Here is a 72,089-nt window from a genome sequence, read left to right as displayed (position 1 = left end):
ATTCCTCATTCCATTCGATTCCACTTTCCATTCCATTCCATTCCATTCTGTTTTCCATTCCATTCCATTCCATTCTGTTTTCCATTCCACACTGCATTCAATTCCATTCCACAATCCATTACACATTCCTTTCCATCCCATTCCAGTCCATTCCACATTGCATTCAAAATTCCATTCCACATTACATTCCACATTCCAATGCATTCCATTCCACATTCCATTCCATTCCATTACACATTCCATTCCACATTCCATTGCATTCCATTCCTTTCAAGTACACATTCCATCCCATTCAATTCCACAGTCGATTCCATTCAAGTCCACATTCCTTTCCATTGCTTTCCTTTCCATTCCACATTCCATTCCAATACCATCCACATTCCATTCCTTTCCACGTTCCATTCCACAATCCATTCCATGTCCCATTCCACATTCCAGTCCATTACATTCCAGTTTCCTTTCTTCAATCCATTCCATTCCGTTACACTTTCCATTCCACACTGCATTACATATTCCATTACATTCCCTGTCCCATTCCTCATTCCGTTTCACGTTCCGTTCCGCATTCCATTCCATTCCATTCCACGTTCCATTCCACGTTCTACTAAGTTCGCTTCCACATTCTGTTCCATTCCATTCCACAATCCATTCAGTTCCATACCACTTTCCATTCCATTCCATTCCACATTCCATTCCACATTCCATTCCAGATTCCATTCCATTCCATGCCACATTCCATTCCATTCCATTCCACCTTCCATTCCACATTCCAATCCACATTCCATTCCATTTTTTTCTCCATTCCATTCAGCATTCCATTCAATTCCATTACACATTCCATTCCATTCCCTTCCACATTCAATTGCCTTCCACGCCACTTTCCATTCCATTCCATTGCACATCAATTCCACATTCCATTTCATTCTATTCCACCTTCCATTCTGCATTCCATTCAATTGCATTTCACCTTCCATTAAATTGCATTCCATTCCACATTCAATTACATTCCATTCCACATTCCATTCCATTCCATTCCATTCCACATTCCATTCATTTCGATTCCGCATTCCATTCCATTCTATTCCGCATTCCATACCATTCCATTCCACATTCCATTCAATTCCATTCCTTTCCACCTTCCATTTCATTCCATTACACATCCCATTCTTTTCCATTTCATTCCATTCCACATTCCATTCCATTCCATTCCATTCCACATTCCATTCCACTCCATTCCATTCCATTCAATTCCGTTCCGCATTCCATTCCATTCCACTCCATTCGATTCTACGTACCATTGCATATTGCATTCTATTCCACTCCACATTCCATTCCATTCCATTTCACAATCCTTAACATTCGGTTACACATTCCATTCCACAAAGCATACCACATTCAATTCCATTCCATTCCACATTCCATTCCACATTCAATTACAGCCAATTCCACATAGCCTCCCATTCCATTCTACATTCCATTCCAATCCATTCCACATTCCCTTCCATTCCATTCAACATTCCATTCCATTCCATTCCATTCCAATCCACGTTCCATTCCATTCCATTCCAATCCATTCCACATTCCATTTCACACTGCATTCCTTTCCATTCCACATTCCTTTCCATTCCAATGCACATTCCATTCCATTCCATATTCAATATCATTCCATTCCACATTCCATTCCCTTCCATTGCATTCCACACTCCATGCCATTCCATTCCACATTCCATTAAAATTTCCATTCCATTCCTTTACATTTTCCATTCCATTCCATTCCGCTTTCTCTTGCATTCCATTCTACATTCCATGTCATTCATTTCGACATTTCATTCCATTCCATTCCAAGTTGCATTCCACATTCCATTCCATATTCTATTTCATTCCATTCCATATTCCATTCCATTCCAATCCACATTCCATTCCATTCCGTTCCATAATCAATTCCAATCCATTCCACATTCCATTCCCTTCCATTCCATTCCACATTTGTGTTCCATTCCATTCCATATTCAATTCCATACGATTCCACATTCCATTCCCTTCCATGCCATTGCACATTCCATTCCATTCCATTCCACTTTCCATTCCACATTCCATCCCATTCCACATTCCATTCCATTCCATTCCACTGTACATTGCGTTCCATTCCACATTCCATTACATTCCATTACACACTGCATTCCATTCAATTCGTATTTGCATTACATTCCGCTCCACATTCCAGTACATTCCATTCCAAATTCCTTTCCATTATATTCCAAGTTCCATTCCACATTCCATTCCATTCCTTTCCATTCCATTCCACATTCCATTCCATTCCATTCCACTTTCCATTCCATTCCATTTCATTTCATTCCATTCCATTACATTCCATTCCAGATGGCCATTCATTCCATTCCATTCCATATTGCAATCCACATTCCATTTCACATTCCATTACACATTCCATTCCTCATTGAATTCCTTTCCACATCAATTACATTCCATTCCATTCCACATTCCATTGCATTCCATTCCACTTTCCTTTCCGTCCCATTCCACATTCCATTCTATATTCCATTCCATTCCATTCTACATTCCATTCCATTCCATTCAACATTGCATTCCATATTCTATTCACCAATCTATTCCGCATTCCATTCCATTCAGTGTTCAATTCCACATTACATTCCATATTCCATTTCATTCCACTTTGCATTCCGCATTCCATTACACGTTCCATTCCACATATCATTCCTTTCCATTACAGGTTGCATTTCACATTCCATTCTATTCCATTCCACATTCCATTCCACATACCATTCCGTTCAATTCCACATTCCATTCCACATTCCACTATATTGCTTTCCACATTCCATTCCACATTATATTCGATTGTATTCCACATTGCATTCAATTTCATTCCATTCCACTTTCCATTCAATTCCATTCCACATTCCAATCCATTACATTCCTCATTCCATTCGATTCCGCTTTCCATTCCATTCCATTCCATTCTGTTTTCCATTCCACACTGCATTCAATTCCATTCCACAATCCATTCCACATTCCTTTCCGTCCCATTCCAGTCCATTCCACATTGCATTCCACATTCCATTCCATTGCATTCCACATTCCGTTCCATTCCATTCCACATTACATTCCACATTCCAATGCATTCCATTCCACATTCCATTCCATTCCATTCCACATTCCATCCCAGATTCCATTTCATTCCATTCCACATATCATTAAGATCATTCCATTCCATTCCAGTCCACTCCACATTCCATTCCACATTCCAGTCCATTCCACTCCATTCCACATTCCATTCCATTCCATTCCACATTCCATTCCTCATTCTATTCCATTCCATTCCACATTTCATTCCATATTCCATTCCATTCCATTCCATTCCATTCCACATTCCCTTTTGCATTCCTTTCCATTCCTCCTTTATACATTCCATTCCACAATCCATTCCACTCCTCCATTCCACATTCCATTCCATTCCTCTATTCCACATTGCATTCCATTCCATTCCCCATTCCATTCCATTCCACATTCCACTAGATTCCATTCCTTTTCACTTTCCATTCCAATCCATTCCACATTCCATTCCACATTAAATTCCATTCCATTCTACATTCCATTCCACATTCCATTCCATTGCATTCCACATTGTATTGCATTCCATTCCATTCCATATTCCATTCCACATTCCATTCCACACCACGTTCCATTCCACATTCCATTCCACGTTCCATTCTACATTCCATTCCATTCCATTCCACATATCATTGCACATTCCATTCAGTTCCATTCTAGATTACATTCCACGTTCCATTCCACATTCCATTCCATTCTTTTCCACATTCCGTAACACATTCTGTTCAGTTCCATTACAAATTCCATTCCACATTCCATACCATATTCCATTCCATTCCATTCCACTTTCCATACCACATTGCATTCCATTCCATTACACATTCCATTCCAATCCATTCCACATTCCATTCCGAATTCCATTCTATTCCATTGTAATTTCCATTGCATTCCATTACACATTCCATTCCACATTCCATTGCATTCCATTACACATTGCTTTCCACATTCCTTTGCAGTCCATTCCACATTGCATTCCATTCCATTCAAAATTCCATTCCATTCCATTCCACATTCCATTCCATTCCACTACATTGCATTCCACATTCCATTCCACATTAGATTCCATTCCATTCCACATTCCATTCTATTCCAATCCACATTCCATTCCATTCCATTACATATTCAATTCCATTCCATTCCACATTCCATTCCCTTCCCTTCCATTCCACATTTCCATTCCTTTCCATTGCATATTCAATTCCATTCGATTCCACATTCCATTCCCTTCCATTCCAGTCCTCATTCCATTCCATTCCATTCCACTTTCCATTCCACATTAAATTCTATTCCACATTCCATTCCTTTCCATTCCACATTCCGTTGCATTCCATTCCTCATTGCATTCCATTCCATTACACACTGCATTCCATCCAATTCCAATTTCCATTCCATTCCATTCCAAATTTCATTCGATTGCATTCCATGTTCCGCTCCACGTTCCATTCCACGTTCCATTCCATTCCTTTCCACATCCCTTTCCATTCCACATTCCATTCCATTCCATTCCATTCCATTCCACATTGGAATCCACAATCCATTCCTTGTTCCTTTCCACATTCCATTCCACATTCCATTCCACTTTCCATTCCACATTCCATTCCATTCCATTCCACTTTCCATTTCATTCCATTCCGCAGTCCATTCCATTACATTTCGCATTCCATTCTATTCCACTTTCCATTCCATTCCATTCCAATTTCCATTCCACATTCCATTCCATTCCATTCCACAATGCTTTCCACATTCCTTTGAATCCCATTCCATTCAATTCCATATTGCATTGCACATTCCATTCCATTCCTCAATATATTCCACATTCCAATGCATTCCATTCCGCATTCTTTTCCATTCCATTCCACCATCCATTCCACATTCCTTTCCATCCCATTCCATTTCATTCCATGTTGCATTCCACATTCAATTCAATTCCATTCCACAATACATTTCAAATTCAAATGCATTCCATTCCACATCCCATTCCATTCCACATTCCATTCCACATTCCATTACATTCCATTCAACATATCATTAAATTCTACTCCATTCAATTCCAAATTCCGTTCCATTTCATTCCACATTTCATTCCAAATTCCATTCCATTCCATTCCATTCCACAGTCCATTCCATTCCATTCCACATTCCATTCTTCTTTCTATTCCTTTCCATTCCACATTTCATTCCACATTCCATTGCATTCCATTCCATTCCATTCCACATTCCATTCTGCTTTCCATTCCATTCCTGCATTCCACGTTCCGTTCCACAAACAATTCCATTCCTCCATTCCACATACCATTCCATTCCTCCATTCCACATTGCATTCCATTCCATTCCAATCCACATTCCTTTAGATTCCATTCCGTTCCACTTTCCGTTCCAATCCATTCCACATTCCATTCCATTCCATTTCAAATTCCATTCCATTCCATTCCATACCACATTCCATTCCACATTCTATTCCATTCCATTCCATTTCACATTATATTGCACATTCCATTAAATTGCATTCCGCATTCCATTGCACGTTCCATTTAATGTTCCATTCCATGTTAAATTCCACGTTCCATTTAACATTGCATTCCATTCCATTCAACATTCCCTTCCATTCCATTCCATTCCACTTTCCACTCCATTCCATTCTACATTCCATTTCATTCGACTTTCCTTTCCACTCCATTCCACACTGCATTCCACATTCCATTCCATTCCATTCTACATTGCATACCATTCCGTTCCACTTACCTTTCCATTCCATTCCACATTCCATTCCATTCCAATTCAAATTCCATTCCATTCCATTCCATTCCATTCCACTTTCGGTTCCATTCCATTCCACATTGATTTCCATATCCGTTCCACATTCCTTTCCTTTCCTTTAAACATGACATTCCATTCTATTCCATTCCACATACCATTCCACATTCCATTGCATTTCATTCCACATACCATTCCACATTCCATTCAATTCCATTCAACATTCCATTCCACTTTTCATTCCTTTCCATTTCAAATTGCATTCCATTCCATTCCATTCCATTCCACATTCCATTCCATTCCATTCCACAGTCCATTCCATTCCATTTCATTCCACATTCCATACCATGCCATTCCACGTTGCATTCCAATTTCCATTCCACATTCCATTGCATTCCATTCCATATTGCATTCCACATTCAATTCCAAGTTCCTTTCCACGTACCATTCCACTTTCCATTCCACTTTCCATTCTACGTTCCATTCCACGTTCCAACCCAAATTTCATTCCATTCCATTGCTCATTCGATTCCATTCCGTTCCAAATTCCATTCCATTGCATTCCATTACATATTCCATTCCATTCCACCTTCCATTCCACGTTCCTTTCCATTCCATTACACATTCCATTCCATTCCATTCCACATTCTATTCCAAACTCCATTTCATTCCGTTCCATATTCCATTCCACGTTCCTTTCCAGATTCAATTCCATTCCATGCCACATTCCATTCCATTCCACATTCCATTTCACATTCCACTCCAGATTCCATTCCACATTCCACTACAGATTCCATTCCACATTCCTTTCCATTCCAATCCACATTCCTATCCACATTCCATTTAATTCCATTCAACATTCCATTCCATTTCACATTGCATTCCGCACTCCTTTCCTCATTCCATTCCATTCCATTCCATATTCCATTCCATTCCACATTCCATTCCCGTGCATTCCTTTCCATTCCCCATTCCATTGCATTTGATTCCACATTCCATTCCACATTGAATTCCACATTCCATTCCATTAAATTTCATTCCATTCCACATTACTTTCCATTCCATTCCACTTTACATTCTCTTCCATTCCACATTCCATTCCACTTTCCAGTCCACGTTCCATTCCACATTCCATTCCATTCCATTCCATTCCAGATTCCATTCCATTCCACACTCCATTCCACATTCCATTCCATTCCGTTCCGTTCCATTCCATTCTAGTCCACTCCATTCCATTCCACATTCCATTCCAGTGCATTCCTTTCCATTCCACATTCCATTGCATTTGATTCCACATTCCATTCCACATTGAATTCCACATTCCATTCCATTCCATTTCATTCCATAACACATTACTTTCCATTGCATTCCACTTTACATTCTCTTCCATTCCACATTCGATTCCACTTTCCAGTCCACGTTCCATTCCATGTTCCATTCCACATTCCATTCCATTCCATTCCAGATTCCATTCCATTCCACACTCCATTCCACATTCCATTCCATTCCGTTCTGTTCCATTCCATTCCACTGCACTCCATTCCATTCCACATTCCATTCCATTGCATTACACATTCCATTCCATTCCATTTCCCATTCCATTCCTTTCCATTCCACATTCCATTCCATTCCTTTCCGCCTTCCATTCCATTCCACTTTCAATTCCACTCCCCATTCCATTGCATTCCATCCAGATTCTATTCGATTCCATTCCATTCTACTTTCTGTTCCATTCCATTCCACATTCCATTCCGTTCCATTCCATTCTATTCCACATTGCATTCCACTTTCCATTCCACATTTCATTGCATTCCATTGCACATATCATTCCATTCAATTCCCTTCCATTCCACTTTCCATTCCATTCCATGCCACATTCCCTTCCACATTCCATTCCAGATTCCATTCCATTCTATGCCACATTCCATTTCATTCCACTTTCCATTCCACATTCCACTCTAGATTCCATTCCACATTCCATTCCATTCCATTCCACATTCCTTTCAACATTTCTTTTAATTCCTTTCAACGTTCCATTCCATTTCTCATTGCATTCCACTTTCCACTCCACATTCCATTCCTCATTCCATTCCATTCTATTCCATTCCACATTCCATTCCACTCTGCATTCCATTACAGTGCATTTCTTTTCATTCCACATTCTATTGCATTTGATTCCACGTTCCATTCCACATTGCATTCCACATTACATTGCATTCCATTTCATTCCATTCCATTTCTTTCCACATTACTTTCCATTCCATTCCACTTTACATTCTCTTCCACTACACATTCCATTCCACTTTCCAATCCACCTTCCATTCCACGTTCCATTCCACATTCCATTCCATTCCATTTCATATTCCATTCCATTCCACTCCACATTCCATTCCATTCCACGTTTCATTCCACATTCCATTCCATTCCATTCCATTCCATTCTATTCCATTCCATTCCACATTCCATTCGATTGTATTACACATTCCATTCCATTCCGTTTCCTATTCCTTTCCATTGCATTCCACATTCCATTCCATTCCTTTCCTCCTTCCATTCAATTCCATTCCACATTCCATTCCATTCCACCTTCAATTCCATTTCCCATTCCATTGCATTCCACTCCATATTCTTTTTGGTACCAATTCATTCTACTTTCCAATCCATTCCATTCCATATTCCATTCCATTCCATTCTATTCCACATTCCATTCCACATTTCATTGCATTCCATCGCACATATCATTCCATTCAATTCCCTTCCATTACACTTTACATTCCATTCCATTCCACATTTCAATCCATTCAATTCCCTTCCATTCCAAATTCCATTCCATTTCGTTCCACATTCCATTCCAATCCATTCCATTCCATTCAACTTTCCATTGCATTCCATTCCACATTCCAGTCCATTCCACATTCCATTCCATTCAAATCCACATTCCATTCCATTGCATTAGATTTCACATTACATTTCGCATTCCATTCCAGTCCATCCCATTGCATTCCACATTCCATTCCATTCCATTTCATTCCATTCCCTTCCATTCCACATTCCATTCCATTCCAGTCAGTTCCATTCCACATTACCTTCCATTCCTTTTCCTTCCATTACACATTCCATTCCACGTTTCAATCCATGTTCCATTCCACATTCCATTCCACATTCCATTCCATTCCATTTCACATTCCATTCAATTCCACTTTCCATTCCACATTTCATTCCATTGAATTCCACGTTTCATTCCATTCCATTTCACATTCCATTCTATTCCGTTCCCTTCCGCATTCCATTCCATTCCTTTCCACATTGCATTCCATTGCATTCCACATTACTTTCCATTCCACATTCAATTCCATTCCCCATTCCATTCCATTCCATTCCACATTCTATTCGATTCCATTCCATTCCACTTTCCTTTCAATTCCAATCCACATTCCACTCCTTTCCATTCCATTGTATTAAATTCCACTCCACTTCATTCCCATTTCCATTGCATTCCATTCCACATTCCATTCCACTGCATTCCACATTCCATTCCATTCCATTCCACATTCCATTCCATTCCATTCCACTTTCTATTCCATTTCATTCCTTTCAAGTACATATTCCATTCCATTCAATTCCACATTCCATTCTATTCAAGTCCGCATTCCTTTCAATTGTATTCCATTCCATTCCACATTCCACTCCAATCCCTTCCACATTCCATTCCGTTCCACGTTACATTCCACAATCCATTCCATGTTCCATTCCACATTACAGTCCATTACATTCCACATTCCATTCTGCATTCCATTTCATTCCATTCCACATTCCATTTGACTCTGCATTACATATTCCATTCCATTCACTATCGCATTCCTCATTCCATTACACGTTCCATTCCATTCCATTCCACTTTCCATTCCACATTCCATTCCGCATTCCATTCAATTCCATTCCATTCCACAATCTACTCCCTTCCATTTCTTTACACATTCCATTCCACATTCCCTTCCATTGCCTTCCACATTCCTTTCCATTCCACGTTCCTTTCCCTGTTCCTTTCCACTTTATATTCCATGTTCCATTCCACATTCAATTCCATTCCATTCCATGACATTTCACATTCCATTCCATTCCACATTCCATTCCACACTGCATTACATATTCCATTGCATTCCCATTCCCATTCCTCATTCCATTTCACGTTCCATTCCTCATTCCTTTCCATTCCATTCCACTTTTCATTAAATATTCCACTACATTCGGTTCCACATTCTGTTTCATTTAATTCCACATTCCATTCCACATTCCATTCCCTTCCATTCCATTCCAGTGTCTATTCTATTCCATTACACTTTCCATTCCATTGCATTCCACATTCCATTACACATTCCGTACCATTCCATTTCCATTCCATTCCATTCCATTACACATTCCATTCCTCATTCCATTCCATTACATTCCATGTTCTATTCCAAATTCCATTCCACATTCAGTTCCATTCCATTCCACATTCCATTCCAAATTGTATTCCGCATTCCATTCCATTCCATTCCATTCCATTCCATTCCATTCCATTCCACATTCTACTCCCTTCCATTCCATTCCACATTCCATTCCACATTCCATTCCATTGCAACCCACATTCCATTCCATTGCATTCTACATTCCATTCCATTCCAATCCTTTCCATTCCTCATTACGTTCCATTCCATTCCACATTCCATTCCATTCCGTGTTCCATTCCCCGTTCCATTCCACTTTCCATTCCATGTTCCATTCCATTCCATTGCACATTCCATTCCATTCCACATTCTAATCCACACTACGTTTCATTCCATTCCACATTCCATTCCACATTCCATTTCATGTTGCATTGAATTGCATTGCGTTCCATTCCACATTCCATTCCATTCCACATTCCATTCCACATTCCATTCAAGATTCCAGTCCGCATTCCAATCCATTCCATTTCACATTCCATTCCACATTCCATTCCACATTGCATTAAATTACATTCCACATTCCATTCCATTCCACATTCCATCCCATTCCACATTTTATTCCACGTGACGTTCCACATTCCATTTCATTCCATTCCACATTCCATTCCACATTCCATTCCACATTCCATTCAATTGCATTCCACATTCCATTCCATTCCACACTCCATTACCCATTCCATTCCGACTTACATTAAATTCCTTTCCACTCCATTCCTAATTACTTTCCAATCCATTCCACATTCCATTCCATTCTACGTTCAAATCCACATTCCATTCCACATTCCATTCCATTTCATTTCCTTCCATTCCATTAAATTCCACATTCCATTCCTTTCCATTCCTTTCCTTTCCAGATTACCTTCCATTTCATTCCACTTTCCTTTCCTTTCCATTCCACATTCCGTTCGACATTACATTCCACTTTCCATTCCATTCCATTCCATTCCATTGCACATTCCATTCCATTCCACATTCCATTCCATTTCATTCCACTTTCCATTGCATTCCATTTTACATTCCATTGCATTCCATTTTACATTCCATTGCATTCCATTTTACATTCCATTGCATTCCATTTTACATTCCATTGCATTCCATTCCAATCCAGATTCCATTCCATTCCTTTCCACTTTACATTCCGTTCCATTCCACATTACATTCCATTCCACATTCAATTCCATTCCACATTCCATTCCATTCCATTGCACATTAAATTCGACTCCATTCCATTAAAATTTCCATTCCATTCCATTCCACATTCCATTCCAATCCATTCCTTTCCATTCCACTTTCCATTCCACAGTCCATTCCACATTTAATTCCATTCTATTCCACATTCCATTCCATTCAAATCCACTTTCCATTCCATTCCGTTTCACATACCATTCCATTCCTTTCCATTCTATTCCACATTCAATTTCATTCCATTCCTCATTCCATTCAACGTTCTCTTCCACGTTCCACGTCACGTTACATTCCACTTTCCTTTCCACGTTCAATTCAACGTTCCATTCCTCTTTACATTCCTCATTTCATTCCACTTTCCATTCCACATTCCATTCCATTCCATTCCACATTCCATTCTCTTCCATTCCACATTCCATTCCACATTCCATTCCATTCCGTGATGCATTGCATTCCATTTCTTTCCACATTCCATTCCATTCTTAATTCCATTCCATTCCACATTCCATTACACATTCCATGCCATTGCAATGCACATTCCATTCCATTGCATTTCACATTCCATTCCATTGCATTCCATTCCACATTACATGCCACATTCCTTTCCATTCCATTCCATTTCTTTCCATTGCAGATTCCATTACACCTGCCATTGCACTTTCTGTTCCACGTTCCATTCCATTCCATTCCCCATTCCATGCCATTCTATTCCACGTTGCATTCCATATTCCATGCCATTCCATTCAGCATTCCTTGCCATTCCAGTCCATTACACATTCCATTCCATTCAATTCCACATTCACTTCCACATTCAATTCCATTCCATCCCACATTCTATTCCACATTCCATTCCATTCCATTCCACATTCCATTCCACAATCCATTACATTTCACTCCATTTTCCACTGCATTCAACATTCCATTCCACATTCCATTTCATTCCATTCCACATTCCATTCCATTCCATTCTACATTCCATTCCACATTTCATTTAATTCCATTCCACATTCCATTCCATTCCACATTCCATTCCACTTTCCATTACGCATTCATTTCTGCATTCCATTCCATTCCATTCCTTTCCACATTCCATTCCATTCCACGTTCCATTCCACATTGCGTACCACTTTCCATTCCATTCCATTTCATTCCATTCCATTCCAATCCATATTTCCTTCCATTCAATTCCTTTCCATTCCACATTACCTTCCATTCCATTCTATTTTCCTTGCCCTTCCATTCCACGTTCCGTGCCACATTCTATTCCACGTTCCATTCTACTTTCCATTCCACGTTCCACTCTGCATTCCATTCCATTCCACTCCATTCCACATTCCATTCCATTCCATATTCCATTCCACTCTGCATTACATATTCCATTCCATTCCCTTTCCCTTTCCTCATTCCATTTCACGTTCCATTCCGCATTCCATTCCATTCCATTCCACGTTCCATTCCACATTCCACTACATTTGATTCCACATTATGTTCCATTTCATTCCACATTCCATTCCACATTCCATTCCCTTCCATTCCATTCCACAATCCATTCATTTCCATTCCACTTACCATTCCCTTCCATTCCACATTCCATTCCAGATTCCTTTCCATTCAATTGCCATTCCATTCCATTCCATTACACATGCCATTCCTCATTCCATTCCATTCCATTCAATGTTCCATTCCACATTCCATTCAACATTCCATTCCGCATTCCATTCCGTTCCTTTCCATTCAACATTCTATTCCCTTCCATTCCATTACACTTTCCATTCCAAATTCCAATCCATTGCAATGCATATTCCATTCCATTGCATTCTACATTCCATTCCTTTCCACATTATATTCCATTCCACGTTCCATTCCCCGTTCCATTCTACTTCCATTCCACGTTCCATTCCATTCCATTCCACATTCCATTCCATTCCACTTTCCATTCAAGATTCCATTCCACATTCCACTCCATTCCATTTCACAATGCATTCCACATTCCATTCCACATTGCATTCCATTCCATTTCACATTCCATTACTTTCCACTCCACATTCCATTCCATTCCACATTCCATCCCATTCCACATTCCGTTCCACATTCCATTCCAGATTCCATTTCATTCCATTCCACTTTCCATTCCACATTCCATTCCACCATCCATTCAATTCTTTTCTATGTTCCATTCAACATTCCTTTCCTTTGCATTGCACGTTCCATTCCACATTCTATTCCACATTCCATTCCACATTGCATTCCGTTCCATTGCACATTCCATTCTACATTACATTCCACATTCCATTCCACATTCCATTCCATTCCATTCTATTCCATATTGCATTCCACACTCCATTCCTTTCCTTTCCACATTGCATTCCGTATAGCATTCCACATTCCATTCCATTCCATTCCGTAGTCCATTCTACATTCCATTCCATTTAGTTGCACATTCCATTCCACATTCCATTCCATATTGCGTTCCATTCGTTTCCTTTCCATTCCACATTCCATTTAACTGCATTCCACATTTCTTTACGCATTCCATTCCACATTCCATTCCTTTCCAGTCCACTTTCCATTCCATTCTATTCCACTTTCCATTCCACATTCCTTTCCGTTCCATTCCACATTCCCTTCCAAATTCCTTTCCGTTCCTTTCCACATTCCCTTCCATTCCTTTCCGCATTTTCCATTCCACATTCCTTTCCATTCCATTCCAAATTACATTCCACTTTCCATTCCTTTCCATTGCTCATTCCTTTCAACTGCACATTGAATTCCACATTCCATTCCACATTCCATTCCATTCCATTCCACATTCCATTCCATTCCTTTTCACATTCCATTCTTGCTTCCATTGCACATTCCATTCCATTCTATTCCATTGAATTCCAGATTTCATTCCTTTCTTTTCCACATTCCATTCCACGTTCCATTCAACGTTCCATTCCATTTTCCATTCCACGTTCCATTTCACTTTCCATTCCACATTCCATTCCATTCCATTCCACGTTCCATTCCACTTTAAGTGGCACATTCCATTCCACGTTACATTCCACATCCCATTCCTCTTCCGATACCATTCCATTCCACATTCCGTTCCACGTTCCATTCCACTTTAAATGGCACATTCCATTTCACGACATACCATTCCTCGTCCCATTCCACTTCCGATACCATTCCATTCCACATTCCTTTCCACGTTCCATTAAACGTTCCATTGCATGTTCCATTCCACGTCCCATTCCACCTTCCATTCCATTCCTTTCTATGCCATTCCACATTGCATTTCACATTCCATTCCACTCAATTTCACATTCCATTTCACATTCCATTCCATTCCATTAAACATTGCATTCCTTATTCCATTTCACATTCCATTCCACTTTCTATTGCACGTTCCATCCCATTACATTCTATGTTCCATTCCATTTCATTCTCGGTTCCATTCCATTCCATTCCACCTTCAATTCCATTCCATTCCACATTCCACTCCACTTTCCATTTGACGTTCCTTTCCTTTCCTTTCCTTTCCACGTTCTATTACTCAATCCCTTCCATTCCATTACACGTTCCATTCCAAATTCCATTCCATTCCATTCCATATTACATTACAATCCATTCCACATCCCATTCCATTCCATTCCACATTCCATTCCATTCCTTTCCAAGTTCCATTCCACATTCCATTCCACATCCTTGTCCATGTTCCATTCCATGCTCCATTCCACATTCCATTCCATTCCTTTCCAAGTTCCATTCCACATTCCATTCCACATCCTTGTCCATGTTCCATTCCATTCTCCATTCCACATTCTTATGCATTCTCTTCCACATTCCTTTCCACTCCATTCCACATTCCATTCCTCATTCCATTCCATTCACTTTCACATTCGGTTCCACTCCATTCCACATTCCATTCCTCATTCCATTCCATTCACTTCCACATTCCATTCCATTCCAATCCACATTCCATACCAAATTCCATTCCATTCTATTCCACATTCCATTCCATTGCATTCCATTCCACATTCCATTCCACATTGCATTCCATTTCATTCTAGTTTCCATTATATTCCATTACACTTTCCATTCCATTCCATTCCATTCCATTCCACATTCTATTCCATGCCATTCCTCATTCCTTTGCATTCCATTCCATTCCACATTCCATTCCATTGCAATCCACTTTCCATTCCATTGCATTCCACATTTCACATTCCATTCCCCATTCTATTCCACTTTCCATTCCACGTTCCATTCCATTTCATTCCACGTTCCCTTCCACAGCCCATTCCACATTCCATTCCATTCCATTCCACATTTCTTTCTATTCCATTACACTTTACATTCCATTCCATTCAATTCCACACTCCATGCCATTCCATTCCATTCCATTCCAAATTCCATTAAATAACATTCTTCATTCCATTCCTTTCCTTTCCATTCCACGTTTGATTCCACGTTGCATTCCAATTTACATTCCATGTTTCCTTCCAAGTTCCATTCCATTCCATTACACTTTGCATGGCACATTCCATTCCTTTCCATTACACTTTCTATTCCGCAATCCATTCCACATTACATTCCGTTCCATTCCACTTTGCATTCCACATTTCATTCCACATTCCATTCCATTCCATTCCACATTCCTTTCCACATTCCATTACCCTTTCCATTCCATTGCATTCCACATACCATTCCCCATTCCATTCCAATTAAGTAAACATTACATTCCACAATACTTTCCAAATTCCATTCCCTTCCATTCCATTCCACATTCCATTCCATTCCATTTCAATTTCCTTTCCATTACATTCGACATTCCATTCCATTCCATTCAGCATTCCATTCCACTTTCCTTTCCGTGTTCCATTCCACTTTTCATTGCACGTTCCATTCTGTTCAATTCCATGTTCCATTCCACATTCCATTCCATTCCATTCAACTTTCCATTCCACATTCCATTGCACATTCCATCCCCCATTCCATTGAATATTCCATTAGAAATTCCATTCCATTCCGTTCGACATTCCATTCCTCATTCCATTTCATTCAATTACAAATTCCATTCCATTCCACTCTACCTTCCATTCCACATTCCATTCCTTTGCATTCCACATTCCATTCCAAATTCCATTCCACATTCCATTCCATTCCATTTCTCACTCCTTTCCACTTTCCATTCCATTCCACTCCATGTTCAATGCCACTTTCCATTCCATATTCCATTACACATTACTTTCCGTTCTTTTACACATTCCATTCTGCATTCCATTCCACATGACATTCCACAATCCATTCCATTCCATTACTCATTCCATTCCACAGTCTGTTCCATTTCATTCCACATTCCATTCCACAGTCCATTCCATTCCATTCGACATTCCCTCCACATTCCATTCCACCTTCCATTCCAAGTTCTATTCCACGTTCCATTCCACGTTCCTTTCCATTTTATTCCATGTTCCACTCCATTATATTCCAATTTCCATTCCACGTTCGACTCCGTTTTCCATTCCATTGCTTCCCATATTCCTTTCCATTTCCATTCCATGTTCCTTTTCATTCCTTTTCAGATTCCATTCCGCATTCCATCTCACGTTCCATTCCACGTTCCATTTCACATTCCATTCCATTCCATTCCATTGCATTCCATTTCACTTTCCATTCCATTCCATTCCACATTCTATTTCATTCCATTCCACATTATTTTCCATTCCTTTCCATTCCATATTCGATATCTTTCCATTCCATTCCACATTCCATGTCATTCCATTCCATTCCGCATTCCATTCTTTCCATTCCACATTCCATTCCATTCCACATTCCATGGCATTAAATTCCATTCAATATTCCATTACACATTCCATTCCCTTCGATTGCACATTCCGTTCCATTCCATTCCTTTCCATTACCCAATCCATTCCATTCCATTCCTTTCCATTACACGTTACATTCCACATTCCATACCACGTTGCATTCCACTTTCCTTTCCACGTTCCATTCCATTCCATTATACATTCCATTCCACTTTCCATTCCTTTCCATTACACTTTCCATTCCGCATCCCATTCCACAATACTTTCCGTTCCATTCCACTTTGCATTCCACATTCCATTCCACATTCCATTCCTTTCCATTCCACATTCCATTCCACATTCCATTCTACATCCCATTCCATTGCATTCCACATTCCATTCCATTGCATTCCACATTCCAATCCACATTCCATTCCATTATATTACACATTCCATTCCATACCATTAAACGTTCCATTCCATTCCACTCCATTCCACTTTTCATTCCATTTCATTCCGCATTCCATTCCATTCCATTCCACATTTCATTCTAATCCATTCCACATTCCATTCCATTCCATTCCACATTTCATTCCCTTTAATTCCACATTGCATTCCACATTACAGTCCTGTACATTCCACATTCCATTCTACATTTCATTCCAGTTTACATTCCATTCCATTCCACATTCCATTCCATTCCATTCCATTCCATATTGCTTTGCAAACCAATCCACATTCCATTCCATTTTTTTACACATTCCATTCAACGTTCCTTTCCACATTCCATTCCATTCCACAATTAATTCCACATTCCATTGCATTCCATTCCACATTCCTTTATATTCCACTCCAACTTCCATTCCACATTCCATCCCATTACATTCTACATTCCATTGCACATTCCATTCCACATTCTTTTCCATTCCGTGCCACATTTCATTCCACATGCCATTCTATTCCTTTCCATGTTCCATTCCTCGTTTCATTCCACATTCCATTCCACGTTCCATTCCACAAACAATTCAATTCCATTCCACATTCCTTTGTGTTCCATTCTACATTCCATTCTACCTTTCATTCCATATTCCATTCCACATTCCATCCAACATTGCATTCCACATTCCATTACACATTCTATTCCACTTTGCATTACGTACACCTTTGCACGTTCTATTCCATATTCCATTCCACTCCTCAATCCATTCCACATTCCATTCAATTCCATTCCACATTCCCTTTCATTCCATTCCAAACTCCATTTCTTATTCCATTTCAGTTTTCATTCCATTCCATTCCATTCCACATTCCATTCCACTACATTCTACATTCCATTCCACATTCCGTTGCACATTCCATTCCACCTTCCATTCCATTCCATTTTATGTTCCATTCTTCTTTCCATTAGAGGTTCCATTAAACGTGGCATTCCACATTGCATTCCATTCCATTTCACAGTACATTCCATATTCCATTCCATTTCATTCCCCCTTCCACTCCATTCAACATTCCATTCCATTCCATTCCAGGTTCCATTCCACGTTCCATTCCATGTTCCATTCCACCTTCCACTCCACGTTCCCTTCCACTTTCCATTGCATGTTCCATTCCATTCCATTAAACGTTCCATAACATTCCATTCCACTTTCTATTTCATTCCATTCCACTTTCCATTCCACATTCCATTTCACATTCCATTCCACCTTCCATTCAGTGACATTTCATTCCATTCCACATTCCTTTCCATTCCCTTCCACTTTCCATTCCATTCAGTTCCACATTCCATTCCAAATTCCATTCCACATTCCATTCCATTCCATGCCATTCCATTCCACATTCCATTCCATTCCATTCCATTCCTTATTCTATTCCATTCCATATTCCATTCCACATTTCATTCTCTTCCATTCCACATTCCATTCCATTCCAAATTCCAGTAATCATTCCATTGAACATTCCATTCCACATTCCATTCCACATTCCTTTCCCCTCCTTTCCACATTCCATTCCACATTCCATTCCATTTCATTCCACATTCCATTCCATATTCCATTCTACATTCCATTCCGTTCCATTTTACATTCCATTACATGTTCCAGTCCATTGCATTCTACGTTCCATTCCACATTCTTTCCACATTCCGTTCCACATGCCATTCCACACACCATTTCACATTCTATTCCATTCCATAACACATTCAATTCCAATCCATTCCACTATCCATTCCACATTCCATTCCTCATTCCATTCCACATTCCATTCCATTCCATCCCACATTCCATTCCATATTCAATTCCATTCCATTCCACATTCCATTCCACGTTCCACTCCATTAAATTCCACGTTCCATTCCACGTTCCACTCCACATTCCTTTCCACGTTGCATTCCACATTCCACTCCATTCCATTCCATTCCATATTCCATTCCATTCCATTAAATTCCACAATGCATTCAGCATTCCATTCCACATTCCATTTCACATTCCATTCCAAGTTTCATTACTTCCATGTTCTCTTACACGATGCATTCCACGTTGCAGTCCACGATCCATTCCATTTCATTCCGTGTTCCTTTTCATTCCATTTCTCTTTCCATTCCACATTCCATTCCACATTCTATTCTCATTCAATTTCACTTTCCATTCCATTCTGTTCCATTCCATTACAGATTCCATTCCATTCCATTCCACATTCTATTCTCATTCAATTTCACTTTCCATTCCATTCTGTTCCATTCCATTACAGATTCCATTCCATTCCATTCCATTCCACTTTCCATTGCTTTCCATTTCACGTTACATTCCGTTCCACATTCCATTCCATTCCACATTCCGTTGCATTCCATCCCACTTTCCATTGCATTACATTCCACATTCCATTACACTCCATTCCATTCTATTCCATATTCCATTCCATTCTATTCCACATTGCATTCCATTCCATTCCACATTCCATTCCATTCCATTCCACATTCCATTCCACATTCAATTCTATTCCATTCCACTTTCCTTTAAATTGCATTCCACGTTCCATTCCATTTCATTTCACATTCCATTTCATTCAATTTCAAATTCCATTCCATTACATTGCATTCCACATGACATTCCATTCCACTCTGCATTCCATTCGAATCCATTCCTTTCTATTCCACATTCCATTCCATTCCATTCTATTCCACATTCTACTCCATTCCATTCCACATTCCATTCAATTACATTCCGCATTCCATTCCACGTTGCATTCCACATTCTATTCTACGTTCCATTCCACTTTACGTTCCACGTTGCATTCCTCATTACATACCACATTCCATTCCATTCCATCCCACATTCCATTACAATTTGCATTCCATTCCATCCGAAATTCCATTTCACTTTCCATTCCATTCAATTCCACCTTCCATTCCACGTCCCATTCCCCGTTTCATTCCATGTTCCTTTCCATGTTCCTTTCCACATTCCATTCCATTCCATTCCATAATCCTTACCATTCCATTCCATTCCATTCCACAATCTATTCCATTACATTTCTCATTCCTTTCAACATCCTGTTCCACATTCCATTCCTTTCCATTCCACTTTTCATTCCAGACTCCTTTCCATATTCCATTCCACATTCCATTCCGTTCCATTCCACTTTCCATTCCACACTCCATTCCACATTCCCTTCCACATTCCACTCCGTTCCACTCCACATTGCATTCCATACTCCATTCCAAACTCTATTTCACATTCCATTCCGTTCCATTCCACATTTCATTGCACACTCCATTACACATTCCATTCTACACTCCTTTCCACATTCCATTCCACATTGCATTCCACATGCCATTGCACATTCCATTGCGTTCCATTCCACATTCCATTCGGTTGCATTCCGCATTCCCTTCCACACTACTTTCCACATTCAATTCCACATTCCATTCCATTCCATTCCACATTCCATTCTACACTCCATTCCATTCCATTCCACATTCCATTCCATTCCCTTCCAAATTACCTTCCACATTCAATTCCTCGTTCCTTTCCAATCCATTCCACATTGCTTTAAACATTACATTCCACATTCAATTCAACATTCCATTCCACATTCCACATTCCGCATTCCACATTCTCAGTCAATTCAACATTACATTCCACATTCCACATTCCACATTCCACATTCCACATTCAATATTCCACATTCCAATCGACACCCTATTACACATTCCATTTTACATTCCAATCCTTTCCATTCGACATTCCTTTCCACATTCCACTCCACATTGCATTCCACATAACGTTCCATTCAAATCCACATTCCATTGCATTCCATTTCACATTCCATTCTGCATTCCATTCCACACTCCATTCAACTCCACATGGCATTCCACAATCCATTCCATTCCATTCCACATACCATCCCATTCCATTACAGTTTCCATTCCATTCATTTCCATGTTCATTCCACATTCCATTCCACCTTACTTTCCACGTGGCATTCCATTCCATTCCACATTCCTTTCCACGTTCCATTCCTTTCCATTCCACGTTCCATTCCACATTCCATTGCACATTAGTTTCCAAGTTCCATTCCACACTACATTCCACCTTCCATTCCACGTTCCATTCCATGTTCCATTCCACATTCCATTGCACATTAGTTTCCAAGTTCCATTCCACACTACATTCCACCTTCCATTCCACGTTCCATTCCATGTTCCATTGCAGGTTCTATTCCATATCATTCCAAGTTCCATTCCACATTCTATTCCATTCCATTTCACGTCCCTTTCCACATTCCATTCCACAATCTTTCCACATTCCATTCCACATTACATTCCAATCCATTCCACATTCTATTCCACATTCCATTCCATTAGATTCTACATTCCATTCCACATTCCATTTCACATTCCATTCCACATTCCATTCCAAATTGCATTTCACATTCCATTCCACATTCCTTTGCATTCCATTCCACATTGCATTCCTTTGTATTCGACGTTCCATTGCACATTTCATTCCACTTTTCATTTCACATTCCATTCCACATTCCATTCCATTCCATTCCGCATTCCATTCCATTTCATTCGACGTTCTATTACACATTCCTTTCCACGTTCCATTCTACTTTCCAATCCACTTCGCGTTCCATTCCATTCCACTTTGCATTCCACATTCCATTTCATTCCATTCCACATTCCATTGCACATTCCATTCCATTCCATTCCACATTCCATTCAATTACTTTCCACATTCCAATACTTTCCTCATTCCATTCCACTTTTCATTCCACTTTCCATTACGTTCCATTCCACATTCCATTCCACACTTCACTCCACATTCCATTCCACATTACGTTTCACATCCCATTCCATTCTATTCCACATTCCACTCCTTTCCATTCCACATTCATTGCACATTCCATTCCATTCCATTCCACTTTCCATTCGACGTTCCATTCCACGTTCCATTCCACATTCAAATCCACATTCCATTTTACATTTCCTTTCATTCCATCGCACATTCCCTTCCACGTTCCATTCCATTCTATTCCACGTTGAATTCCACATTGCATTCCATTACATTTGACATTCCAATCCACATTCCGTTCCACATTCTAATGCATTCCATTCCACATTCCAATCAACTTTCCATTCCACATTCCATCCCATTCCATTCCACATACCATTCCACATTCCGAGCATTGCATTCCAGATTCCATTATATTCCACTCCACATTCCATTACTCATACCTTTCAATTCCTCTCCACTTTCCATTCCGCATTCCATTCCATTCAATTTTACTTTCCTTTCCACATTCCATTCCATAATCCATTCCTCTCCATTCCATTCCACATTCCATTCCATGTTCCGTTTCATTCCATTTCACATTCAGTTTCACTTTCCATTCCCCATTCTATTCTATTCACTCCACATTACATTTCACATTACAGTCCATTCCGTTCCACATTCCATTCCATATTCCATTCCACATTCCATTCCAAGTTGCATTCTATTCCATTCCACGTTGCATTCCACATTACATTGCATACAATTCCACTTTCATTTCCACATTCCATTCCTTTCCATTCCACATTCCGTTCCATTCCACTCCACATTCCATTCCATTCCATTCCATTCCGCAATCCATTCCATTCCAATCCATATTCTATTCCATTCCATTCCATTCAATTCCATTCCACATTCCATTCCATTCCACTTTCCATTCTGCTCCATTCCACGTGCCATTCCACGTTCCATTCCACGTTACCTTGCATTATATTCCTCGTTCCATTCCACGTTCTATTCCACGTTACTTTCCACGTTACATTCCACGTTCCATTCCACATTCCATTCTGCGTTCCATTTCATTCCATTTCACGTTCCTTTCCACATTCCATTCCACCTTCCATTGCACACTCCTTTCCTTTCCATTCCACATTCCATTCCATTCCATTCGAAATTAATTTCCATTCCATTCTGTATTCCATTCCAAATTCCATTACACATTCCGTTCCACTTTCCATTCCATACCCTTCCATTCCCCATTACATTCAATTCCATTCCACATTCCATTACATTCCATTCTACATTCCATTCCATTCCATTCCACATTCCATTACATTCTATTCATCCATTCTGCATTTCATTCCATTCCATTATTCGTTCCATTCCATTCCTTTGCACTTTACATTCCACATTCCATTTCACATTCCACTGCGTTCCATTCAACGTTCCATTCCACTTTGCATTCCACTTTCCATTCCATTCCATTCCATGTTCCATTCCACATTCCTTACCACTCCTTTACAAATTCCATTCCATATTCCATTCCATACCATTCCACATTCCATTCCACATTCCATTCCATTCCATTTCACATTCCATTCCATTCCATTCCACATTCCGTTCCATTCCATTCCATTCCATTCCACATTCCATTCCATACCATTTCATGATCCATTCCTTTCTTTTCCACGTTCCATGCCATTCTATTACACGTTCCATTCCATGTTCAATTCTACCTTCCATTCCATTCCATTCCACATACCTTTCCGTTCCATTCCATTCCGTTCCACATTCCATTCCATACCATTCCACTATCTATTCCGTTCTATTCCACGTTCCATGCCGCTCTATTACACGTTCCATTCCACGTTCAATTCTAATTTCCATTCCATTCCATTTCACATTCCATTGCATTGCATTCCACATTCCATTACAGTGCATTTTATTCCATTCCACATTCCATTGCATTCCATTTCACGTTGCATTCCATTACATGCCACATTCCATTCCGATCCATTCCACTTTGAATTCCATGTTTAATTCAGCGTTCCATTCTGCATTCTGTTCCATTTCATTACACGTTCCTGTCCACATTCCATTCCATTCCATTCTACGTTGCATGCCGTTTCATTCCACGGTCCATTCGGTTCCATTCCACATTCCATTCTTCGTTCCATTCCATTCCATTTCACCCTCCACTCCACATTCCATTCCTTTACATTCCACATTCCATTCCGTTCCATTGCACGTTCCATTACTTTCTATTCCACGTGGCATTCCACGTTCCAATCAACGTTCCATTCCGTTCCATTCCACGATCCATTCCATGTTCCATTCCACTTTCCATTCAACATTCCATTCCACACTCCATTCCAAGTTCCATTCCATGTTCCCTTCCATGTTCCATTCCACGTTCCATTCCACGTTCCATTGCATTCCATTCCACTCGATTGCATTCTATTCCATTCCATTCCATTCCAATTCATTGCATTCCATTCCATTCCATTCCAATCCACATTCCGTTCCATTCCATTCCATTCCACATTCCTTTCCATTCCATTCCACATTCCCTTCCATTCCATTCCACATTCCATTCTATTCCATTCCATTCCATTCCTTTGCATTACACATTCCATTCCATTGCATTCAAGTCCACATTCCATTCTATTTCATTCCACATTCCACTCCACAATCCTTTCCATTCCATTCCACATTGCATTCTACATTCCATTCCATTCCATTCCACATTCCATTCCATTGGATTGCATTCCACATTCGCTTCCATTCCATTTCACATTCCATTCCATTCCATTCCATTCCATTCCACATTCCATTTCCTTCCATTCCACATCCCATTCCACATTCCATTCCATTCCACATTCCATTCCATTCCATGCAATTCCTTTCAATTCCAATCCATTAAATTCCATTCCACATTCTATTCCACATTCCATTCCTTTCCATTCCCTTCCATTCCACTTTCCATTCCATTCCTTTCCATTCCATATTCCATTCCCTTCAATTCCATTCCAATTTCCTTTCGATTCCTTTCCACATTCCTTACCAAATTCCATTCCATTCCATTCCACATTCCATTCCGCATTCCATTACATTCCTTTCCACATTAAATTCCACGTTCCATTCCACGTCCCATTCTGGGTTCCATTGCTCATTTCATTCCACATTCCATGACAAGTTCCATTCCATTCAATTGCACCTTCCATTTCACATTCCATTCCATTCCACATTCCATTCCACGTTCCATTCCAATCCACGTTCCATTCCATGTTCCATTCCATTCCTTTCCACATGCCATTCCATTCAATGCCAGACACCATTCCCCATTCCATTCCATTCCATTCCTTTCCACATTCCATTTCATCCATTTCCAATCCATTCCACATTGCGTTCCATTCCGTTCCATTCCACATTCTACTCCATGTTCCATTCCACATTACAATCCACGTTCCATTCCACATTCCATTCCTCGTTCCATTCCCTGTTCCAATCCTCGTTCCATTACACATTCCATTCCACAGTCCACGTTTAATTCCGTTGCATTCCATTCCACATACCATTAAACATTCCATTCCATTCTATCCCACTTTCCATTCCCTTCCATTCAGCATTCCATTCCACATTCCATTCCACATTCCATTCCACATTCCATTCCCTTCCATTCCACATTCTATTCAATTCCATTCCAAATTCCGTTCCATTCCATTACATATTCCATTCAATTTCATTCCACAATCCATTAAAATCCATCCCCCATTCCATTCCACTCCATTCCACATTCCTTTCAACATTCCATTCCACGTTTCATTCCACGTTCCATTACACTTTCCATTACACGTTCCACTCCAAGTTCCATTCCACATTGCATTACACGTTCCATTCCATTCCATTCCACGTTCCTTTCCACCTTCCATTCCACGTTCATTTCCAGGTTCCATTCCACATTCCATTCCAGTCCATTCCACATTCCATTCCATTTCAGTCTATTTTATTCCATTCCACTTATCATTCATTTCCATTCCACATTCCATTCCGTTCATTTCCCCATTTTATTCCATTCCACATTCCATAACTTTCCATTCCATTCCACAATCCTTTCGGTTCCATTCCATTCCACTTTCCATTCCATTCAATTCCCCATTCCATTCCATTCCACTTTCCATTATTTCCAGTTTCATTGCATTCCGCATTCCATTCCAATCCATTCCATTCCAGTTTCCATTCCATTCCATTACAGTTTCCATTCCTTTTCATTGCATTCCATTCCACATTCCATTCCACATTCCATTCCATTCCAATCCATTCCATTCCATTCCATATACCATTCCTTTCCATTCCACATTCCTGTCCTTTCCTGTCCCCTTCCATTCCATTCCATTCCACGTTCGATTCCATTCCATTCCATTCCACTTTCCATACCATTCCATTCCATTCCACTTTCCTTTCCATTCCATTAAATTCCACCTTACATTGCTTTCCATTCCCCATTCCATTCCATTCCATTCCACATTCCATTACATTCATTTCCATTCCATTCCTCATTACGTTGCATTCCATTCCATTCCATTGCACTTTCACTTCCGTTCCATTACATATTCCACTCCTTTTCATTGCATTCCATTCCACTTTCCATTCCATTCCATTCCACATTCCATTCCATTCCATTCCACATTCCATTCCATTCCATTCTACATTCCATTCCATTCCATTCCACACTCCATTCCATTCCATTCCATTCCGCATTCCATTCCATTCCATTACACTTCCCATTCCACGTTCCATTCCACGATGCTTTCCACGTTTCATTCCACGTTCCATTCCACGTTCCCTTCCATTCCATTCCACATTCCATTCAACATTCCTTTGCGTTCCATTCCATATTCCATTCCACATTCCATTCCATTCCACACCGCATTATATTCCATTCTGTTCCACGTTCCATTCCATTCTGCGTTCCATTCCACATTCCATTCCATTCCATTCCACATTAAATTCCACATTCTATTCTATTAAATTCCAATCCACATTGCATTCCAATGCTTTCGATTCCATTCCACATTCCATTCGATGTTCCATTCCATTCCATTTCACATTCTATTACACATTCCTTTCCATTCCATTCCTCATTCCATTCCAATCCATTCCACCTTCCATTCAATTAAATTCCGTTCCTCATTCCAATCCATTCCATTCCACCTTCCATCCCATTCTATTCCACATTCAATTCCACTTTCTATTCCATTCCATTTCACATCCCATTCCACATTGCATTCCATTCCATTCCACATTCTATTCCATTCCAATCCATTGCTCTCCTTTCCATTCCATTCCATGCCACGTTCCATTGCATTTAATTACATTTCACATTCCTTCCCATTCCATTCCACATTCCATTCCTCAAAACATTCCACCTTCCGTTTCATTCCATTCCACATTCCATTCCATTCCATACCACTTTCCATTCCACTCCATTCCACGTTTCATTCCGCATTCCATTCCATTCCACATTTCATTTGATTCCATTCCACGTTCCAATCCACATTCTATTCCATTCCATTCCACTTTCCATTACATTACGTTCCATGTTCCATTCCATTCAATTCCACATTCCTTTCCATTCTATTCCAGGTTGCATTCCAAATTCCATTCCTTTCCATTCCATTCCACATTCCTTTCCATTTCATTCCATTCCACATTCAATTCCACATTCCATTCCATTCCATTCCACTTTCCATTCCATTCCCTTCCACTTTTCATTCCATTCCATTCCACTTTGCATTCCGTGCGATTCCACATTCCATTACACGTTCCATTCCACTTTCCATTCCACATTCCATTCCATTCAATTACCCATTGTATTCCACATACAATTCCATTCCATTCTACATTCCATCGCATTCCATTCCACATTCCAATCCGTTCCATTCCACTTTCCATTCCATTCCATTCCACTTTCCATTGCATGCGATTCCACATTCCATTCCACATTCCATTCCACTTTCCATTCCTCATTCCGTTCCATTCCATTACACCTTCTATTCCACATAGAATTCCATTGTATTCTACATTCCATCACATTCCATTCCACATTCCATTCCAATCCATTTCACATTCCATTCCATTCCATTAGATTCCACATTCCATTCCCTTCCATTCCGCCTTCAGTTCCATTCCATTGCACTTTACTTTCCATTCCATTACGCCTTCCATTACGCGTCCCATTCCACGTTGTTTCCACGTTCCATTCCCCGTTCCATTCCACTTTCCTTTCGAAGTTGCATTCCACGTTCCATTCCACATTTCATTATATTCCATTTCATATTCCATTAAACATTACATTCCCTTCCACATTGCCATACATTTTCCATTCCATTCCATTGCACATTCCATTCAATTTCATTTTAAATTCCATTCCATTGCATTTCATTTCATTCCACTTTCCATTCCATTCCATACCACACTCCATACCATTCCATTCCACATTCCTTTCGACATTCCCTTCAACTTTCCATTATATTTTCCATTTTATTAAATTCCACTTTCAATTCCTCATTCCATTCCATTCCATATTCCATTCCACATTCCCTTCCACGACATTCCACTTTCCATTGCATTCCATTACACATTCCACTCCTTTCCATTCTACATTCCATGCCACATTCCATTCCATTCCACATTCCATTCCATTCCATTCCATTCCACTATCCTTTCCCATATATTAAACTTTCCATTTCACGTTCCCTTCCATTCCATTCGACATTGCATTCCTTTCCATTGCATTCCATATTACATTCGAATCCATTCCATTCCAGATTCCATTACATTCCGTTCCACATTCCATTCCATTCCTTTCCACATACCATTCAATATGGTACCACATTAAATTCCATTCCATTCCACGTTCCATTCCATTCCATTCCTCGTTGCATTCCATTCCATTACACTTTCCCCTCCAAATTCCATTCCAATTCTTTCCACATTCCATTCCATTCCATTCCAAATTCCATCCCACCTTACATTCCAAATTCCATTCCACATTCCATTCTACATTCCATTGCATTCCATTCCACTCCACTTTCCATTACACATTCCATTCCACTTTTCTTTCCACCTTCATTTCCATTCCATTCCACATTCCACTCCACATTCCATTCCACATTCCGTTCCACGTTCCATTCCACTTTCCATTCCATTCCATCACACGTTCCATTCCACATTCCTTTCTACATTCCATTCCACGTTCCATTCCTCATTTCAATCAACGTTTCATTCCAAGATACATTCCAAGTTCCATTCCATTCAATTCCACGTTCCATTCCACATTCCATTCCACTTCATTTTACTTTCAATTCCACATTCCATTACCCATTCAATTCCACATTCCATTACACATTCCGTTACCTTCCATTCCACATTGCATTCCACATTCCAATTCACATTCCATTTCACATTGCATTGCATTCCATTCTATTTTATATTCCACTTTTCATTCCACTTTGCATTCCTTTCTATTCCACATTCCATTCCACATTGCTTTCACACTCCATTCCACATTCCATTCCATTCCATTCCATTCCACTTTCCATTCCACATTCCATTCCATATTCCATTCCATTCCATTCCACGTTCCATTCCAGATTTCATTCCACTTTCCATTCCATGTTCCGTTCCACATTCCATTCCACATTCCATTCCACGTTCCTTTCCGTTCAATTCCACATTGCAACCGACTATCCACTCCATTCCATTCTATTTTCCATTCCACATTCCATTCAACATTCCATTCCACATTCCATTCCATTCCTTTCCACATTCCATTCCACATTCCATTGCATTCCATTCCACATTTCTTTCTATTATACTCCACCTTCCATTCCACCTTCCATTCCTTTCCATTCCACATTCCATTGCACATTTCATTCCACGTTCCATTCCATTCCATTCCACTTTCCATTCCACATTCCTTTACACTTTCTATTCCTCATTCCATTCCATTTCACTCCACATTCCATTCCATTCAATTCCACATTCCATACCATTCCATTCCATTCCATTCCACATTCCATTCCATTCCATTCCATATCCTATTCCAGATTCCATTCCATTCCATTCCACATTCCCTTCCACATTCCATTCCATTCCATTCCACATTGCCTTCCAGATTCAATTCCATTCCATTCCACATTCCATTCAAATCCATTCCATTCCATTACACTTTCCATTCCACATTCCATTTCATTCCATTCCACCTTCCTGTCAAGTTTCTTTTCCACATTCCATTCCATTCCATTCCGCCTTCCATTCCACACTAAATTCCACACTCCTTTCCATATTCCATTCCATTCCATTCCACATTCCATGCCACATTCCGTACCACATTCCATTCCATTACGTTCCACATTCCATTCCATTACATTCCACATTGCGTTACACATTCCATTCCACTTTCCGTTCCATTCCATTCCACGTTCCATTGGACGTTCCATTCCATTCCATCCGACGTTGCTTTCCATGTTCCATTCTATTCCATTCCACATTCCATTCCATTCCATTCCACGTTCCCTTCCACTTTGCATTAGATGTTCCATTCTACGTTCAATTCTATTCCATTCCACGTTCCTTTCCACTCCATTCCAAGTTACATTTCATTCCATTCCACGTTCGATTCCACTTTCCTTTTCACATTGCATTCCACCTTCCATTCCATTCCTTTCCATTCCATTCCACATTTCATTCCATTCGATTCCACTTCCCTATCCATTCAATTCCATATTACATGCCATTCCTGTCCATTCCATTTGAAATTCCGTTCCATACCATTCTGCATTCCATTCCATTCCTTTCATTTCATTCCATTCCACTTTCCATTGCACTTTCCATTCCACATTCCATGCCACATTGCATTCCATTTCATTCCACATTCCATTCCACATTCCATTCAACATTTCATTCCACTTTCCATTCCGTTCCGTTCCACATTCCATTCAACATTCCATTCCACATCCCTTTCAATTCCATTGCACATTCCTTTCCATTCCTTTCCATTCCATTCCATATTCTATTCCATTCCATGCTATATTCCATTACATTCCACATTCCATTGCATACCATTCCAGATTCCATTCCATTGCATTACTCATTAAATTCCACACTCCATTCCAGTCCATTCCATTCAATTCCAAATTGCATTCTATTCCATTCCACATTCCATTCTACATTCCATTCCATTGTATTCAACATTCCATTCCATTGTATTCAACTTTCCATTCCAAATTCCATTCCATTCCATTCCATTCCACTTTCCATTCCACATTTCAGTGCATTCCTTTCCACATTCCATTCCATTCCATTCTGCATTCCATTACACATTAAATTCCACGTTCAATTCCAGGTTCCGTTCCACGTTCCATTACACGTTCCTTTCCATGTTCCATTGCATTCCATTCCACATTCCATTCCAAATTCCATTCCATTCCATTCTATATTCCATTACACATTCCATTCCATTCCATCACACATTCCATTTAATTCCATTCCACATTCCATTCCATTCCATCACACATTCCATTCAATTCCATTCCAAATTTCATTCCTTTCCATTACATTCCACATCCCTTTCCATACCATTACACATTCCATAACATTGCACATACCATTCCACTTTCCATTCCACATTCCAGTCCGCATTGCATTCCATTCCATTCCGCATTTCATTCCACATTCAATTCCACTCCATTCCACATTGCATTCCACATTCCATTCCATTCCATTCCACATTCCATTCTGTTCCATTCCACATTGAATTCCACGTTCCATTCCATTCCATTTCACATTCCATTCTACATTCCATTCCATTCCATTCCACATTCCATTCCATTCCTTTCCATGTTCCATGCCACGTTCCATTCCATGTTCCATTCCACTTTCCATTCCATACCATTAAGTACTGCATTGCATTTCATTCCATTCTACATTCCATTCCATTCCAATTCGAATTCCTTTCTATTCCTTTCCACATTCCATTGCATTCCATTCCATTCCATTCCACATTCCATTCCATTCCACATTCCATTCGACATTCAATTCCACATTCCATTGCATTCCTTTCCACATTCCATTCCGTTCCCTTACATTCCATTACACATTCAATTCCACATTAAATTCACTTCCATTCAGCATTCCATTCTATTCCACATACCAAACAACATTCCCTTCCTCATTCCATTCCATTCCGCATTCCATTCAACATTCCTTTCCATTTAAACATTCCATTCTATTCCATTGTGCATTCCATTCCACCTTCCGTTCCATTCTACATTCCTTTCAACATTCTATTCTACATTCCATTCCACAATCCATTCCACGCCATTCAACATTCGATTCCACATTCGATTCCACATACCATTCCATTCCATTCCGTGTTGCATTCCACGTTCCATTCCACGTTCAATTCCACTTTCCATTCCACTTTCCATTCCATTCCATTTAACATTCCATTCCACATTCCATTCCATTGCATTCCACATTACATTGCACATTCCATTATACATTCCATTACTTTCCATTCCACGTTCCATTCCACGTTCCATTCTTCATTCCGTTCCACGTTTCATTCCATGTTGCATTGCATTCCATTCCACGTTCCATTCCACTTTCCTTTCCATTCCATTACACGTTACATTGGACATTCCGTTGTACAATCCATTCCAAGATCTATTCCATATTCCATTCTACGTTCCATTCCACATTACATTCCACGTTCCATTCCATTCAAGTTCCATTCCCCATTCCATTCCATTCCACGTTCTATTCCACATTCCATTCCACATTCCATTCCACGTTTATTTCCACTATCCATTCCCTGTTCCAATCCTTTCAATTCCACGTTCCATTCCACATTCCTGTTCATTGCATTCCACGTTCAATCCCAGATTCCATTCCACGTTCCATTGCCTTCCATTCCACGCTTCATTCCACTAATAATTCCACATTCCATTGCACGATCCATTCCATTCCATTCCATGTCCCATGCCACGTTCCACTACACATTTCATTCCACTTTCCATTAACTTTCTATTCCACATTCCATTATATTCCATTCCACATTGCAATCCACATTGCATCGCATTACACTCCACATTTCATTAATAATTCCATTTCAATACCTTAAAAATTCCAATACATTCCATTCCACTTTCCCTTCCACGTTCCATTGCACTTTCCATTCCATTCCGAATCCCATTCCATTCCACATTCCATTGCATTCCATTAAATTCTCCGTTGCATTGCATTCCATTCCACATTCCATGCCAATCAATTCCACATTCCATTCCATTCCATTCTATTCCATTCCATTCCATTCCATTAAATTCCACATTGCATTCCATTCCATTCCAAATTACATGCCAATCCATTTAACATTCCATTCCATTCCATATCATTCCATTCCATATTTCATACCATTCCATTCTATTCCAAATTCCTCCCTTTCCATTCCACATTCCATGCTATTCCATTCCACTCCACATTCCATACCTTTCCATTCTACATTCCATCCCATTCTATTCCACATTCCAATCCATTCCGTTCCATTCCATTCCACATTCCATTCCCTTCCATTCCACATTCCTTTGAATTCCTACCCACTTTGCATTCCATGTTCCATTCCACGTTCCACTCCATTGCATGACATTCCATTCCACCTTCCATACCTTTCCATTTCGTTCCATTCGGCATTCAGTTACATTCAATTCCACATTTGATTCCATTCCATTCCACTTTCCATTCCATTCCATTACACCTTTCATTGCATTCCATTCTACGTTCCATTCAACATTCCCTTCCAATGCATTACACATTCCATTCCACTTTCCTTTCCACATTCAATTTCACTTTTCATTGCGTTCCATTTCACATTCCATTCCACAATCCATTCCACATTCCATTGCTTTCCATTCCACATTCCATTCCAGATTCCATTCCACATTCCATTGCGTTCCTTTCAACATTCCATTGCACAATCCATTCCAATTTCCATTGCATTACATTCCACATTCCATTCCACCTTCCATTTCACATTCCATTCCACATTCCATTTCACATTACATTCCACATTCCAAAACATTCCATTCCACATTCCTTTGCACTTTCCATTATACATTCCATTTCACTTTCCATTCCATTCCACTATCCATTCCACATTGCAATCCATTCCAGTCCACATTCCATTTCACTTTCCACTCCTTTCCATTTAAACATTCCATTCCGTTCCTTTACAAATTCCATTCCACATTCGATTCCACATTCCATTTCACAATACTTTCCACATTCCATTCCATATTCCATTGCATATTCCTTTCCATTCCACGTGCCATTACACGATCCATTCCACATTCCATTCTGCATTCCATTCCATTCCTTTCCACGTTCCATTCCACATTCCATTCCATTCCACATTCCATTCCACGCTGCACTCCACATTCCATTCCACTTTCCAATCCATGTTCCATTATGAGATCCATTCCATGTTCCTTTACATTCCATTCCACTTTCCGTTGCACATTCCATTCCTTTACATTCCATTTTCTATTCCACATTCCTTTCCACATTCTATACTACATTCCTTTCCATTCCATTCCTCATTGCATTACATTCCATTCCACATTTCATTCAATATTCCAGCACATTCCATTCCACATTCCATTCAATTCCATTCCACATTCCATTCAACACTCCATTCCACATTCCATTACAATCCATTCCACGTTCCATTTCACATAAGATTCCACAGTCAATTCCATATTCCATTCCACGTTCCATTCCCTTCCATTCCACGTTCCACTCCACTTTCCATTCCTTTCCATTTTATTTTGCTTTCCACATTCAACTCTACATTCCATTCCACGTAACATTCCACATTCCATTCCATGTTCCATTCCACTTTCCATTCCATTCCATTCCACCTTCCATTCCATGTTCCATTCCACATTCCATTCCACATTCCATTCCATGTTCCATTCCATTCCATTCTATATTTCTAACCGTTGCATTCCATTCCATTCCACATTCCATTCCATTCCATTCAACATTCTGCTTCACATTCCATTCCATTCCATTCCACATTCCATTCCATTCCATTCCACATCGCATTCCGTTCCATTCCACATTCCATTCCTTTCCATTACACATTCCATTCCACCTGCCACTCCACTTTCTATTCCATATTGCGTTTCACATACCAATCCACGTTCCATACCATTACATTCCACTTTCCATTCCATGATCCATTCCACAATCCACTCCACTTTCCATTCCATTCCATTTCATGTTCCATTCCACGTTCCATTCCACGTTCCATTCCACTTTCCATTCCACGTTCCATTACATTCCATTCCGTGTTGCATTCCACATTCCATTACACTTTAAATTCCACGTTCCATTCCACTTTCCATTCCACGTTCCATTCCAAGTTTCATTCCAAGTTCTATTCCACGTTTCGATCAATTCAATTCCACCTTCCATTCCACATTCCATTCCATTCCATTACGCTTTCAATTCCACATTCTAATCCACATTCCATTCCACATTCCATTCAACATTCCAGCACATTCCATTCCACATTCCATTCCACATTCTATTCCATTCCATACCACATTGAATTCCACATTGCATTCCACATTCCATTCCATATTCCATTCCACATTCCCTTCCATATTCCATTCCATTCCATTCCACATTCCATTCAATATTCCATTCCATTCAATTCCACATTCTATTCCACATTGCATTCCACAATCCGTTGCTTTCCATTCCCCATTCCATTAAACATTCCATTCCATTCAATTCCACACTCCATTCCACTCCATTCCACATTCCATTCCACATTCCTTTCGTCATTCAATTCCATTCCATTCCAAATTCCATTCCACTCCATTCCACATTCCATTCCACATTCCATTCCACATACCATTCCATTCTTTCCACATTCCATTCCACATTCCTTTCCTTTCCATTCCGCATTCCATTCCAAATTCCATTCCACTTTCCATTCCACGTTCCATTCCATTTCATTCCACATTACTTTCCACATTCCATTCCACATTCCTTTAATCATTTCATTCCATTCCATTCCATTCCATTCCACATTCCGTTCCACATTCGATTACACATTCCCTTCCGCGTTGCATTCCATTCCATTCCACATTCCATTCCACAATCCATTCCATTCCATTCCACATTACTTTCCACATTCCATTCCTCGTTCCCCTCCACATTCCATTCCATTCCATTCAACATTCCATTCCAGAAGCCAATCCCTTCCATTCTACGTTCCATTCAACCTTCCATTCCACGTTCCATTCGATGTTCCATTCCACGTTCCATTCTACCTTCCATTTCACGTTCCAGTCCAATCAATTCCATTCCATTCCAGTCCACATTCCATTCCATGCCATTACACATTCCATTTTATTCCATTCCACGTTACTTTCCACGTACCATTCCACATTTCATTACATTCTTATCCACGTTCCATTCCATTCCATTCCATTCCACTTTCCATTTCATTCCATTCCACGTTCCATTTTATTCCATTTGAAATTCCATTCCGCATTCCGTTTCACATTCCATTCCATTCAGTTCCATTGCATTCCACATTCCATTCCATTCCAATGCACATTCCATTCCATTCCTTTCCAGTTTCCATTCCATTCCACTTTGCATTCCATTCCATTCCACATTCCATTCCATTCCATTCCATTCCCCATCCCTTCCCACCTTCCATTCCATTAAATTTTATTCAACATTCCATCCCACTCCCCTCCACATACCATTCCACATTCCATTCCATTGCATTACACATTTGATTCCATTCCATTCTTCGTTCTATTCCATTCCACTTTACATTCCATTCCATTCCACATTCCAATCCATTCTATTCCATATTCCAAACCATTCATTTCCATATTCCATTCCATCTTCCATTCTATTCGATTCTTTTCCACATTCCATTTCATTCCATTCTATTCCACATTCCATTCCATTCCATTACACATTCCATCCCATTGCATTCCACATTCCATTCCACATTCCATTCCACATTCCACTCCACGCTCTACTGCATTCCATTCAACATTCCATTCCATTCTAAACCGCATTCCAATCCATGTTCCATTCCATTCCTTTCGACATTATTTTCCATTCCACTCCACATTCCATTCCACATTGCATTCCACATACCATTCCATTCCATATTTCATTCCATTCCATTCCACTTTCCATTCCAATTTCCATTCCATACCATTCCTCCTTCCATTCCATTGCATTCCATTCCACATTCCACGCTCCATTACACTCAATTCCGCGTTCCATTCCACATTCCATTACATTCCACTTTGCATTCCATTCCATTCCACATTCCATTCCACAATCCACTCGGCATTCCATTCGACATTCCTTTCCACATTTCATTCTACTTTTCATTCCACTTTCCATTCCATTCCATTCCACATTTCATTCCACATTCCATTCCACATTCAATTCCATTCCATTCCACATTTCATTCCACATTCCATTCCACATTCCATTCCATTCCATTCCTCATTCCATTCGATTCCATTCCACATTCCATTCCATTCCATTCCACATTCCATTACGCGTTCCATTCCACGTTGCATTCCATGATCCATTTCGCCTTCCGTTCCATTCCATTCCTCATTTCATTCCACAATCCATTCCATTACATTCCAGTTTCCTTTCCACATTCCATTCCAGCTTCCATTCCACATTACATTCCGTTCCATTCCACATTCAACATTGCATTGTTGAATGCTGAATTCTATTCAACATTGCACTCCACATTCCATTCCATTAGATTCCACATTGCTTTCCACATTCCAGTCCATTGCATTCCACATTCCGTTAAATATTCCAGTCCACATTCCATTACATTCCATTCCACATGACATTACACGTTCCATTCCATTCTATTCCATGTTCCATGCCACGATACTTTCCACTTTCCATTCCATATTCCATTCCACATTACATTTCACATTCCATTCCACATTTCATTTGACATTCCATTCCATTCCATTTCACATTCCATTCCACATTCCATTCCATTCCATTCCACATTCCATTCCACATTGTACGCCACATTCCATTCCATTCCTTTCCACATTCCGTTCCACATTCCATTCCACGTTCTATTCCATTGCATTCCACATTCCGTTTCACATTGATTCCATTCCATTCCGCTTTGCCTTCCACGTTCCATTCCACTTTCCATTCCACGTTCCATTCCACGTTCCATTCCATTCCATTCCACATTCCATTCCCTTCCATTCCACATTCCATTCCCTTCCATTCCACATTCCGTTCCAGGTTCCATTCTACGTTCCATTCCATTCCATTCCACGTTTCATTCCACTTTCCATTCCATTACATTCCACGTTACATTCCACAGTCCATGCCCTTTCAATTCCACTTGCCTTTCCAGGTTCCATTACACGTTCCATTCCATGTTCCATTCCAAGATCCATTCCATTCCATTCCACGTTCCATTCCACGTTCCATTCCATTCCATTCCACATTCCATTCCACATTCCATTGCACATTCCATTCCACAATCCATTCCGTTCCATTCCACATTCCATTCCGTTCCTTTCCACATTCCATTCCTCATTACATTTGTCATTCCATTAAGCGTTCCATTCCATATTCCATTTCCACGTTCCATTCCATTCAATTCCACGTTCCATTCCAAATTCCATTGCATTCCATTCCATTCCATTCCACTTCCCATTTCACTTTACCTTCCATTCCATTCCACGTTAAATTCCACATTCCATTGCCCATTCCATTCCACGTTCCATTCCACGTTCCATTCCACGTTCCATTCCATTCCATTCTACGTTCCATTCCACGTTCCTTTCCATTCAATTGCACGTTCCATTCCACCATCCATTCCATACTATTCCACTTTCTTTGCACATTCCATTCCACATGCCATTCCATACTGCATTCTGTTCCATTCGAAATTCCATTCCACATTCCATTCCAAGTTCCATTGCTTTCCATTACATTCCATTCCACTTCCCATTTCACTTTACATTCCATTCCATTCCACGTTCCATTCCACTTTCCATTGCCCATTCCATTCCACGTACCATTCCACGTTCCATTCTACATTCCATTCCATTCCATTCTACGTTCCAATCCACTTTTCTTTCCATTCAATTGCACGTTCCATTCCATTGCACTCCACATTTCATTCCACATTCCATTGCACTGCATTTTACATTCCATTCCACTTTCCTTTCCATTCCACATTGCTTTCCAGATTCCATTCCATTCCATTCCACGTTTCTTTCCACATTCCATTCCATTGCATTCCACATTCCATTCCATTCCGTTCCACATTGCATTTCACGTTCCATTCCTTTCCATTCCACTTTCCATTCCACATTGCCTTCCACATTCCATTACATTCCATTCCACATTCCTTTGCACATTCCATTCCATAGCGTTTCACATAACATTCCACATTCCCTTCCACATTCCATTCCATTCCATTCCACATTCCATTACACATTCCATTCCATTCCATTCGACGTTCCATTCCACGTTCCTTTCGACATTCCATTCCATTCCTTTCCATTCCATTCCACTTTCCATTCCAGATTCCATTCCATTCCATTCCACATTCTTTTCCACATTGTATTCTACATTCCCTTCCACATTCCATTACATTACATTCCACAATCCATTCCACGTTCCATTCTATTCCATTCTACATTAAATTCCACATTCCATTCCACATTCCCTTCCACATTCCATTCCATTCCATTCCACAATCCATTCCTCATTCCAATGCATTCTATTCCACATTCCATTCCACATTCGATTACAATATTTTCCACATCCCATTCCATTCCATTCCACATTCCATTCCACGTTCTGTTCCATTCTGTTCAACGTTTAATTCCACCTCCTATTCCACGTTCCATTCCATATTCCATTCCATTCAAGTGCACTTTCCATTTCACTTTCCATTCCATTGCACATTCCTATCCACACTGAATTCCACATTCCATTCCATTCCATATTGCCATCCATTACATTCCACCTTCCATTCCACATTTGATTACCTTCTTTTCCACATTCCATTCCATTCCATTCCACATTTCATTGCACGTTCTATTCCATTCCATTCCACGTTTCATTCCACCTTCCATCCCACGTTCTATTCCACATTCCATTCCATTCCAGTCCACATTGCATTCCCCATTCCATTCCATTCCACATTTCATTCCATTCCACTCCAATTTGCATTGCACTTTCCATTCCATTCCATTCAATATTACACTGCATACCATTACAAATTGCATTACACATTCCATTCCACATTCCGTTCCATTCGATTGCTAATTCCATACCATTCATATCCATTCCACATTGAATTGCACATTCCTTTGCATTCCATTGCACTTTTCATTCCATCCAATTCCACATTGAATTCGTGTCCATTCCACATTCCATTCCACACTCCATTCCATGTTCCAATCCACATCACATTCCACGTTCCATTCCACCTTCCATTCCATTCGATTCCACGTTCCATTCCACGTTCTGTTCCACATTCCTTTCCATATTCCATTCCCCGTTCCATTCCACGTTCTGCTCCACATTCCTTTCCACATTCCATTCCCTGTTCCATTCCATTCCACGTTCCATTCCACAATCCATTCCACGTTCCATTCCACATTCCATTCCACGTTCCATTCCAGGTTCTATTCCAAGTTACATTCCACGTTCCTTTCCATTTCATTGCATGTTCCATTCCAGTTGCATTCAATTCCATTCAACATTCCATTCAAAATTCCATTCCACATTGCATTCCACATTCCATTCCTTTCCTTTCCACATTCCATTACATTCCATTCCACATTCCATTCCACGTTCCATTCCATTCCATTCCATTCTATTACACATTCCATTCCATTCCATTCCATTCCATTCTATTCCATTCCACATACCATTCCAAACCATTACGTTCCATTCCACATACCATTCCAAACCATTCCACATTCCATTCCACATTCCATTCCATTCCATTTTACATTCCATTCCATTCCATTCCACATTCCATTCCATTCCATTCCAAATTCCATTCCAATCCATTGCACATTCCATTCCATTCCCTTCCAAATTCCATTCCGTTCCATTCCACATTCCATTGCTTTCCACATTCCATTCAATTCCAAATTCCATTGCATTCCATTCCACATTCCATTCCGCATTCCTTTCCATTCCATTCCACATTCCATTCTACTTTCCATTCCATTCCATTCCACATTCCTTTCCACATTCAATTCCATCCGATTCCATTCCACATTCCATTCCATTCCATTCCACTTTCAATTCCACTTTCCACTCCACATTTCATTTCACGTTGCATTCCACGTTCCTTTCTATTGCCTTCCAAGTTCCATTCCATTAAATTCTTTCCACATTCCATTCCATTCCATTCCACATTCCATTTCATTCCATTCCACATTCCATTCCATTCCATTCCACATTCCATTTCATTCCATTCCACATTCCATTCCATTCCATTCCATTCCATATTCCATTCCACATTCCATTCCACATTGTTTTCCACATTCGAATCCATGTTGCATTCCTTTCCTCCTTCCATTTCATTCCATTCCACATTCCATTCCATTTAATTCCACATAACATTCCATTGCATTGCATTCCACATTCCTCTGCATTGCATTCCACATTCCACTCCTTTCCATTCCGAATTCCATTCCATTGCATACCATTCCATTCCACATTGCATTACACTCCATTCCAAATTCCATTCCATTCCAAATTCCATTCCATTCCATTCCACATTCCATTCCAGATTTTAGTAAACGTTCCTTTACATTTCATTCCACGTTCTACTCCATTCCATTCGACATTCCATTCTACGTTCCATTCCATTCCATTCCACATACATTTCCATTCAATTCCTCATTTCCTTACATTCCATTGCTTTCTACATTCCATGTCATTCCTTTCCCAGTCCATTCAATTCCATTTCTTTCCACTTTCCATTCCACATTCCATTCTACATTCTATTCCATGCTCCATTCCTTTTCATTCCACATTCCTTTCCATTCCATTCCAGATTCCATTACAATTTCTATTCCGTTCAATTCCACATTGCATTCCAATGCATTACACATTCCATTACTTTCAATTCCCCATTTTTTTGATTGAATTGCATTCCATATTCCATTCCATTCCATTCCTCATTCCATTCCAATCCATTGCATTCTATTGCACATTATATTCCGCTCCATTCCGCAATCCATTCCAGATTCCATTTCACATTACATTCCTTTCCATTCTATATTCCATTCCACATTCCATCCCACATTCCATTCAATTCCATTCCACATTCCATTCAACATTACATTCCACATACCATTCCTTTCCTTTCCACATTCCATTCCACATTCCATTGCAATCCATTCCACATTCCTTTCCATTATACTCCACCTTCCATTACACCTTCCATTCCATTCCATTCCACATTCCATTGCACATTCCATTCCACGTTCCATTCCACATTACATTTCGTTACATTCCACTTTTCATTCCACATAACATTCTACATTTCATTCCACTTTCCTTTCCACATTCCATTCCATTCCACAATCCATTCCTTGCCATTCCACATTCCATTTCATTCCATTTCACATTCCCTTCCAAATTCTATTTCACTTTCCATTCCATTCCATTCCATTCCAGATTCCATTCCATTCCAATGCACATTCCATTCCATTCCATTCCAAGTTCCATTCCATTCCACATTCCAATGCATTCCATTCCACATTCCATTCCACATTCCATTGCATATTCCTTTACACTTTCCATAACATATTCCATTCCGCATTCCATTCCATTCCACATTCCATTCTACGTTCCATTCATTCCATTCCACATTCCATTTCATTGCATTCCAAATTCCCTTTCACTTTCCATTCCATTCCACTCCATTCCACATTCCATTCCATTCCATTACACATTCCATTCCATTCTATTCCAAGTTCCATTCCATTCCACATTCCATCCCATTCCATTCCACAATCCATTTCATTCCATTCCACATTCCATTCAAAATTCCATTTCACTTGCCATTCCATTCCATTCCATTCCACATTCCATTCCATTCTAATCCACATTCCATTACGTTCCATTCGTACATCCACTCCCTTCCACATTCCATTCCATTCCATTGCACATTCCATTCCATATTCCATTATACATTGCATTCCACATCTGGTTACACATTCCATTCCATTCCGCATTCCATTCCATTCCAATCCATATTCCATTTCATTCCACTTCACTTTCCATTTCAAATTCCATTTCCCTTTCCATTCCATTCCATTCCGTTCCATAATCCATGCCGTTCCAACCCACTTTCCATTCCATTCCATTCCAAGTTCCATTCCATTCCACATTCCATTCTATATTCCATTGCACATTCAATTCCATTCCATTCTATTCCACATTCCATTCCATTCCATTCCATTCCTCATTGCATTTCATTCCATTCCACATTCCATTCCATTTCATTCCAAATTCAATTCTATTCCTATCTATATTCCATTTCATTCCATTCCATTCCATTCCACATTTCATAGCACTCCATTCCTTTCCACAATCCATTAGTTTCCATTCCGCATTCCATTCCATTGCATTCCACATTCCATTCAACATCCCTTTCCATTCCATTCCACATTCCATTGCACGTTCCATTCCACATTGCTTTCCATGTTCCATTCGATGTTCCATTCCACTTTCCATTACACATTCCGTTCCATTCCTTTCCACTTTCCATACTATTCCATTGCATTCCATTCCATATTCCATTCCATTCCTTTCCACATTCCATTCCATTTTCCATTCCATTCCATTCCACATTCCATTCCAAATTCCACTCCATTCCATTCCACAATCCAATCCACATTCCATTCCATTCCGTTCCACATTCCATTCCACATTCGATTCCATTCCAATTCACATTCCTTTCCACTCCATTCCACCTTCCATTCCATTCCACCTTCCATTCCATTCGATTCCATATTCCGTTCCATTAGATTCCACATTCCTTTCCATTCCTTTCCACACTACATTCCACATTCCACTCCACATTCCATTGCATTGCATTCTATTCCACATTCCATTCCATTCCATTCCAGACTCCATTCCATTCCATTCCAGATTCCATTCCACATTTGATTCGACATTCCATTCCACGTTCCATTCCATTCCTTCCACATTTTATTCCATTCCATTCCAATTTCCATTGCATGGAATTCCACATTTCATGCAATTCCGTTGCTTTCCACATTCCATTCCATACCACTCTGCCTTAAATTCCATTCCAGTCCATTCTATTCCACATTCCATTCCATTCCATCACGCATTCCATTCCATTCCATTACGCATTCCATTCCATTCCATTCCGCATTCCATTCCACATTCCATTACACTTTCTCTTCCACATTCCATTACATTTCACTCTACTTTCCATTGCATTCCATTCGACATTCCATTCCACGTTCTATTCCATTGCATTCCACATTGCATTCTGTTCCATTCCACATTCCATTCCATTCAATTACTTACTTCATTCCATCCCATTGCTTTCCACTTTCCATTCCATTCCATTCCAATTCCATTCCATTCCATTCAATTCCATTCCACATTCCATTCCATTCCATTTCACATTCCATTCCACATTCCATTCCACATTCTATTCCACCTTCAATTCCATTTCATTCCACATTCCATTCCATTCCACATGCAATTCCATTCGATTCCACATTCCTTTCCACATTCCATTCCACATTCCTTTCCACATTACTTTTCATTCCATTCCACGTTCCATTCCACATTCCATTCCATTCCATTCCACTTTCCTTTCCACATTTCATTCCACATTACATTCCTTTCCATTCCACATTCCATTCCACATTCCATTCCACATTCCATTCCATTCCATTCGACATTCCATTCCCTTCCATTCCACACTCCGTTCCACTTTCCATTTCGTTCCATTCCACATTCCATTCCACATTCCATTCCACATTCAATTCCGTTCCATTCCTCATTTCATTGTATTCCATTCCACGTTAGTTACAACTTTCATCCCCATTACATTCCACGTTCCTTTCCATTCCATTCCACATTACATTCCAGATTTACTCCACATTTCATTCCACTCCATCCCAGGTTGCTTTCCACATTCCATTCCATTCCATTCCCCATTCTATTCCAAATTCCATTGCATTCCATTCCACATTCCATTCCACATTCAATTCCATTCCATTCCACTTTCCATTCTATTGCATTCCACGTTCCATTCCACGTTCCTTTCCATTCCATTCCTCTTGCATTTCCACATTCCTTTCCACGTTCCATTCCAGATTATTTTCCGTTCCATTCCACATTCCATTCCACTTTCCATTCCACTCCATTCCATTCCATTCTACTTTTTATTCCATTCCGTTACACATTCCATTCTACATTCCTTTACACATTCCATACCATTCCTTTCCAGGTTCCGTTACTTTCCATTGCATTCCACTTTACTTTCCACGTTCCATTCCTTTCCATTCCACGTTCCATTCCACGTACCATTCCACATTCCATTCCATTCCATTTCAAGTTGCCTTCCACATTCCATTCCACATTACATTAGACTTTCCAATGCGTTCCATTCCACATTCCATTCCACAATCCACACGACACTACATTCGACATTCCATTCCACATTCCATTTCACACTTCATTCCACTTTCCATTCCATTCCATCCCACATTCCATTCCACATTCCATTCCATTCCATTCCATATCCCATTCGATTCCATTCCACATGCCATTCCATTCCATTCCACATTTCATTATGTGTTCCATTCCACGTACCATTCCATTTTCCATTCCACCTTCCATTCGATTCCATTCCTCGTTTCATTCCACAATCCATTCCATTACATTCTAGTTTCCTTTCCACATTCCATTCCACATTCCATTCCACATTACATTCCGTTCCATTCCACATTCAACATTGCATTGTTGAATGTTGAATTCAATTCAACATTGCTTTCCACATTCCATTCCATTAGATTCCACATTGCTTTCCACATTCCACTCCATTGCATTCCACATTCCATTAAACATTCCATTCCACATTCCATTACATTCCATTCCACATGCCATTACACGTTCCATTCCATTCTATTCCATGTTACATTCCAAGATACATTCCATATTCCATTCCATATTCCATTCCACATTCCATTTCACATTCCATTCCACATTCCATTTGAAATTCCATTCCATTACACTTCACATTCCATTCCATTCTACATTGCAATCCGCATGGCATTCCAATGCATTCCACATTCCATTCCACATTCCCTGCAATTCCATTCCACATTACATTCCATTCCATTCCACTTTACATTCCATTCCATTCCACATTCCATTCCATTCCATTGCACATTCCATTCCATATTCCATTATACATTGCATTCCACATCTGGTTACACATTCCATTCCATTCCGCATTCCATTCCATTCCAATCCATATTCCATTTCATTCCACTTCACTTTCCATTTCAAATTCCATTTCCCTTTCCATTCCATTCCATTCCATTCCATAATCCATGCCGTTCCAACCCACTTTCCATTCCATTCCATTCCAAGTTCCATTCCATTCCACATTCCATTCTATATTCCATTGCACATTCAATTCCATTCCATTCTATTCCACATTCCATTCCATTCCATTCCATTCCTCATTGCATTTCATTCCATTCCACATTCCATTCCATTTCATTCCAAATTCAATTCTATTCCTATCTATATTCCATTTCATTCCATTCCATTCCATTCCACATTTCATAGCACTCCATTCCTTTCCACAATCCATTAGTTTCCATTCCGCATTCCATTCCATTGCATTCCACATTCCATTCAACATCCCTTTCCATTCCATTCCACATTCCATTGCACGTTCCATTCCACATTGCTTTCCATGTTCCATTCGATGTTCCATTCCACTTTCCATTACACATTCCGTTCCATTCCTTTCCACTTTCCATACTATTCCATTGCATTCCATTCCATATTCCATTCCATTCCTTTCCACATTCCATTCCATTTTCCATTCCATTCCATTCCACATTCCATTCCAAATTCCACTCCATTCCATTCCACAATCCAATCCACATTCCATTCCATTCCGTTCCACATTCCATTCCACATTCGATTCCATTCCAATTCACATTCCTTTCCACTCCATTCCACCTTCCATTCCATTCCACCTTCCATTCCATTCGATTCCATATTCCGTTCCATTAGATTCCACATTCCTTTCCATTCCTTTCCACACTACATTCCACATTCCACTCCACATTCCATTGCATTGCATTCTATTCCACATTCCATTCCATTCCATTCCAGACTCCATTCCATTCCATTCCAGATTCCATTCCACATTTGATTCGACATTCCATTCCACGTTCCATTCCATTCCTTCCACATTTTATTCCATTCCATTCCAATTTCCATTGCATGGAATTCCACATTTCATGCAATTCCGTTGCTTTCCACATTCCATTCCATACCACTCTGCCTTAAATTCCATTCCAGTCCATTCTATTCCACATTCCATTCCATTCCATCACGCATTCCATTCCATTCCATTACGCATTCCATTCCATTCCATTCCGCATTCCATTCCACATTCCATTACACTTTCTCTTCCACATTCCATTACATTTCACTCTACTTTCCATTGCATTCCATTCGACATTCCATTCCATGTTCTATTCCATTGCATTCCACATTGCATTCTGTTCCATTCCACATTCCATTCCATTCAATTACTTACTTCATTCCATCCCATTGCTTTCCACTTTCCATTCCATTCCATTCCAATTCCATTCCATTCCATTCAATTCCATTCCACATTCCATTCCATTCCATTTCACATTCCATTCCACATTCCATTCCACATTCTATTCCACCTTCAATTCCATTTCATTCCACATTCCATTCCATTCCACATGCAATTCCATTCGATTCCACATTCCTTTCCACATTCCATTCCACATTCCTTTCCACATTACTTTTCATTCCATTCCACGTTCCATTCCACATTCCATTCCATTCCATTCCACTTTCCTTTCCACATTTCATTCCACATTACATTCCTTTCCATTCCACATTCCATTCCACATTCCATTCCACATTCCATTCCATTCCATTCGACATTCCATTCCCTTCCATTCCACACTCCGTTCCACTTTCCATTTCGTTCCATTCCACATTCCATTCCACATTCCATTCCACATTCAATTCCGTTCCATTCCTCATTTCATTGTATTCCATTCCACGTTAGTTACAACTTTCATCCCCATTACATTCCACGTTCCTTTCCATTCCATTCCACATTACATTCCAGATTTACTCCACATTTCATTCCACTCCATCCCAGGTTGCTTTCCACATTCCATTCCATTCCATTCCCCATTCTATTCCAAATTCCATTGCATTCCATTCCACATTCCATTCCACATTCAATTCCATTCCGTTCCACTTTCCATTCTATTGCATTCCACGTTCCATTCCACGTTCCTTTCCATTCCATTCCTCTTGCATTTCCACATTCCTTTCCACGTTCCATTCCAGATTATTTTCCGTTTCATTCCACATTCCATTCCACTTTCCATTCCACTCCATTCCATTCCATTCTACTTTTTATTCCATTCCGTTACACATTCCATTCCACATTCCTTTACACATTCCATACCATTCCTTTCCAGGTTCCGTTACTTTCCATTGCATTCCACTTTACTTTCCACGTTCCATTCCTTTCCATTCCACGTTCCATTCCACGTACCATTCCACATTCCATTCCATTCCATTTCAAGTTGCCTTCCACATTCCATTCCACATTACATTAGACTTTCCAATGCGTTCCATTCCACATTCCATTCCACAATCCACACGACACTACATTCGACATTCCATTCCACATTCCATTTCACACTTCATTCCACTTTCCATTCCATTCCATCCCACATTCCATTCCACATTCCATTCCATTCCATTCCATATCCCATTCGATTCCATTCCACATGCCATTCCATTCCATTCCACATTTCATTATGTGTTCCATTCCACGTACCATTCCATTTTCCATTCCACCTTCCATTCGATTCCATTCCTCGTTTCATTCCACAATCCATTCCATTACATTCTAGTTTCCTTTCCACATTCCATTCCACATTCCATTCCACATTACATTCCGTTCCATTCCACATTCAACATTGCATTGTTGAATGTTGAATTCAATTCAACATTGCTTTCCACATTCCATTCCATTAGATTCCACATTGCTTTCCACATTCCACTCCATTGCATTCCACATTCCATTAAACATTCCATTCCACATTCCATTACATTCCATTCCACATGCCATTACACGTTCCATTCCATTCTATTCCATGTTACATTCCAAGATACATTCCATATTCCATTCCATATTCCATTCCACATTCCATTTCACATTCCATTCCACATTCCATTTGAAATTCCATTCCATTACACTTCACATTCCATTCCATTCCACATTGCAATCCGCATGGCATTCCAATGCATTCCACATTCCATTCCACATTCCCTGCAATTCCATTCCACATTACATTCCATTCCATTCCACTTTACATTCCATTCCATTCCACATTCCATTCCGTTCCATTCCACATTCCATTCGATTCCACTCCACATTCAATTCATTTCCATTCTAAATTCCATTCCATATTCCGTTCCATTACATTCCATTTTCCATTCCTTTCCATTCCCCATTCCATTCCATTCCATTCCACATTCCTTTCAATTCCATTCCGCATTCCGTTCGACATTCCATACCATTCCACGTTCCATTCCTTTCTATTCCCCCTTCCATTACATTCCCTTCCACAATCAATTCCACTCCATTGCACATTCCATTACACATTCCATTCCACATTCCATTCCTTTGCATTCCATTCCATATTGAATTTCATTACACTCCACATTCCATTCCCTTCCACTTTCCATTCAATATTGCATTCCATTCCACACCACATTCCATTCCACATTGCATTCCATTCCATTCCACCTTCCATTCCACATTCTATTCCATTGCATGCCACATTCTATTCCATTCCTTTCCACCTTCCATTCCATTCCATTCCACCTTCCATTCCGTTCTTTCTCACGTTCCATTCCATTCCATTCCACGTTCCATTCCACCTTCCATGCCACGTTCCAATCCATTCCACTCCACTTTCCATTCCATGTTGCATTCCATTCCATTCCACGTACCATTCCACGTTGCATGCAACGTTCCATTCCTATTTCCTATCCATGTTCCATTCCACATTCCATACCATTCCATTCCATTGCAGATTCCATTCCATTCCACATTCCATTCCGTTCCACATTCCATACCAACTTCCATTCCTTTCCATTCCACTTTCCATTCCACTTCCCATGCCACTTTTCATTCCACGTTTCATTCCATTCCATTGCATTACATTCCACATTCCATTCCATTCCATTCAACATTCCATTCCATTCCAGATTCCATTCCACCTTCCTTTCCACATTCGATTCCATTCCACATTCCATTCCATTCCATTCCAGGTTCCATTCCATTCATTTCCATTCCTGACTCCATTCCATTCCACTCCACACTCATTCCATTCCATTCCATTCCATTACACATTCCATTCCACATTCCATTCCTTTCCATTCCATATTCCATAATACATTCTATTCCACAGTGCATTCCACATTCCATTCCATTCCACAATCCATTCCACTTTCCATTCCACATTCCATTCCATGTGACATTCCATTCCAAATTTCATTCCACATTCCACTCCACATTCCGTTGCCCTCTATTCCATTTCACGTTCCATTCCACTTTCCATTCCATGTTCCATTCCACATTCCATTCCATTCCACTTTCCATTCCATTGTGTTCCAGATTCCATTCCATCTCAATCCACTTTCCATGCAACAATGTATTCCACATCCCATTCCATTCCATGTGCCATTACACATTCCATTCCAAATTACATTCCACATTGAATTCCATTCCATTCCACATTCCATTTCACATGCCACTCCATTCCTTTCCATTTCACATTCCATTCCATTCCATACCAATCCAAATTCCATTCCATTCCATTCCACTTTTCATTCCATTGCACATTCCTTTCCATTCCATGCCACGTTCCATTCCATTCCATTCCATGAATGATTCTACCTCCCATTACATTCCATTCCACGTTCCATTAAATTCCATTCCACATTCCATTCCATTCCATTCCACCTTCAATTCCATTCCATTTGACATTCCATTCCATTCCACATTCCTTTCAAATCCATTCTATATTCATTCCATTCCATTCCACGTTCCATTGGAAGTTCCATTAAATGTTACATTCCACTATGCACTCCATTCCAATCCACGTTCAATTCCACATTCCATTCCATTCCATTACACATTCAATTTCACAATCCATTCCCTTCCACATTCCATTCCATTCCACTCCACAATCCATTCCATTGCACATTCTTTTCCACATTTCCTTCCATTCCATTCCACATTCCAGTCCGCTTTCCATTCCATTCCATACCACCTTCCAGTCCATTCCATTCCAATTTCCATTGCAGTATTTCCACATTCCATTCCATTCCATTCCACATTCTACATTCCATTCCACTTTCCATTCCACGTTCCATCCCACGTTCCATTCCACTCCATTCCACTTTCCATTCCAAGTTCCATTCCATTGCATTCCACATTACATTCCATTCGATTCCAAGTTCCATTCCACATTCTATTCCATTCCATGCCTTTCCGCATTCCTTTCCATTCCATTCCACATTCCATTCCTTTCGACATTCCATTAAACATTGTATTCCATTCCATTCCACATTCCATTCCACATTCCATTCAATTCCATTCCACATACTGTTCCATTCCATTCCACATTCAATTCCATTCCTATCCACGTTCCAGTGCATTCCATTGCACATTCCATTGACTTCCATTCCACATTCTGCATTCCGGTCAACATTCCATTCCACGTTGCATTCCACATTCCATTCCATTCCATTCCATTCCACGTTGCATTTCACGTTCCATTCCATTCCATTCCACTTTTCATTCCACATTCCATTCCATTCCATTCCAAGTTGCATTCCAGTCCTCATTCCATTCCACGTTCCATTCCATTAAACATTCCATTCCATTGCTTTTCACATTCCGTTCTATTCCATTCCACATTCCATTCCATTCTAGTCCATTCCCCATTCCATTCCATTCCTTTCACCATAACATTCCATTCCATTCCACATTCCATTCCACATTTCATTCCCAGTTCCATTCGACATGCCATTCTATTTTCCATTCCATTTTCCATTCCACGTTCCAATACAGGTTCCACTCCACATTCCATTCCATTCCATTCCACATTCCATTCCATTCCATTTCACATTCCATTCCATTCCACATTCCATTCCATTTCATTCCACATTCCATTCCATATTCCTTTCCATGCCATTCCACATTCCATTCCACTTTCCTTTCCATTCCATTCCACGTTCCATTGCATTCCATTCCATGAATGTTTCCACCTCCCATTCCATTCCATTCCACGTTCCATTCAATTGCATTCCACACTCCATTCTATTCCATTCCAACTTCCCTTCCATTCCATTTGACATTCCATTTCATTCCATTCCACATTCCTTTCAAATCCATTCCATATTCATTCCATTCCATTCCACATTCCATTCCACGTTCCATTGGATGTTCCATTAAATGTTACATTGCTCTTTGCACTCCATTCCAATCCACGTTCGATTCCACATTCCATTCCATTCCATTACACATTCAATTGCACAATTCGTTCCCTTCCACATTCCATTCCATTCCGCTCCACATTCCATTCCCTTCCACATTCCATTCCACATTGCCTTCCATTCCGTTCCACATTCCACTCCGCTTTCCATTCCATTCCATACCACATTCCATTCCATTCCATTCCAATTTCCATTGCATTATTTCCACATTCCATTCCATTCCATTCCACATTGTACATTCCTTTTGACTATCCATTCCACGTTCCATCCCATGTTGCATTCCACTCCATTCCACTTTCCTTTCCACGTTCCATTCCATTGCCTTCCACATTACATTACATTTGATTCCAAGTTCCATTCCACTTTCTATTCCATTCCATGCCTTTCCACATTCCTTTCCATTCCATTCCACATTCCATTCCTTTCGACATTCCATTAAACATTGTATTCCATTCCATTCCACATTCCATTCAATTCCATTGCACATACTATTCCTTTCCATTCCACATTCAATTCCATTCCAATGCACATTCCATTCCATTCCATTGACTTCCATTCCACATTCTGCATTCCATTCAACATTCCATTCCACGTTGCATTCCTCATTCCATTCCATTCCATTCCACGTTGCATTTCACGTTCCATTACATTCCATTCCACTTTCCATTCCACATTCCATTCCATTCCATTCCAAGTTTCATTCCAGTCCTCTTTCCATTCCATATTCCATTCCATTCCACATTCCATTCCATTGCATTCCACATTCCATTCTATTCCATTCCACATTCCATTCCATTCTAGTCCATTCCCCATTCCATTCCATTCCTTTCTCCATTCCGTTCCATTCCATTCCTCATTCCATTCCACATTTCATTCCCCGTTCCATTCGACGTGCCATTCTATTTTCCATTACATTTTCCATTCCACATTCCATTCCATTCCACAATCCATTATATTCCATTTCACATTCCATTCCATTCCACATTCCATTCCATTTCATTCCACATTCCATTCCATATTCTTTTCCATGCCATTCCACATTCCATTCCACTTTCCATTCCATTCCATTCCACATTCCATTCCATTCCATTCCACATTCCGTTCCATTCAATTCCAAATTGCCTTCCACATTCTATTCCAGATTGCATTCCACATTCAATTCCTTTCCAATCCACATTCCATTCCATTCTATTCAACATTCCATTCCATTCCTTTACGCTTTCCATTCCATTACACATTCCGTTCCACATTCCATTCCACTCCACATCACATTCCACATTCCATTCCATTCCATTCCATTCTGTTTCACATTCCATTCTATTCCATTCCATTCCACATACCATTCCATTCCGTTCCACGTTCCATTCCAAATTCCATTTCACATTCTATTGCATTCTCTTCCAAATTCCATTCCATTCCATTCCACATTCCACTCCATTCCCTTCCAAATTCAATTCCATTCCATTCCACATTCCGCTCCATTCCGTTCCAAATTCCCTTCCATTCCATTTCACATTCCATTCCACTTTCCATTCCATTCCATTCTACGTTGCATTCCACTTTCCATAACATTCCATTCCACATTTCTTTTCACATTCCATTCCATCCGATTCCATTCCACATTCCATTCCATTCCATGCCACATTCCATTCCATTCCATTCCACATTCCATGCCATTCCACATACCACTACATTCCATTCCACATTGCTTTCCACATTTCATTCCATTCCATTTCACATTCCATTCCATTCCATTCCATTTCAAATTCCATTCCTTTCCATTCCAGTTTCCATTCCATTCCAAATTCCATTCCATTCCATTTCACATTCCATTCCACCTTCCATTCCATTAAATTCTATTCCACATTCCATTCCACATCATTCCACATTCTATTCCACTTTCCATTCCGCATTCCATTCCATTTCATTCCACATTCCATTCCACATTCTATTCCATTCCGTTCCACATTCGATTCCATTCCATTCTACCTTCCATTCCATTCCAAATTGCATACCATTCCATTCCACATTCCATTCCTTTCCATTCCACATTACAAATCATTCCATTCCACATTCCATTCCACATTCCCAAACATTCCATTCCACATTCCATTCCACCTTCCATTCCATTCCATTCTATTCCACATTCCATTCCATTCCAATCTGTTCCAAATTCCATTCCATTCCATTAAAAGTTCCATTCCATTCCATTCCACATTCTCTTCCACATTCCATTCCACGTTCCACTCGAAGATCCATTGCATTCCTTTCCACATTCCATTCCATTCCACATTCCATTCCATTCCATTCCACATTCCATTCCATTCCATTCCGCATTCCATACCACTTTCCATTCCACTTCCACTCGATGTTCCAATGTATTCCATTCCATATACCATTCCATTCCATTCCACATTCCATACCATATTTCATTCCATTCCATTTGACATTCCTTTCCATTTCATTGCACATTCCATTCCACATTCCTTTCAATTGCATTCCATGTTCCATTCCACGTTCCATTACAGAATCCATTCTATGTTCCACTCCACGTTCCATTCCATTCCATTCCATGTTACATTCCACGTTCCATTCCATTCCATTCCACGTTCCATTCCATTCCTTTCCAGGTTCCATTCCACCTTCCTTTGCAAATTCCATTCCATTCCCTTCCACATTCCTTTCCACATTCCATTCCATGACATTTCACTTTCCATTCCACATTCCAATACATTCCATTCCACATTCCATTCCACATTCCATTCCACATTCCATTCCATTCCATTCCACGTTCCATTTCCTTCCTTTCCACGTTCCATTTTAATCCATTTCACATTCCATTCCATTCCATGTTCCATTCCACATTCCATTCCATTCCATTCCACTTTCCATTCCAGATTGCATTGCATTCCATTGCATATTCCATTTCATTACACTCCACATTGCATTCCACATTCCATTCCATTACATAACCAATTCCATTGCACGTTCGATTCCACATTCCATTCCATTCCATTCTACATTCATTTCCACGTTCAGTTCCACGTTACATTCCATGTTCCATTCAATTCCATTCCACATTCAATTCCACTTTCCATTCCACGTTCCTTTCGTCTTTCCATTCCACGTTCCATTCTATTCCTTTCAACATTTCATTTCACTCCATTCCACATTCAATTCAACATTCCATTCCACATTCCATTACACATTCCATTCCATTCCTCTCCACTTTCCATTCCACATTCCATTCCACATTCCATTCCATTCAACATTCCATTCCACATTCCATTCCATTCCATTCCACATTCCATTCAGGATTACACTCCATATTCCATTCCATTCCGCATTCCATTCCATTCCACATTCCATTCCATTCCATTCTATTCCAGATTCCATTCCTTTGCATTCCACATTCCATTCCATTCCATTCCATGATCCATTGCATTCCACATTCCATTACAGATTCCATTCCACATTCCATTCCACATTCTATTCCAAATTCCATTCCATTTCATTACACATTCTAATCCATTACATTCGATATTTCATTCTACGTTCCCTTCCACTCCTTTCCACATTCCTTTCCATTCAATTCTTCATTCCTTTACATCACATTGCATTCCGCTTTCCATTCGATTCCGTTCCCCTTCCATTCAATTCTATTGCATTGTATTCCACATTGCATTCGATTCCATTCCACATTCCTTTCCACATTCGATTCCATATTCTATTCCACGTTCCATTCGATTTCATTCCACATTCCAATCCATTCCACTCCACATGCCATTCCTTTCCATTAAACACTCCATTCCACATTCCATTCCATTCCATTCCACATTGAATTCCACTGTCAATTCCATTCCATTCCTCCTTCCATTCCATTCATTCTACATTGCATTTCATATTCCACTCTATTCCATTCCACATTCCGTTCCACATTCCTTTCCGCATTCCATTCCACATTCCATTCCATTCCATTACACGTTACATTACACATTCAATTGCATTACTCTCCACATTCCATTCCACTTTCCATTCCACATTCCAGTCCACATTCCATTTATTTCCATTCCACATTACATTCCATAATCCATTGCATTCCCTTCCACATTCCATTCCTTGTTCCATTCCATTCCATTCCACATTCCATTCCATTCCAAACCACATTACATTCCGCATTCCATTCCATATTCAATTCCACAATCATTCCGTTCCATTCAACTTTCCATTCCACGTTCCATTCCAAGTTGCATTCAATTCCTTTCCACGTCCCATTCCGCATTCCGTTACAAATGTCATTCCACTTTTGATTCCATTCTATGCCACGTTCCTTTTGATTCCATTCCACGTTCCATATCACTTTCCATTCCACACTCCATTACACGTTGCATTCCTTTCAATTCCACGTTCCATTCCACGATCCATTCCATTCCATTCCGCTTTCCATTTCACCTTCCATTTCACATTCTATTTCACGTTCCATTCCATTCAATTCGACGTTCCTTTCCAAGTCCATTCTATTCCATTCGACATTCCATCACACATTTCATTCCATGTTCCATTTTACATGCCATTCTACGTTCCATTACGCGTTCCATTGCACGTTCCCTTCCACTTTCCATTCCATTCCATTGCACGTTCCCTTCCGCATTCCATTCCATTCCATTCCACATTCTATTCAACATTCCATTCCACATTCCATTCCATTCCATCCCACCATCCATTCCATTCCACATTCCATTCCTCTCAAATCCACCTTTCATTCCATTCCATTGCAATCCACATTCCATTCCATTCCATTCCGCTTTCTGTTCCTTTCCATTCCATTCAAATTTCCATACCATTCCAATCGACATTCCATTCCATTCCACTTTCCACTCCACATTCCATTAAACATTCTATTCCACCTTCCATTCCATTTCATTCCACATTCCATTCCAGTCTATTCCACATACCATTCCACGTTCTATTCAATTCCATAACACATTCCGTTACATTGAATTCCTCAGTTCATTCCATTTCATTGCATTCCACATTCCATTCCCTTCCATTCCTTTTTATACCACTTTCCATTCCATTCCATCCCACTTTCCATTCCATTCCACATTCCATCCCACATTCCATTCCACATTCTATTCCTCGTCCAATTCCATTTCTTTCCACATTCTATTCCATTCATTTCCACATGCCGTTGCTTTCCATTCCACATTCCATTCCTCATTCCATTCCATTCCACTCCACTTTTCATTCCATTCATTTCCACATTCCTTTACTTTCCATTCCACATTGCATTCCAAATTCCATTCCATTCCATTCTACATTCCATTCCACATTCAATTCCATTCCATTCCACATTCCATTCCACATTACATTACAGATTACATTCCTTTACCTTCCACATTCCATTCCACATTACATTACAGATTACATTCCTTTACCTTCCACTTTCCATTCCACATTCCATTCCACATTCTGGTCCGTTTCCATTCCACATTCCATTCCACATTCTATTCCCTTCCATTCCACATTCCATTCCCTTCCATTCGACATTCCATTCCACATTCCATTCCATGTTCTATTCCAGTTTCCACCCTATTCCTTTCTACATTGCATACCATTCCATTCCGGATTCCATTCCATTCCAATCCATATTGTGTTCCATATTCCATTGCCTTCTATTCCACGTTACACTCCGCATTCCCTTTCGCGTTCCATTCCACTTTCCATTCCACGTTCCATTCCACATTCCAATCCATTCCATTGCACGTTCCATTCCACTGTCCATTCCACATTCCATTCCCTTCCATTCGACATTCCATTCCACGTTCCATTCCACTTTCCATGTTATTCCTTTCTACATTCCATACCATTCCATTCCATTCCATTCTGGATTCCATTCCATTCCAATCCATATTATATTCCATATTCCATTGCCTTCCATTCCACATTACACTCCGCATTCCCTTTCACGTTCCATTCCACTTTCCATTCCACGTTCCATTCCACGTTCCAATCCATTCCTTTGCACGTTCCATTCCACTTTCCTTTCCACATTCCATTCCACGCTCCATTCTACATTCCATTCCACGTTTCATTCCACGTTCCATTCCAAGTTCCATTCCATTTTCCATTCCGTTCCATTCCAAGTTCCATTCGACATTCCATTCAATTCCATTCCACTTTCTAATATACATTCCTTACCACATTCCATTCCACATTCCATTCCGTACAATTCCACGTTGCATTCGACATTCCATTCCATTCCACATTCCTTCACACATGTCATTCCACGTTCCATTCCACATGCCATTCCACGTTCCATTACGCGTTCCATTCCACGTTCCATTTAACGTTCCTTTCCATACCATTCCACGTTCCATTCAACATTCCATTCCACATTCCATTTCTCATTCCGTACCATTGCATTCCACATTCCATTACACATTCCATTAGATTGAATTCCACATTCCATTCCACATTCCATTCCACACTCCATTCCACACTCCATTCCATTCCATTCCACGATTCATTCCACTTTCCATTCAATATTCCATTCCACCTTCCATGCCACATTCCATTCCAGTCCTTTCCACATTTCATTTCACGTTCCATTACAGTCCATTACACTTTCCTTTTCATGTTCCACTCCATTCAATTCCACATTCCATTTGATTCCATTCCACATTCCATTTCACATTCCATTGCAAATTCCGTCCCATTCCATTCGACATTCTCTTCCACATTCTCTTCCACATTCCATTCCATTCCATTCCACATTCCAATCAATTCCTTTCCAGATTCCATTCCACATTCCATTATATTGCATTCAACCTTCCATTCCATTCCATGCCGCGTTGCATTCCACGTTCCATTCCATATTCCATTCCATTCCAACCCACGTTCCATTCAATTCCATGCCACGTTCCACTCAATTCCATGCCACGTTCCACTTCATTCCATTTCACATTCCATTCCATTCTATTCCGTTGCATTCCACATCCCATTCCATTCCAATCCACATTCCATTCCACTCCATTCCACGATCCATTCCATTCCACATTCCGTTCCATTCCATTCCACATTCCCTTCCATTTCTTTCCACATTCCATTCCATTCAACTCCACATTCCATTCCTACTTTCATTCCATACCATTCTATTCCACATTCCATTCCATTCCATTCCACATTCCATTCCATTCCATTCTACATTCCATTACACATTCCATCCCACGTTCCTTTCCATTCCATTCCACGTCCTATTCCACATTCCATTAGGCGTTCCATTCCATGTTCCATTCCATTCCATTCCGCGTTCCATTCCATATTCCATTCCATTACATTCCGCATTCCATTTCATTGCTTTCCTCATTCCACTCCATTCCATTCCACATTCCATTCCATTCCATTATACGTTCCATTCCACGTTCCATTCCACTCCATTCCACCATCCATTTCATTCTATTCCACGTTGCATTCCACATTTAATTTCAGATTCCATTCCACCATACTTTCCATTCCATTCCACATTATATTCCAATCAATCCCACTTCCCATTCCATTTAATTCCACTTTCCAATCCTTTCTATTACGTTCCATTCCACATTCCATTGCTTTCCATTCCATCCCATTCCACATTCCATTCCATTCTTTTCCATTACATTCCACAATCCATTCCTTATCATTCTGCATTCCATTCCATTACATTCCATTCCACATTCCATTCCCTTCCATTCCATTCCACATTCCATTCTATTCCATTCCATTCCACATTCCATTCCTGTCCTTTCCATTCCACATTCCATTCTATTCCTTTCCATTCCACATTCCATTCCATTCCATTCCACATTCCATTCCATTCCATTATATTCCATTCCATTCCACATTGCAAAAAATTCCATTCCATTCCGCATTCCATTCCTTACCATTCCACATTAAATTCGATTTCATTCCTCATTCCATTCCATTTAATTCCATACCATTCTATTCAATTCCATTCCATTCCACATTCCATTTCACATTCCATTCCTTTCCATTCCACATTCCATTCCCTTCCATTCCACATTCAATTCCACCTTCCATTCCACGTTCCATTCCAAGTTCCCTTCTATTACTTTCCACATTCCATACCATTCCATTCCATTCCATTCCGGATTCCATTCCATTCCAATCCATATTTTATTCCATATTCCATTCCTTTCCATTCCACGTTCCATTCCATTCCATTGCACGTTCCATTCCACTTTTCATTCCACATTCCATTCCACACTCCATTCCACATTCCATTCCACGTTCCATTCCACGTTCCATTCCGAGCCCCATTCCAATTTCATTTCCATTCCATTCCACGTTCCGTTTGACATTCCATTCAATTCCATTCCACTTTCCCATCTAAATTCCATTCCACATTCCATTCCCTTCCATTCCACGTTGCATTCGACATTCCATTCCATTCCATTCCACTTTCCTTTCCACATTCCATTCCATATTCCATTCCACATTCCATTCCGCTCCATTACACTTTCCATTCCACATTCCATTGCACATTCCATTCCACATTCCATTCTGCATTCCTTTACATTCCATTCCACAATCGTTTTCACATTCCAATCCATTCCGTTCCACATTCATTCCACTTTCCATTCCATTGTACATTCCATTCCACATTGAATTCCTTTCCAGTCCACATCCCTTTCCACATTCCATTCCATTCCTTTCCACATTCCATTACATTCCATTACACATTCCCTTCCACATTTCATTAAACCTCTCATTCCATTTCATTCCACATTCCATTCTGCATTCCATTTCATTCCCTTCCATTCCTGTCCATTCTGCTTTCCATTCCACATTCCATTCTTTTCCATTCCACATTCCATTCCACGTTCCATTCCACGTTCAATTTCATTCCATTCCACATTGCATTCCATTCCATTCCACATTGCATACCATTCCATTTTGCATTCCATTCCAATCCATTCCACATCCTATTCCAGATACCATTCCATTCCATTCCACATTCAATTCCACATTCTATTCCATTCCATTCCGCATTCCATTGCATTACATTCCATATTGCATTCCATTGCATTGCATTCTACATTCCATTCCATTCCATTCCGCATTCCATTCCATTCCATTCCATTCTGAATTCCCTACCATTGCATTCCACATTCTATTCCTCATTCCATTCCATTCTGAATTCCCTATCATTGCATTCCACATTCTATTCCTCATTCCATTCCATTCCATTCCACATTCACTTCCACATCCCACTCCATTCCATTCCACATTCCATTCAATTCCATTGCACATTTCATACACTTCCTTTCCGCATTCAATTCCACATTCCATTCCACGTTCCATTCCACTTTCCATTCCATTCCATTCCACCTTCCATACCATGTTCCATTCCGCATTCCATTCCTCTTTCAATTCCACGTTCCTCTCCATTCCATTCCATTTTCCTTACCTTTGCATTCCATTCCATTCCGCATTCCATTCCATTCCATTCCATTCCATTCCAGTTTCCATTCCACTTTACATTAAATTCCATTCCACCTTCCATTCCACATTCCAGTCCATTCCATTCCACATTCCATTCCATTTCATTCCATTCCATTCCACCTTCCATTCCACATTCCAGTCCATTCCATTCCACATTCCATTCCATTTCATTCCATTCCATTCCACATTCCATTCCATTCCATTCCATTCCAATCCACATTCCATTCCATTCCATTCCACATTCCATTGCATTCCATTCCACATTCCATTCCACATTTCATTCCATTCCGGTCCACATCCCATTCCGCATTCCATTCCATTCCTTACCACATTCGATTACATTCCATTACACATTCAATTCCACATTTCCTTCCACATCCAATTCCACATTTCATTCCACATCCCATTCCATCCCATTCCACATTCCATTTCACATTCCATTCCACATTCCATTCCACTTTCCATTCCATTCCATTCCACATTCCATTCCACGTTCCATTCCACATTCCATTGCATTCCAATTCACATTCCATTCCACTTTCCAACCCATTCCATTCCACATTCCATTCCATTCCACATTCCTTTCCTTGTTCCATTCCACGTTCCATTCCATGTTCCATTCTATTCCACTGCATGTTTCATTCCACATTCCATTCCACTCCATTCCACTTTCCTTTCCTTATTCCATTTCACATTCCATTCCACATTACTTTCCATTAGGTACCACATTCCGTTCCACATTCCATTCCACATTAAAATTCATTCAATTCCACATCCCAGTCCATATTCCATTCAAGATTCCATTCCACATTCCATTCCTTTCCATTATACATTCCATTCCACATTCCTTTCCGTTCCATTCCATATTCCATTCCACTTTCCTTTCCTTTCCATTAAACGTTGCATTACGCATTCCATTCCATTCCATTCCACTTTCCGTTCCATTCCATTCCACGTTCCATTCCACTTTCCAATCCACATTCCATTCCACTTTCCATTCCATTCCATTCCACGTTCAATTCCACTTTCCTTTGCACATTCCATTCCACCTTCCATTCCACTTTTCAGTTCACATTCCGTCCCATTCAATTCCACATTCCATTCCACATTGCATTCCATTACTTTCCACATTCCTTTCACACATTCCATTCCATTACATTCCACATTCCATTCCACAATCCATTCCATTCCTTTCCACATTCCATTCTACTGCTTTCCACTTTCCTTTCCTCATTACATTTCACATTCCATTACACATTACTTTCCGTTCCATACCACATTCCATTGCACATTCCATTCCACATTACATTCCATGCAATTCCGCATCCCACTCCACATTCCATTCAACATTCCTTTCCACATTCCATTCCTTTCCATTATACATTCCATTCCCCATTCCGTTCTATTCCATTTCATATTCCATTCCACTTTCCATTCCTTTCCATTATACATTGCATTCCACTTTCCATTCCATTTCATTCCATATTCCATTCCACTTTCCATTCCATTCCATTCCACGTACCATTCCACTTTCCATTCCACATTCCATTCCACATTAAATTCCACATTTCAGTTCGCATTCCGTCCCATTCAACTCCACATTCCATTTCACTTTCCATTGCATTCCATTCCACATTCCATTACACATTCCATTCCATTCCATTCCACATTCCTTTCCACAATCCATTCCATTCCTTTCCACATTCCATTCCACGTTCCATTCCACAATAAATTCCATTCCATTCCATTCCATTCCACATTCCATTTTATTCCAGTGCACATTCCATTCCACATTCCATTTCACATACCATTCCACATTCCATTTCACCTTCCATTCCATTCAATTCCATTCCACATTCAATTCCACATTCCTTTCCATTCCATTACACTTTCCATTCCACATTCCACTCCATGTTCCATTCCACGTTCCATTACATGTTGCATTGCATTCCACTCCACATTCCATTCCATTCCATTCCATGTTGCATTTCATTCCATTCAACACTCCGTTGCACATTGCATTTCACATTCCATTCCACATTCCATTTCACATTCCATTCCATTACATGCCATTAAAATCCACATTCCATTCTATTCCAATCCACGTTCCCTTCCTTTCCATTCCATTTTACATTACATTCCACATTCCATTCCACTCTATTCCAATTTCCTTTCCATTCCATTAGACATTGCATTTCACATTCCATTCCATTCCATTCCATTCCACATTCCATCCCATTCCATTCGGTTTCACTTTCCATTTCACATTTCATTCTACATTCCATTCCATTCCCTTCCATTCAACATTCCATTCCATTCCATTCCTTTCCATTCCGTTTCACATTCCATTCCATTCCATTCCACATTCGATTGCACATTCCATTCCTTTCCATTCCACATTCCATTCCACTTTGAATTCCATTCCATTCCACATTTCACTCCACATTCCATTCTATTCCATTCCACATTCTATTCCGTTGCATTCCACATTGCATTCCATTCCAATCCACATTCCATTCAATTCCATTCCACATTCCATTCCATTCCACATTCCATTCCATTCCATTCCACTCCACATTCAATTGCATTCCATTCTACATTCCATTCCATTCAATTTCACTCCATATTACATTCCATTCCATTCCGTATTCCATTTCATTCCATTCCACATTGCATTGCATCACGTTCCATTATACATTTCATTCCATTCCATTACATTTCACCTTACATTCCATTCCATTCCACATTCAATTCCATTCCATTACACTTTCCATTCCATTCCATTCCAGATTTCATTCCACATTCCAAACCATTCCATTCCACATTCTATTCCACATTCCATTAAATTGCATTCCACATTCCATTCCATATTCCATTCCATTCCATTCTGCATTCCATTCCATTCCATTCCGCATTCCTTTCCATTCAACTCCACATTCCATTCCATTCCATTTCGTTCCAATACATTCCACATTGCATTCCATTCTATTCCATTCCACATTCCATTCTATTCCATTCCATTCCGTTTCACATTCCACTTCAAATTCCATTCCAATCCATTCCACAATCCATTCCACATTAATTTCCATTCCATTCCAATCCATTCCACAATCCATTCCACATTAATTTCCATTCCATTCCAATCCATTCCACATCCATTCCACATTCCGTTGCATTCCATTCCACTCAATTCCATTCCATTCCACATTCCATTCCACATTCCACTCCAATCCATTCCACATTCCATTGCACGTTGCATTCCATTCCATTCCACATTACATTCCATTCCATTCCACTTCCCATTCCATTCCATTCCACATTCTATTCCATTCCATTCCACATTCCCTTCCATTCCAATCCACATTCCATTCCATTCCACATTAAATTTCACCTTCCATTCCTTTCCATTCCACATTCTATTCCATTTCATTCCACATTCCATTCCATTCCATTCCACATTGCATTCTATTCCATTGCACATTCCATTCCATTCAAGATTCCATTCTATTCCATTCCACATTCCATTCCATTCCAGGTTCCATTCCATTCCATTCCATTAAATTTGAAATTCCATTTCACATTCCATTCCATTCCACTCCACATTCCATTCCATTCCATTCCACATTGCATTACATTCCATTCCATTCCATTCTACATTCCATCCCACGTACCATTTCAAGTCCCATTCCATTCCATTCCATGTTCCATTCCATGTTCCATTCCACATTCCATTCCAAGATCTATTCCATTGAATTACACATTCCATTTCATTCTGTTACACATTCAATTCCATTCCATTCCACATTCCATTCCTTTCCATTCCAGCTTCCATTCCATTCCATTCCGTTCCACTCCATTCCATGTTCCTGTTCACATTCCATTGAATTCTGCTGCACATTCTATTCCATTCCACATTCCACTCCACATTCCATTCAACATTCCATTCCATTCCATTACACATTCCATTCCATTCCATTCCACATTGCATTGCATTCCATTACATATTCCATTGAATTCCACATTCCTTTCCATTCCATTCCATTCCATTCCTAATTTCATTCCATTCCATTCCACATTCCATTCCACATACCATTCCTTTCCATTCCACATTCCATTCCACTTTCCATTCCATTGCATTCTACATTTCATTCCACATTCCATTCCATTCCATTCCACATTACATTCCTTGGAATTCCACATTGCAATCCATTCCATTCCATATTCTATTCCATTCCATTCCACATTCCATTCCATTCCACATTTCATTCCATTCCATTCCACATTCCAGTCTGTTTCATTCCACATTGCTTTCCATTCCATTCCATTTCACGTTCCATTCTATTCCATTCCATTCCATTCCATTCCCCATTCCATTCCACATTCCATTACATTCCGTTCCACATTCCATTCCATTCCATTCCAAATTCCATTCCATTCCACATTCCATTCCATTCCATTAGACATTCCAATCTTTTCCATTCCACATTGCTTTCCATTCCATTCCATTCCACATTCCATTCTATTCCATTCCATTGCATTCCATTCCCCATTCCATTCCACATCCCATTACATTCCGTTACACATTCCATTCCATTCCCTTCCACATTCCATTCCATTCCCCCTTCCATTCAATTCCACATTCCATTCCCCCTTCCATTCTATTCCCCATTCCATTCCATTCCTTTCCATTCAATGCCAAATTCCATTGAACTTTCAATTCCATTCCAATCCACTCCACATTCAATTCCATTCCATTCCACATTCCATTCCATTCCATTCCATTCCACATTCCATTCCATTCCATTCCTTTCCACATTCCATTTCATTCCACATCCCGTTCCTTTCCTTTCCATTCAATTCCAAATTCCATTCCACATTCCATTCCAACTTCCATTCATTTCCATTCCACATTCCATTCTCTTTCATCCCACATTCCATTCCATTCCATTCCACAATGCATTCCATTCCATTCCACATTCCATTCCATTCCAGTTTCCATTCCATTCCATTCCATTAAATTTCAAATTCCATTCCACATTCCATTCCGTTCCGCTCCACATTCCATTCCATTCCGTTTCACTTTCCATTCCATTCCATTCCATCCAATTCCATTCCATTCCATTCCATTCTACGTTCCATCCCACGTTTCATTCTATGTACCATTCCATTCCGTTGAACGTTCTGTTCCATATTCCATTCCACGTTCCATTCCAGGATCCTTTCCAATGAATTCCACATTACTTTCCATTCCGTTCCACATTCTATTCCATTCCTTTCCACCTTCCCTTCCTTTCCATTCCACCTTGCATTCCATTCCATTCCATTCCATTACATTCCATTGCATTCCATATTCCACTCCACTTTCCAGTCAATTCTGCTGCACATTCCATTCCATTCCACATTTCATTCCACAGTCCATTCCATTCCATTGCACATTCCATTCCATTCCACATTCCTTTCCATTCCATTCCACATTGCATTGCATTCCATTCCATATTCCATTCCATTCCTCATTCCTTCCATTCCATTCCTTTCCATTCCAAATTTCATTCCATTCCATTCCAATCCATTCCACATCCCAATCCTTTCCACATTCAAATCCTTTCCATTCCGCATTCCATTCCACTTTCCATTCCATTCCATTCCATATTTCATTCCACATTCCATTCCACGTTCCATTCCATTCGATTCCACATTCCATTCCATTGCATTCCACATTGAATTACATTCCTTTCCATATTCTGTTACATTCCATTCCACATTCCATTCCATTCCACATTGCATTCCATTCTATTCCACATTCCAGTCCTTTCCATTCCACATTGCATCCCATTCCATTCCATTCCACATTCCATTCTATTACATTCCATTCCATTACCTTCCACATTGCATTCCACTTTCCGTTACATTCCATTCCACATTCCATTCCATTCCATTCCACGTTCCATTCAATTCCATTCCTTTCCTTTCCGTTTTCCTTTTCGTGTTCCATTCCATGATCCTTTCCTTTCCATTCCACTTTCCATTGCATGTTCATTTCCACAATGCTTTCCATTGAATTCCACATTCCATTCCTTTCCATTCAACTCTCAATTCCATTCCCTTCCACATTCCATTCCTTATCATTCCATATTCCATTCCATTCCATTGCACATTCCATTCAATTCCATTCTGCATTCCGTTCCAATCCATTCCATATTCCATTCCTTTCCATTACACATTAAATTAAATTGCATTGCATTCAATTCCACGTTGAATTCCACGTTCCATTCAATTGCATTCCACATTCCATTCAATTCCATTCCACATTCCATTCCACTCCATTCCACATTGCATTGCATTCCATTCCATTCAATTCCAGATTGCGTTCCATTCCATTCCATTCCACTATCCATTCCACTCCCTATCACATTACATTCCATTAAATTCCACATTGCATTCCATTGCATTCCATTCCACATTCCATTCCATTACATTCATTTCCATTCCACATTCCATTGTATTCCATTCCACATTCCATTCCTTTCCACATTCCGTTCAATTACACATTACATTACATTCCATATTCCATTCTATTCCACATTCCATTCCACATTCCATTCCACGTTCAATTACATGTTTCATTACACGTTCCAATCCATTCCATTCCATGTTCCATTCCACATTCTATTCCATCCCATTCTACTTTGCAATCCATACCATTCCACGTTCTGTTCCACATTCCATTCCACATTCTATTCCGCAATCCATTCCATTCCATTCATTTCCTTTCAACGTTCCATTCCACATTCCATTCCTCATTCCATTCCGCATTCCATTCCGTTCCATTCCACATTCCATTCCATTCCATTCCACTCCATTCCACTTTCCATTCCATTCCATTGCGCATTCCATTCCATTCCATTCCATTCTACATTCCATTCCATTATATTCCACATTCAGTTCGTTTCCTTTCCACATTCCATTCCATTCCATTCCACATTGCATTCCATTCCATTCCCTTCCAAATTACATTCCATTCCATTTAATTTCACATTCCATTTCATTCCTTTCCACGTTCCATTCCATTCCATTCCACATTCCATTCCATTCCATTCCAATCCAGATTCCATAACATTCCATTCTATTCCATATTCCATTCCTTTCCATTCCACATTCCATAGTTTTCCAATCCACATTCCATTCCATTCCACATTCCATTCCATTCCATCCACATTGCATTCCATTGTATTCTACATTCCATTCCATTCCATCCGCATTCCATTCCATTGCATTACACCTTCCATTCCATTCCACATTACATTACACGTTGCGTTCCATTCCATTTGACGTTCCATTCCACGCTCCATTCCATTTTCCTTTGCATTCCGTTCTACATTACATTCCACTTTCCATTCCATTGCATTCCTCATTCCATTACACATACCATTGCACATTCCATTTCATTCCTTTCCACATTCCATTACACGTTTCATTCCATTCCATTCTACCTTCCGTTCTACGTTTCATTCCACCTTCCATTACACATTCCATTCTACATTCTGTTTCACTTTCCATTCCATTCCAATGCACATTCCATTCCATTCCATTCCACTTTCCATTCAACATTCTATTCCACATTCCATTCCACTTTCCTTTCCACATTCCATTCTACATTCCATTCCAAATTCCATTCCATTCCATCACACATTCCATTGCACGTTCCATTCCATTCCATTTCACATTCAATTCCACGTTCCATTCGATTACATTCTACGTTGCTTTCCACGTTCTTTTCCACTTTCCATTCCACATTTCATTCCATTCTATATTCTATACCATTCCATTCCATTCCACAATCCGTTCAGCATTCCATTCCACATTCCATCTCCCATTCCATTCCACTTTCCATTCCATTCCATTCCACATTTCATTCCATTCCACGTTCCCTTCCAAGGCGCATTGCACGTTCCACTCCAAGTTGCATTCCATTCCTTTCCACGTTCCATTCCGCATTCCTTTCCATTCCATTCCACTTTACATTCCACATTCCTTTCCTCCTTACTTTCGACAGTGTATTCCTTTGCATTCCACATTCCATTCTACATTCCATTCCCCATTCCATTCCATTGCAATCCACATTTAATTCCACATTGCACTCAACATTCCATTACACATGCCATTGCATTCCATTCCTCATACCATTCCATTCCACTCCACATTGCATTCGACATTCCATTCCATTCCATTCCACATTCCATTCCACATGCCATTCCACAATCCATTCCTTTCCATTACACATTCCATTCCATGATGCATTCCATTCCATTCCAAGTTCTATTCCACGTTCCATTCCACGTTCCATTCCACATTCCATTCTACATTCTATTCTGTTCCATTACACATTCCTTTCCACATTTCATTCCACAATCCATTCCATCATGTATTCCACATTCCAAGGACATTCCATTCCATTCCGTTCCTCATTCCATCATAGATTCCATTCCATTCCATTCTACACTCCATTCCACATTCCACTCCGTTCCATTCCACATTCCATTCCGCGTATCATTTCAAGTTCCATTCCACTTTCCATTCCAAGTTCCTTTCCATTCCATTGCACTATCCATTATTTTCCATTCCATGTTCCAGTTCTTTCCATTCTGCTTTCTATTCCACATTCCATTCCAGCTACCATTTCACATTCCACTAAACATTCCATTTCACTTTCCATTCCATTGCTTTCCATTCCATTGCATATTCCATTCCATTCCAATCCACATTCCACTCCAGTCCATTCCACGTTCCATTCCGATCCTCATTCCATTCCATTCCGTTCCACATTCCATTCCATTCCTTTCCACATTCCGTTCCATTACATTGCACATTCCATTCCATTCCATGACTTTCATCATTCCATGCCATTCCATTCCTCATTCCATTCCATTACA

Source organism: Pongo abelii, chromosome 16 (assembly GCF_028885655.2).
Source record: "Pongo abelii isolate AG06213 chromosome 16, NHGRI_mPonAbe1-v2.0_pri, whole genome shotgun sequence".
Lineage (NCBI taxonomy): Eukaryota > Metazoa > Chordata > Mammalia > Primates > Hominidae > Pongo > Pongo abelii.
The sequence above is the reverse complement of the archived record's forward strand: the minus strand, read 5'-3'. Positions refer to the sequence as shown.